Genomic DNA, 72,089 nt, shown 5'->3' with positions numbered 1-72,089 from the left:
AGTTCATCAGCATCATGAATGAAAAAGTGGATATCACTGCAGATCCTACAGACATTAAAAAAATAATAAGAGAATGTCACTAACAACTTTATGGAAACAAATTCTAAAACTTAGATGAAATGGCAAATTCCTTGAAAGATTCAAACTATCAAACTCAGTCATGAATATACAGATAATCTGAATAGTACTATATCTATATATTACTGAATTTGAATTTATAGTTAATAATCTTCCCAGTGAGAAAACTCCAGTCTCTGATGGTTTTATTGTTGAATCTTAAAGAACATTTAAGAAATAAATGATACCAATCACAAACCCTTTCAGAAAATAAAGGGTGAGGTAATACTTTTCATACTCATGTTATGAGGTCAGCATTACCTTCATGTCACAGCCACAGAACAATATTAGAAGAAAACTATGACATAATATCCCTTAAAAATTTAAATGCAGAATCTTAAACAGAAGATCAGTGTATCTAATCCAGGTATATATAAGAAGATAAAATATCATGACTAAATAGGATTTACCTCCAGAACGCATGTTTCAGTTCATTCGCTCAGTCGTGTCTGACTCTTTGCGACTCCATGAACCACAGCACGCCAGGCCTCCCTGTCCAGCACCAACCCCTGGAGTCCACCCAAACCCATGTCCATCGAGTCGGTGATGCCACCCAACCGTCTCATCCTCTTTCGTCCCCTTCCCCTCCTGCCCTCAATCTTTCCCAGCATCAGGGTCTTATCAAATGAGTCAGCTCTTCGCATGAGGTGGCCAGAGTATTGGAGTTTCAGCTTCAGCATCAGTCCTCCCAATGAGTATTCAGGATTGATCTCCTTTAGTATGGACTGGTTGGATCTCCTTGCAGTCCAAGGGTCTCTCAATAGTCTTCTCCAACATCACAGTTCAAAAGCATCAATTCTTGGGCGCTAAGCTTTCTTTATAGTCCAAATCTCACATCCATACATGACCACTGGAAAAACCATAGCCTTGACTAGACAGACCTTTGTTGGCAAAGTAATGTCTCTGCTTTTTAATATGCTATATAGGTTGGTCATAACTTTCCTTCCAAGAAGTAAGCGTCTTTTTTAATTTCATGACTGCAGTCACCATCTGTAGTGGTTTTGGAGCCCAAAAAAATAAAGTCTGACACATTTCCCCATCTATTTGCCATGAAGTGATGGGACTGGATGCCATGATCTTAGTTTTCTGAATGCTGAGCTTTAAGCAAACTTTTTCACTCTCCTCTTTCACTTTCATCAAGATGCTCTTTAGTTCTTCTTCACTTTCTGTCATATGGATGATGTTATCTGCATATCTGAGGTTATTGATATTTCTCCTGGCAATCTTGATTCCAACTTGTGCTTCATCCAGCCCAGCATTTCTCATGATGTACTCTGCATAGAAGTTAAATAAGCAGGGTGACAATATACAACCTTGATGTACCCCTTTTCCTATTTGGAACCAGTCTATTGTTCTAGGTCCAGTCCAGAATGTATGTTTTAATATTAAGATAATCAATTAATGTAATGCAAAAGTATATTCAGAGAACAAAGGAGAAGATTTCACTATTTTAAGAGATTCAGAAAAATTATTTTGCAAAGACAAGTATCTATTTATGATAAAAATACTCATCAAACTATAAATAGAGCCTCTTTTGAATTTAATAAAAGGCATCTGTAAAAACTGAAAAACCTGCAGCCAACATCATACATTTTTATTTATTTTTTTAGTTTTTATTTTATATTTGAGTATGTGCTCAGTCGCTCAGTCATGTTCTACTCTTTGCGACCCCATTAACTGTAGCCCACCAGGCTCCTCTGTCCATGGGATTTTCCAGGCAAGAATATTGGAGTGGTTGCCATTTCCATCTCCAATACTGGAGTATAGTTGATTAAAAATTATGTTAGTTTTAGGTATACAGTAAAGTGATTCAATTATACATATATCTATTCTTTTTCAAATTCTTTTCCCTTTTAAGTTATTACAGAAAATTGAATTGAGTTTTCTTGTGCTATACAGTAGGTCTTTGTAGATTATCTACTTTAAATATAGTAGTCTGTATGCTGCTAAGTCACTTCAGTCATGTCCAACTCTGTGCAACCCCATCCCTGGGATTCTCCAGGCAAGAACACTGGAGTGGGTTGCCATTTCCTTCTCCAATGCATAAAAGTGAAAAGTGAAAGTGAAGTCGCTCAGTCATGTCTGCACGGCCCCATGGACTGCAGCCTACCAGGCTCCTCCGTCCATGGGATTTTCCAGGCAGGAGTACTGGAGTGGGGTGCCATTGCCTTCTCCGAGTAGTCTGTATATATGTATGTTAATCTCAAACCCACCTCACCTTTTATAACCCCTCACCTTTCCCCTTTGGTAACCATAAATTTGTTTTCTAAGTCTGTGAGTCTGTTTCCAATTTATAAATAAGTTTATTTCTATCATTTTTTTAAAAGCACCAGTATGTGTTTTAGATTGATTTCCCTATTTTAGGGAAATGACAGTCAATAGTTTCACTTCTGATGGTATAAGCAAACAAATAAAACATGTTTATAAAAGTTGAAAAAAAAAGATTTCACATGTAAGTAATATGATATTTGTCTTTCTCTCTCTGACTTAAATCATTTAGTATAATTATCTCTAGGTCCACCCATGTTACTGCAAATGGCATTATTTTGTTCTTTTAATTGCCAAGTAATATCCATTGTATATGCAGCACATCTTTATCCACCTGTTTAATAAGCACTTAGATTGCTTTCCTGTGTTGCATTGTAAATAGTGCTGCCGTGAACATGGAGGTGCATGCATCTTTCAAATTAGATTTTCTCCAAATATGTGCCCAGAAGTGGGATTGCTGGATTATATGATAGCTCCATATTTGTTTTTAGTATATGTGCTGCCGAAGCGAGCACCCATGTTTGTTTTTTTAAGGAACCTCCATACTGTTCTCCATCGTGGCTGTACCAATTTACATTCCCACCAACAGTGTAAGAGTGTTTTCTTTTCGTCATACCCTCTCCATCACTTATGTGTAAAAGTCTATTCTGACTGGTGTGAGGTGATATCTCATTCTAGTTTTGATTTGAATTTCTGTTATAATTAGCAGCCCACATCATACTTAATCATGAAAGGGTGAGTGGTTTTCCCTAATATCAGAGAGAAAACTATATTCCCTTTCACCACTTGTCTTAAACTTTGTGTTGAAGGCCCTAGCCATAGCAGTGAAGGAACTAAAAAAAAGTCATAAAGTTGTTAAAGGGAAAAAAAACCTGTGCCCATATGCAGATGATATAATTGTTTGATAGAAGAATCCTGAGGAATCTACAGAAGTTTACTAGGATAAAAGTCAGTAAATTTAGCAAGGTCATAGTGTAGAAAGTTAAGTGACTTAGCTGGTAAAGAATCTGCTTGCAGTGCGGAAGACCTGGGTTCAATCCCTGGGTTGGGAAGATCCCCTGGAGAAGGGAAAGGCTACCCATTCCAGTATTCTGACCTATAAACAAGTACCAGGCATTTAGTACAAAGAACAGTAATATTTGAAATATTGAATTTAGGAAAGTGCCCACGTCACCATATACTTAAGAATAAATTGAAAGAAAGATGCATGAAACTTAACAATTAAAACTAGAGAACACTGACAAGGAAATTAGAGAATAGTTAAATTAATTAAGAAATATACTATAATTCTGAATTGGAAGACTCAAAATAGACAATATAGCAATTAAACTCAAATTGATCTATACTCTGTCTTCAACAAAATCCCAAGTAAAGTTCTAACAGAAACTTTTATTTTTGGTAAAAGTTAACTTGATAGAAAATTTTTAATTGTGGTTAGTAAGGATAAGTTGAAAAGAATGATTGATAAACTAGTAAAATTTATGTTTCTGGTTTGTTTCAGTTCAATTATTTTTATAGTTTCTGAAAAATATTGCAATCTACTAACTCTGCATTTAGTATACAAATTAACTGAGCACTAATAACACTTACTGAAAAGTATATAGAATTTGTGTACATCTCTATTTATCACACAATGTTGGACATTGTTGTCTTTTCTTCAGCCCAGAAAGCCATCAGGAAACATAAAGATTATACATATCCAGACCTCTGGTTTTGAGGCAGAGGATTGTGTAAATGGTGAATAAATGCTGTACAATGCAGATGTTAAAGGTGACATAGTAGATTTGCTTTAGCTTTTATTTAATAACTTAACCACTGCATATTTTTTATCACCTCTACAAAGTTCATTTGGGACTGTTTCCCTGTCAATCAGACTAGTGCAAAATTGTGACCTCAGTTTGTTTTGCTGCAAGTTTTTACCTCAAAAGAAATACCAGTCAGCTTTTAACCGAGTGTTAGAGGTTAGGTCAGGTTAAGAGAATGTTGTATACATTTTTTAAAAGAAAATATTTTCAAACTCTTCATGGCACATGCAGTGGTGTGCTGCATGTGCAGGTGTGCAGTCACCCCTGGTGACCTGATAAACGGATAATAGCAGATTAAGCGTCCCAATTTAGTTGTGAAAATCTCCTTTTTGGGATAGTATTAATTCTACACACACACACACACACACACACACACACACACACACACGCTACTACTTCTAAAGGATGAAAGGCTTTCGAACTTGACTCTAAATGTCTTCCCTGCCATTGTGTTCTTTGTCAGAACTGCCCTATAGAGTCTATTTAAAGAGAGATTAAAAAATCAAACCCACGAAGGGTTTCTCAGTTAGGTTTGCTGTTGCACTTGACAGGAAGTGGCTTATCAATTTTCTGGAGGCCTTTGGTTTAGAAAACTAGCATTTAGGATGAAAGGTAAAGCAAATGTCAAGGGCCATTTGCTCATAACTTGTCCATGTTTATATGCCTTAAAAAGTATTTATTCTTGTTTAATTATATAGATTTTGGGAAGCTACACAATTCTTTAAATAGAAACTATGAGGACTAGATAGGATAGAATTAAAATGGAAAGTGGCTTTTTTATGTATCCAGTCGAAATCCTTTTTCATCAAAAAACAAAGCTGATCAAGGTGAAGCATCTTGTTCAAGGCCTCACAGCTAGTTAGAGTCTGTCTTGGCTATATTCTTTCTAGTATGCCACCCAATGCCCTACATTTCAATTTTTGATAGCAATAGTAGCCTACTTACATTGAATTATAAAAATTTGCATTTACATGCAAATTCAAATGTAAATTTTAAAATGTAATATTTGAATCATAGTTCCTGGTACTTTGAAAATAAACTAGAGAGATTTATAAATCTTACTTGTAAGCATTAAATTTTCTATGTTAATCAGAACATAAATGTTGATTGCTGTCTTAATTATAGAGAGGGTTATAATATTTATCACTGTTATTCACCATGATTATATTATCTGCCAGGCACTATGCTAGACTGTATATATAAATGATCTTGAAAAGTAGCTACTGTTATGCATATATTTTAGGTGACTAAATTGACACTCAAAAACTTAAAGGACTTCTCAAGGACACCTAGTTAATTAATGACAAAGGACTGATTCTATTTTGAAGCTGTTTGATTTCAAAGCCTAAGCTCTTATGATTTTGATAACTCCAAAATGCCATTTTCTGTAGCCCATGCAAATAGCAAAACTATTTTTCTTCTGGTTTCATTTAAAATTTGTTTATATAATTTTGTTTTTTATTGGCAAGTAACGTTGCTCTGCATAAATTTCTATACATTACTATAAATCCAACCTGCAAAAATAAATATAACTTTCAGAAAAAGTGATCCTTAGGGTACCCCTTAGTCATCGCTTAAGATAGATAAGGAAAGAGAGATCCTTAGAGTTTACCAAATATAAACCAATAATTTTACAAGGGGAAACTGAGACCTATTAATGTGAAGGATCATGAAGCCAGTTATATTTCAGAAGGGTGTGAGGTCTCAGAGAGCCAGGTATGAAAAGCAGATCTCCAAGCTCCTTGGTCTGCTCTGTATGCTGTGTAAACTGCTGAGGTTGAGGTAGGAAAGGAGAAAGAAAAGAGCAATTTAAAACACATTATGTAGGCAGAATTCAACTCTGTGAGGTGGTCCTTCCAGAATAAAATTGTCCTACAGTGTAGTTGGAATGTTATTTTACTAGGCATATTTACATTTCAAGTACAGTCATGTTTCTATTGTCATAATAATGAGAAAAAAGGCTGGCATGGGATGCTTAAAACCTCACAGGTACATGAAAAGAAATAGTGTATCTCTAATCTAATCTAGTTGATATTTTGAATATTTGAAAGCTATGTATAGAGTATTACTTTAAAATTTGAGTTTGTTTTCTGTTACTATTCATAGAATAAAAAAAAGAAAAAAAATAGAAACCTGAGTTTTTGATTAGGTAGAGAGAAAAATGATCTTTTCAAATAATTATACTTGCAGTGTTAACTTGGCCATAGCTATTACGTAACATGTTTTAAAGAAACAAAAGTTAGTAACATCAGCTTTCAAACATGCATTAATATTGAATTATATACTTGATAAATAATACTGTTCATCTGTGATTTATTTAAGATTAGTTTCATAGAAATGCTAATGTTTTTATTTAAAGTTTTCAAATAAATTTAAGCATAGTTAAGTGGAGACATTGAAAGTGAAAGTCACTCAGTTGTGTCTGCTTCTGCAACCCAGGCCAGAACACTGGAGTGGGTAGCCTTTCCCTTCTCCAGGGGATCTTCCCAACCCAGGGATCGACCCCAGGTCTCCCACATTGCAGGCGGATTCTTTACCAGCTGAGCCACAAGGGAAGCCCAAGAATACTGGAGTGGGCAGCCTATCCCTTCTCCAGCAGATCTTCCCAACTCAGGAATCAAACCAGGGTCTCCTGCATTGCAGGCAAATTCTTTACCAGCTAAGCTACCAGGAGACATTTAAACTTAAAAATAAATGAAATTATTAAAAATATAGTGATAAAACTGTAAAACAGATATTTACGTGAACAGGAGCATAACAAAGATAAATAATTATTTTAAAAATACATTATTTAACTAGGACAGAATAGAAAGGAATAGAAGTTATACATCAGTTGGAAGTCTAAATGATTCTAATATGAAGACTAGTAAAATAAATGAATATGATAGTTAATACTGCTGTGTGATATAGAGGAAAGTTAAAGTCAATCCTAAGAGTTCTCATCACAAGGAGAATTTTTTTTTCTTTTCTTTTTACTGTATCCATATGAGATGATAAATGTTAACTAAACCTGTTGTGGTAAATCATTTTGCAATATATGTAAATCAAACCATCATGCTGTATAACTTAAACTTATACGTGATAGATGTTAATTATTTCTCAGTAAAATGGGTAAAAGAAGATAAAAAAGAAGTGAATAATTTATGGAGAGTTGGCTTTCCTTTATTCCCAACATTTAATTTTTAGTTAATTTAGACACACACATGCAGTAGTAGCTACACTTGATAAATTTCCTGATTTATAGAGCTAAAAAATTTTTGTAGTTATTTGCTGATGAGTTTCACAGTTTTACTGATGAAACTAAGCATGTAGGAGTATAATTTCCATATATTTTAAACCGCTTCGAAAAGATACTGTCAAATATCTGTGTGTATTCTTTTTAAGGTAGGTGATCATTTGATGTCAGAAAATTCTAGTAAAGTGATAGGCTCACAATACAAGTCACACATGACGGGTATCTATCAATGATCTGTTTAAAATAATTGTTTCCTACACTAGGACATAAGTTGCATAACAAAATATTGTGGTCTGTCTCTTTTATATTATCCTAGGATCCAGCATAGGTTAAGGCATGCTTTTTTCAACCTCAGCACTACCGACACTTGGGGTTGGATAACTCTTCATTGTTGGAGTCTATCCTGTGCTCTTTAGAATGTTTACCAGCCTCCTAGTGTCTATCCAATATATGTTGATAGCACATGTCCCCTTTCGTCCCCCACTTTCTTCTCTTCTCTTTCTTCCCAATGTCTTAACAATCGTGGTAACAAGTGCCTGATGACCCTTGCCAAATGTCCCTTGGAGGACATAATTGCTCCCAGTATAAAATATATTACCAAAGTAAAGAAACTGTTTTCTCCAAGCCTCGATTCTTCACTGTTTAGAGTCATGGATCCATTTGAGAATCTCTCTTCTCAGAAAAATTCCATGCAGAAACAACATTTTGCTTATTACCCTTTAGAACTACCCATACTCTTTTGTTTAAAAAAATTACTCTGAGCAATATTTCTAAATAATATGTTTGAATGAAAACAAAGAACAAATTGTGGAGATGAGAGAAAATACATATTCTTTAGGTACTTCATGCATTAAACCACTTGATACAACAAGAATTCATTTTAACTACCAATCAAGTCTCATCCTGCATGTCTGTAGGTAAATAAATCCTGTCTTTCAGGCAGGTCAGGCTGTTATGTTTTTTCCCTTGACATACATATTAAGTTAATGTTCAGCTTTAAGTATATATCTCTCAGAAATCAGAAATCTGAGTGTAACACCTCCAGTAACAAGCAATTTTATAGTAAATCTAGACATTTTCATACAAATAAAACGAAGAGGAGTGCAATGTTATTTGGAAAATGTTTGAAATAAGTCATTCCTTACACTACATCATCCCCTCCCTTTGGAATGAGTCTAAATCAGTACTCTTATATTTCCAGTTACTTACTAAATATCATCAACTGTATCAGCTATATTAACCGTATCTTCAGCAGAAGCACATTACAGTCCACATGTTGATAATGGATTTAACAATTCTCCAGACTTCTCTTTTTACGAGTCATATTTCCACTAATTACAGTTCTATATTTTAATCTCCTAGGTTTCATATCTAAAAAGAGTATTTCACTTTCTCTCACTATCTACCCTTGTTGACTCTGCTCACAAAGTAGCATGACTTTTAGATTTTGATAATCTGCATGTGAATTCAATCTCTGCCATTTGTTGGCATGAAAGTTTTGACAATTTAAGGATACAGCTTTCTGAGACACTTCTTATTTGTAGAATAAACATAATAGTACTTGTAAGCGTATTTCATACAAATTCCTTGAATATCCTATTGCCCAAGATCTTAATACCATTTATACTTATAATGAAAACAGGATGAAGAAACAGAAATCAAAGTCTCAATGAAGATTAGCTATCATTATTTATTCATTTTTTATATTTCTATCATATATATCTTTCTGTTCTGACAAATGTTTACTCTTGTCTTAACATATATTAATGATTTATGTAGAAATTTAAAACTTTATTTTTTCCTTAATGAATTGCAATTGTATCTGTTTTTTTTCTTTCCTGACAGGAATTTAAATTCATTCTATAAATGACTTTGGAAACCAGAAATATCATACTGCTATTTCTCTTAAAACAAATTTCCAGAAATAAAGCAAATAAAACCCCACAGCATCTATTTAATATAAAAATAAGTTATAGTATAAAATTAGATACTTTATGAAGAGCTATAACCTTGTTAGATTCATAAAGTTAATGAATTGCTACAATTTGATTTGGATCTTAAATGTGACATTTTGTTAGCTTCTTCCCCTTAATATATTAAATGTCATTCTGATGGAATGATAAATGTGCATATATCTAAAGAAGTTTGAGGTAAATGTGCAATGAAATATAAAAAAAAATGCTTGGCACAGAGAAATGCGCTTTTGTCCTTCATTTAAAAAATGCTTATTTCAGTGGTACTTGATGACACATGGGAATATTAATAGACATGATTTTAATTTGTAGTTTCCATCTAAGTCAAGAAAAACTTCAAAGTAGTTATATTTTAAGGATATTAGTTGTTCTAAATAGGATGACTTTTTAAAATTCAATTGAGTTGTAAATAGTTCGTATCAGAGAAATTACTAAATGTGCAGGTTCAAAAGAGAAGCAAAATTCAGTTTGTTGTATGATAGCTGGTGAAAAGCAGAATTTACAAAAATGAGAAAAGAGACGTGGACAGGGTGAGATCATAGAGGACTTGGTAAGCCATTGTAACAACCTGGCATTTTACTGTGCTTTTAGTAAAATTGAGATTTTTTTTTCTTTTAATTGTGAACAATTTGATGTTATTTATGTGTCAGTAAGATTGCCTTACAAAGCTCTGATGGGTGGACCTTGGTGGGCAAGACTGCCAAATACACTGACAGTTCTAGCAATATGAAGACAGAGAATTGAAAAAAATCTATCTCTTTCCACATTTCTAAATTTATTTGTCTGAAAAAATAATTTAAAATGTCTATAGTCAAGTCATGCTGGCTTCCCTGATGGCTCAGAGGGTAAAGAATTCGCCTGCAATACAGGAGACACAATAGAGGTGGGTTTGATCCCTGGATCGGGAAGGCTCCCTGGAGGAGGAAATGGCAATTTGCTCCAGTATTCTTGCATGGGATAATCCCATGGACAGAGGAGCCTGGCGGGCTACTGTCCATGGGGTGGCAGAGAGTCAGATATGACTGAGCACATGGCGCAGGCACCAAGTCATGCATTCTTCAGATCATCACATGGTCTATAATGCCCCACACATTTGTTACGAGTGTCATTCACACATTTCTATTACTGGACTACTGATGGCATTTGAGCTTGCAATCTGGAAGAATATTCAGACCAGTGATGATCATTCTATTATTCATAGCTTGTATGCATCCAAGCCTCCTGGCCTCCTCTAATCTATCTTGTTTTATTATTTGGAGAATAATATATGCATGTAACTTAAAAAAATCATATGTAGAAATTTATGCTACAGAAAATTATAATTTAATAATATTACTATTTTAATAACTTTTTGTCATAATTTAGTCCCTCAGCCTCTCTCCAAAAGTATGCACTATCAGCAGTGTCTTATGCATCTCACTCCAGAATATCTCATGCATATATACATATATGTAGTTTGTATATGTATATCCTCTTGACTTTTACACAGATAGGACTATAATGATCAAATTGCTCTGTTTATTTTCACTGAGCAATATATAATTTTGGCTTCTATTTTTAAGTTTTTCTTTGTGGCATTTATCACTGCATTACATTATATGACATACATTATATATTTGTTTTTATTTCTAGCACCTGCTTTTCTTTGTATGTTGTAAAAATTCATAAAAGCTGGGACTTGGTCTTGTTCATGGCTCCATCACTAGTGCCTGGAACTTAGTATGAGCTTAAATATTTGCTGAATGTCCTAACAAATGAATCACTTATATTGTCCCATGTCAGCCCATATTTTGCATCCTATTCTTCTTAATGGTTACATGGCAATCCACTGCACAGGTAACACTAATTTATGTAATTATCTTTCAATTGTTGGTCATAAAGACTATATTGTGGCAGCATATTCTTGTAAATATATCTTTATGTGCATATGTGAATACTTTTATTATGTATACATTTTGAGTACAGTCATTAGATGAATTCTTAGAAGAAAAATTGTTAAAGCAAAGTATGTGTGATTTTAAATTTGATATATATGGCCAAATTGTGCTCATAAAAGTTGGTGATAATTTAGAATATAGCAAAACAATGTCTTTTCCCATATCTTTTCTGATCATCAGGATGGGGCCTTAGATACCAGGGATAAACTGAACACATCAGAAAGAACTTTAGTAAGATAATTCACCTCTTGGAGATTTGGCTTTATTCGTCTATATGGTAGAGGTCATAATAAAACCTACCTTGAGTGTGGTTTCAAAGAGGAACTTGTCTTTTTAAACAAATAGCAAATGAAAATGAGAAAATATCCTCCATGTGGCTACTCATCAAATATTACTATTTTAATGGCAATTTTTTCATTGGTATAATTTAAGATTATACATTGTCCCCTATGGGAAATATTATACACATTTAAAATTTTAAAGAATTCTGACTTTAACTTTTACATAAAAGATGGTTCATAAAAGATTGTTCTAGATTATCCTTTTTTTTATTGTTAGACAGTTTTTTAAGAAGAAAAAACATGAGGCAATAACAACAATACAACAACAAAAAAAACCTACTGCTTCTCGAGCCGTTATTATTGGTGGTCATCATACTAAATGGTCTCCAAATGTTTATTTTATATTCATAGTTGTCCTTTTGAGTTATGCGTTATTTCCAATGTACAAATGAAAATCAAAACAAAACAAGATAATGCACAAAACTTTTAAGTAGCTTATCCAAGGCCACAGACCTGGCCTAGAACTTGAGAACTGTGAGCTCCAGTCCTAACTTTGCCACTAACTTTCTGAGGTGATTTATAAACAATTTAATTTGCTGTGTCTGTATTTCTTGATCTGAAAAAAGAAGAAAGATCAGGTGGTCATATGTTACCTTGTAGTTCTAGTATTTATAAATGTAATTGCTGAAAAATTTTTTCTAAACCTCGTCATGATGAGCCCACTCTGGTCTTTAGCAGTTCATGTATGACTGAGATATTTTCTTGATTTCATATAATCCTATTTCCTTTTATTGATCCTCTGCAGACAAAACAATATTCCAGTCAAAAACAACACTTAATTCTTTTTATTCAATTTTCTGATTATGCAAAAACTTTGTTAGGCATTTTAATACAACTAGATTTCTCCCTTTCAGTATTTTAAAACATTCTTTGTCATACACTTCAATTTCTTTATATCCTTTATTGAAACAGAGACTCAAAGCAAATGTAATCCTCTAATAAAAATTTTGACTAGGGAACTAAAGCCAAATACCTTTATAAAGGATGAGTGATTTCTGAATGCTTTAATATCATCATATTTATAACGTGTTTCTGACTTACGTGAATTCACTCTTATCATTATATTGCTGATATAGTTTGGAAATGACTCTTTGTTATCTTTTTGATTTAAAGATATTTTTAGTAGTTGTACCTAGTTGTTTTTCTCTTGCTATTTTACTTTGAGGTTAAGAATATCTCTGTTTTTTTTATTCACTTGATTTTATTTATTCTTGAACAAGGTTTTCTCTCCTAAGTACGTTTTATTCTAACAACAAGGATAGGGTCAAGAAATTTGGTAATTATATTTTATTTCTCATATATTTATTTAATATAGTCATGGAATGAAATTGTACTGTCAGACAGAGTCTTGTCATCCACAGATTATTTATTTCTTCACCCCAAATTATTGTCAGACTCCTGACATATTTTCTTGGTGTGGTCTGTCCCTGGTGTTCTGTTTACTTAGAAATGGTAGAGGGAATACCAAACTTTATCTGGTCACTTTGTTTTTGTCAACTAGATTATTTTTTACATATTATTTTCAGGTAGAAATTGGAAAACAAAGATTGTTCATGATTTATTCATGAGGGATCATTTGCAAAGCATGAAGTTTCTTTATAATGCCCTCAGTAGTTCAGAGAAAATAAATACCACCTCATGTAAGCTCAGTACACAATGCTGATGGTATATCACATTCTGTTCTAAAACTAATCAGATGGAGTGATTGCAGAGAAGAGTCATCGAAAGGGTCACATTATATAAGGATGTTAAAGTAAGCATGAGTTTGTAATTTAAGAAGAGAAGATTGAAGAGGAATCCAGTTGTTACCTCCCAATACTGTAAGTAGGATTTCAGATGAAAATTATGTTTATAATTGAATGGCCTGCAAATGATCACTAATCTCATGAGTTAGTGAGCTTTGTATCACTAAAATGCTGAAAGACTGTAGAGTCAAGTGTAAGATCTTAGATGAGATGACCTATACAATTCTATATATTTAATTTCATATCAAAGGTATGATATTCAGTGGAATCATAGGAAATTGATTCCTTTTTTTTAAACTATTTTTGACTTACATTAATGATGCATAGTTTCACCTAATATAATAGGATTTGCTATTAAATTCTAAATGTCCTGCAGGTGGCATATTTATGTCTCTGCCCTTAGGGGGATTTTATTTGCTACCAGTCTCTGGACTAGTGTCTAACCTTTCTCTTTATTGTCCACCTGTGCACTTCACTCGTTTTTGCCATTTTTGAGGCCAACTTTAAACGGGCATATGCCAATCTTTGCAATCCAAGTCTGCAACCAATTTATTGAGCTTTACTCTGTGGAAAATTCTTCTTTAGTTTTTTCTGATGTTAAAGATGTTGGCTTTCAACCACTGGAAGTGTCTGGTTTGTATCAGATGATGAGATTCTGTGGTTCTGATGCTCAGAAAACTGCTCTCCTTCCCATGCGACTTGCCCTTTGTTTCCTAGTGACAACTGTGCAGAGCCTACCTGTGGTCACATTTGGTATCACTTCTCTTTTGGTCCCAGAGATCATTAGGTCTATGCGGTAGAGATAATGTCATTGTCTTTTTTTTTTTTTTTAAATCTCTCTCAGTATTTGTTACAGAGCAGGTATTCCATAAAGAAGTCGTGCAAAGAAGGCAAAGAACAACTCTTGGTATTCTTAGATATTTTGGCAAGACCGTGAAGTCTCTACTGTAGGTGTGTCCTAAGGTACACATAGACCCTGAAATGAGGATGTGTGTTTAAATAGCTTAAGGAAGTGCTCCCAAGGGTATCCTGAAGAGATGGTAGAAGCGAAGGAAAGGTCCGATCTAGGATGAAAATGCCCCAGATGGTAGCTTTAGCCTGATCCTGCTGAGAAGTTCTGGAGATTTTCCCTTATCTCAGGCAAGGAAGCTGCACTTTCATACCATTCCACTGTTCAGTCATTGGTTACGGGCCACCCTGAGGGTGGGCACATTAACTCTCAGAGGCTTCAAAATCTTTGTACCCATGGGCAAAATCAGCTTCAGGAGTTTTAGGACAAAAGAGCTGTGTACTGGTGTTGGGGCTTGGAAGGGAAAAGGAAAGATGGTGCAAAAATAAATGGTACAAAGGGATTTGAGGGCATCTTATTGGAGCAAGAACATTAACAGCTACAGGGTGTCTATAAGCTGGCTATTGGGAGACTTTTGTTGCTACTGCATATGCTGATGTTTGTAGAAACTGAAATTGAACTAAAATCATAGTGAACAAATGCTGTTCATTCTCCCAAATTGGGTGGCTAGAGGTTTGAAATCCCACAGTTGCTCTACACCACTTTATGCGTGTTGAATGAATGATCTGGAGCACAGTGGTGGAGAACCGGAACTGAAAGCGGAAAGGTCATTTGAAGTTCTCAGCACCTGCCACTGGCAAATCAACACAGATAACGCCAGTTACTTTTCCCTTTCTTGCCTGGCACAAAAGGAAAGGTTTCCAATATAAAATCAAAATCTTGGTAAGCAATGCTTATAAATAGTAGGGAAAAAATATTACAGAAGAACTCAATCATCAGCTACTAATTACTCCAATTTAAAGATGGTAGTTGTGAAGAAGTCTCATCTTCGAACAAACTGTTATATTTTACGTGTGAGATGGGTCTCATTGTAATAGCTGCCAATTCCTGAAGACTGAAGCTTTAAAGGTTTATTCAAATAGAGCAGTGACCCAACTCAAAACCTCTCATTCAATATCTTGTGGCTTTAACAGGAACTGTTAAATATGTCAGGAAGACAAAGAGTCAATATAAAGTACATAAAACTTTACAGGATTTTTTTCTTGAGAAATACAGTCTTCTTCCTTTAAATAAAGGACTCCTGGAAGACTTTTGGCAGCTTCAACAACATATAAAAATACTCATTTTGCCAACATTGTGAACTTAAGTTAACCTGAATCACAATGACCCATAATCTTTTGTCATATGGAAATTCAATCGCTATTACAAACCATATAATAACATTATATAAATTAACTTTATTGGCAAATATAAGGTGTTTACTCATTAAATAAAGACAGAAAAAACTTTAAAGAAGATTTAAAGCTCCCATAAAATAAGTTACTCTAAAGTAGAAGGCAGTAATCCATCTTTATTGGACAGTCCTTTAAACAAATTTTTGTATTTTGCTTTCTCGTATATCCTTTTCACTGCTGGTCTTTTGCTGCTCTAATTTTGTAGAAAATGCCTGTATTCAGAGATAGTTCTTAAAATGCATTTACTAAATATACCAGCAATTTGACTTTAATAAAATATTTTTAAGTGTCTGATAAGTCTTACTTAAATATTTTTAAAATGTTATTATGGTTTTTTTCCTGGTTATTTTATGACCAGAAATAATTTTTGGACTTCTACAAGATGTTAGCTGTATAATAAAATTAATTTTGTTGTACAAGAATAGACTCTGGGAACTTCAGATAAGAAAGTATGTTGTATTTGAGCAATCACACAGTTTAGACCACTTATCTTACAGGTAAGAAACCTAGGGTCAAGGAAGATTCAGAGTAAAGGCTTAAAATGTGGATTTTCTGAAAAGTATTTCAATAGCAAAGTATTCAAAGAATTTTTATATACTATTTCAGCTACGACTGTATAATTTTAATCCAATCACATAAGGTACATATACAGCTTGCTTTAATAAAATGAATTACTACTGACTAATATATTTTTACATGATGAAAGCTTGTACAGTAAATGATCTGATTGAAATCAGTGTACTGAAAAAATTTTTTGACTTCAGTTTGCTTTAGTTAATGGGATTTACTTTTTATAAACCAAAAATATTTATTAAAAGACTTTAACGAATGGATTCCTAGTTTTACTGAGGTAATCGTGGTAACCTGAAGGTTCTAGAATTATGCCTATATGGTAGTCACTAGCCACATGTGACTATTAATCACTTGAGATATGGCTGGACTAATGGGATTTAATTTTAGAATGGACCTCCCAAGGAACATGATGCAATTCAGGGTGCTGCAGCTCTAACGACCTGTTAAGTCTTGTCACCCATTTATGAGAAGACACCTAGTGTTTCACAGTCTAGGGATACATTATGCAAGGACTATTCCCTTTCTCTACTCCTCCTTACCATATCTACTTTCACCACCACTCTATCTTCTTTCTACTCTTACCTCTATTGCAAGGTCTATACTGACTCACTGCTTCTGCTGACTGACATGTGTGTATGAATGTGTATGTGTGAATGCACATGCCTGTGTGTGTATTTCTTCCTTGCTGTAAACAGCTATGTCACTCCCATTCAAACTTACCCAAAGGATTCCTTTATTCACTGCTGAGTATAGTGGCTCCTCCATTAGTGCAACTCAAGGGTATTAACCACAACTACTGCATATATTTACTTCTAAGACCAGACCCCATCTTTGGGTAGTAAACTTTGGTTAGAGAAACTTTTGCTCCTCCTCTGACAGTATCTTGGGTCTAACCTTCAGCAAACCCATCCCTTACTAACCTCACCTCCCCGAATTGTGTTTCTAGATGAACAAGGAGAATGCAGATATAAACTTCTGATTCCAGCTATTCAAACACCTAAAACTAACTAGATCAAGTTTATTTTCATAGATAAAAGAGTTTTTCAAATGTATCAACAGCTCAGACTCTATTTCCTCTCGTTTGGCAGTGCCCAGAATTCTTTCATTATAGGACACAGCTTTTCACTTTACAATTGAAAGCATTAGAGTACCAATTCCTGGCTGAGGAGGGAGGTCAATTAACCAATTCTTCAACTACTCTTAACCCTTGAATATTGATACTTTCCTGTTTCCGAGAGGAATTAGACACTAGGAATTGGATGGGCCAAGAAAAATAAGAAATAGAGAAGGGAGTAGATAGCCTGTGATGTGTAGGAAAAGTGTTGAAAAGAAAGGCTAAGAATCAGTGAATACAACTTCCAGTATTTGAGAGTTTTTTTTTTCATTATTTACCTCTAACTTTATGGAAAAGAAAGTAATTTTATGAATGTTGTGGTTTTCCTCATATACAGTCATATTCATGCTTAGTTTAACACTGTTAATAGGACCCTGCATGACTGTTACAGTGGTTGATGTGTTTTGTGACGTTTATTTTTCCTAACTCAACCACATGCATTGTAGAACAGTTTTATTATTTGGGGATTTTTCCGGCATCAGCGAACTTCCACAGTCTTGCCAGAGAATTATACCCACTGCTAAACTCTGTGCCAGTGTTTAGTCCCTAGAGACCCCAACTCACGATTGTGATGAACCTCTGTAGTCATGACTTCTTGCATCTAAGAAGAAGAAAGCAAACAGTGTTTTAAATGCCTGAGTGTGGTGCCAAAGATTGACAGGGGTCGGTTTTGCTACCTAGGAAGTTTTTTGGAGTCTCAGTGATTTGTACAAAACACAGAATATGTTTGCACATCTTGATGTCCATACCACTAAATATGCTTGGGTGACCTGTAGAGATATTTGAGAAATATGCCACGATTCTTTACTGGATAAAACAAAAGTCTGCCAGTTTTAGTGGGGCACCAAGCAAAGACTTTCTAGCTGGTCCGAGGTACAGAACGAGTGACTTGGTCAACTGGCCCTGAAAAAATAGCATATGCCCTGTTGCTTGAATTATCGGAGGCAAAAGTATCATGGAGGAAGATCCAAGACTTTGGGGGCAAAATTATGCCTGCTTTACCAGCTTTTTTTGTTCTTGATAAGAAACTGTGGATCAGTTCACAGAGACTGAATTGCTGGCCCAGGAAACCATGGGAATACCTGATCCTAGCCACCATCATAAAGTGGATACATCTGTTGTGCCTAGCCATAAAGTTTGGTATACTCAGAAGCTCTTAAATATCAAGTAAAAAGTTACCTGGACAGCCTGAGCAAGTTCCAAAGGCATAAGTAATTGGCATGAGTGGCTAACTCATACTTCCAGAGTGCCTTACTCCTTCCAAATTACTTCTCCTTCAAACCACATCTGTGGCTTGATGGGGAATTCCCTATGACAAATTAACTAGCTGGGGGGTGGGGGGGGGCTCAAATTGGAATTATAGAGAGCTCTGCCTTATAGCAAAAATCAACTCTTGCAGCATTACAGCCCCAGGAAGAACCTCTAAGATAAGTGAGAAATGGAATCCTTTAACCCAGAGGGATTCAAATAATGTTGAAAGAGTGTTGATCACTGGTTCCTAGAAAAATTCTTTCTCCTAATTTCTCTGATATTATTCTCTTTCGTTCTGTCAAATTTCTAGTCAGCCCTTCTCTGTCCCTTTTGAAGACCAACCTTCCTCTGTGTATAATAAATATATGAGTTTATCAGGTTTAGTTATATACTCTCTTTTCTTCCCATGTTACATTCAAATGAGGGAGTTGTACATGACTTCAATTCTTATACATACCTCAGTGATTCCTTCATTTCCATCTCTAGCCTAGAACTCTAAGCTTTAGATCTATATACTTTTTAAAAATGGTGGCAAAATATATATAACATAAAATTTACTATATTAATTATTCTAAAGTGTATAATATAGTAGCAATTCCATCACCATGATCCATCTTCAGAACTTTTTCATTTTCCCAAACTGAAACTCCATACCCATTAAACAATAAATACTCCCTTCAGTGCCTGGCAACCACCATTTTACTTCTGATCTCTTTGAATTTGCCTATTTTGGGTACTTCATATAAGTGGAATCATACAATATTTGTTGTTTCACGTCTGTCTTATTTCACTTAGTATAGTATTTTCAAAATTCATCCATATTGTATGAATGTATTAGAATTTAATTCATTTTTAAGGTTGAATGATACTACATACACATACTCTATTACCCATTGACAGACATTTGTGTTGTTTCCATTTTTTAGCTTTTGTGAATAATGCTACTATGAATGTTGGTGTTCAACTATCTGTTCTACTGTTCAAATATCTTTTCTTTGAAAGCAGATGTTTCTGCTTTCAGTTCTTTAGTATGTATACACAGGAGTGGAATAGCTGGATCATACAATAATTCTGTTTGATTTTTTGATACATATGCTTTGATATATTTCCCTTTACATTTGAATGTGACATAGACACCTCAAAATAAATAAAATACATACAATGTTTTGTTTTTTTCCCCAAATATGACCTTTCATTAGTGTTCCCTTGGAGAATAGCACTGCCAAGCAAGCAGGTATACAAACCATACAGTAAGAAGTCAGTCTTAATATAATCCTCTTCTTCACCTTTTGTATCATTGTCTTTTCAGTTTCAACTCTGAAATATTTCTTAAACCCACTTATTTATTTCTATCCTGATCACCATTTCTCTAGAAAGAATTTTTATTATCATTTTAATTACTGCAGTAGCTTCCTACTGGTTTACTCACATCCATTCTTACCTGACCTCCTTAAGAACACTGCTCTACAATGCAGTCAGAAAATTCATATCATAAGCATGTCACACATCTGCTGAAAAATATTCAGTGGTTTAATACTGTTAGGATAATGAGCATAATTCTTACTGTGGCTGGCAGAACCCTGCATGATCAGGCCTCCATTTCCTAAACTTCATCTCTCACAAAGCTACCTCTTTATCTGATCTCTCATTGTACTGAGCTTCCTTGGGTTTTTAATGGATCCCCTACCTGGGTTATATCGTGAATGATACTCTAACTAGGATCCTACTCTAACTAGGATACTCACTCTAGCTCTACCTCACCTCTAAGATCAGGTTAAACTTATTTTCATAGGCTTTCATTAATGTATTTCTCTTTTTCCTAACATCATACTATAGAAATAATTCTGAATTTTATTATTTTTTAATTAAAATCTATCCTACCCATTAAGTCTCAGGAGATAATCACCATGTCTCTTTTTTCAAAACTCTTGTTTATCTAACAGATAGAATTGTTCCTAACACAGAGTAAACACTCAGTGCTTATGGGATAAAAATATTAATTGATTTATGTCTCTATGGAATCACTAGAATTCAAGCTCCTTTTTCTGATAAGGCCTTACTCATATTGGTTCCCCAACATCTAGTATATTTAGGGATCAATCATGTTTGCAGAACTGAACACCATGATTTCAAATTCAACAGAACTTTAAAAATTATCCATAAGCACATCCTTGTCCCGTTATAGTTCTACCCCTGTCTAAGAAAATCTAACAAACTGTGTCCCCTTTCCTTTGTAGGGTGGTTGGCTCATTCTTTCTTTTCCCCAAAGGAATGGCACATTTTATTTAAGCTAGGAAATTAAGACAAGAAAAAATTCCAAGGTGAGTTGAAAAAGAGAGGGGGTCTAGGCAAACTTGTCCTAGAATGAATGCAAACTATTTCTAATTGTCTCGATTTGTTGAAATGGAGAAAAATGCATTAACAAAATCAGTAGATGAATGCTGAATGCCAAGAACTACACTGATTTCCTCTAGTAAAGGAAACAAAGCAGCTACAGTTGGAGCTCATTAACAGCCTCATTAACAGCCTCATTAACGTCATGGTAATCTACTATCCTTCTCTAAGCCCCATAAACATTTTGTGCTGACCAAAATGAAGTGTTGACAGTTACCACTCCTGCTTCTTTTGATTCTTTCATGGTGGTTCCAGTCTTTGCCACTCCCCCAAGGATATTTTATTCACTACTTTGGCAAGGAATAGAAAATTCAATGACTTCTCCTTGGGGCTTCCCTGGTGGTCCAGTAGTAAAGAATCTGCCTTGCAATACAAGGGACACTGGTTCGATCCCTGATCTGGGAAGATCCCACATGCTACAGGTCAACTAACCCTGCGCTCTGGAACCTGAGAGCAGCAACTACTGAGCCCACATGCCGTAATTACTGAAGCCCGAGGGTCCTAGAGGCTGTGCTCTGCAACAAGAGAAGCCATTGCAATGAGAAGGCGTTGCACCACAACTAGAGAGGAGCCCCCACTCACTGCAACTAGAGAAAAGCCTGCGCAAAGCAACAAAGGCCAAGGGCATCCCAAAATAAATGTTTTTAAAAAAAGACTTCTCCTTGAGACTTCCTAAGGTGACAAAGCGTCCATGTTAAGATCCTGTTATTTTATAAGTAGGTGTGCATTTATGCATACATATCCACATACACAAATATTTATATATATGGATATATCAAACTGGGATTCCCTGGTGGCCCAACAGTAAAGAATATGCCTGCAATGGTGGAGATGCAGGTTTGATCCCTGGGTCGGGAAGATCCCCTTGAGAAGGAAATGGTCACCCACTCCAGTATTCTTGCTTGGGAAACCCCATGGACAAAGGAGCCTGCTTGGCTACAGTTCATGGGGTTGCAAAGAGACGGACACGACTGAGTGACTGAGTGCGCACACACACACACACACACACACACACACACACACACACACACACCAGACCATACACACACACACACACACACACACACACACACACACACACCAGACCATACACACACACACACACACACACACACACACAGACCATACAAACTTAAATTGCAATTTCCTTTGAAATCTGACCAATGAAAATTCCTACTTGAGACTACCATGACGTTTGTATCTTCAAAAATTAGTGTTAATCAATACGTTTTACAGTCATACCTGTAATATTTGAATTTCACTTTCTCAGCATTTAGTGAGTCAGGCTAATCAGTATTAAGTCTCTTTGGGAAGCCTAGAAAGAGATACAGAGTATTCATATTTGCTCACTTTTGGTGTTATGAGTGACCTCAGTAGTGTTGCAGACTCCTCTGGGCTTGGGAACTGACTCAAGATTGGAAATGGGGTGATGAACTGTCACTGTCTTCCTTGTTGCCTTAAGGCAGGTCTAAAGTTTTATTTCATTTTGCTCTTCATTTGAGTGTACAAATTAAGTCAGACTTAAGGTATCTTATGGGCGCTTCCCAGGTGGTTCAGTGGTAAAGAATCCACCTGCCAATCAGGAGATGTGGGTTCGATCCCTGGGTCAGTAAGACCCCCTGGTGTAGGAAATAGCAACCCACTCCAGTATTCTTGCCTGGAGAATCCCACAAAGAGCCTGGCAGGCGACAGTCAATGGGATTACAAAGAGTTGGGCCCAACCTAGTGACTACGCAGCAACAACAAGGTAGCTTATGATTAATTAGGCATAGCCAGAGATCTTTGCAAGTCAGGGCATCCTTTGATGTTTACTTGTGTTAGCTGTGTCCACTTCATTTCTGGGAACTGCATTCTGCAAACTTTTGATCCCATAGAGATTAAGTAAGAAGTCAATTAAATTGCATTTTATCCTACCAACATTCCTGGCCTAAAGCCAATAAAGTGCTCTTTAAATATTTGTGTGTTGTCATCATCTATGTCTTCCTCAATACCTTGGTGAAACAAGATTCCGGGTTTGAGAGTGAACTTATGGGTCACATGGTGTGAGTACCACACAGCATTCCTATTCCTCAGAGGATTTGACTACTTTCTGCACAATATTATTGTCATTTAAAGTGCTTAACATAATCACATCCAAGTTTTCATTAGTCAACCAGATAACTATTAAAGCTTCAGCCATCTGCTGAACTAGCAAATTGGGATGCATAACCTCTACTAAATTGATACATGTAAAATAACCAGTCTGATCTAAAGATCTAAAGGGCTTCCCTGGTGGCTCAGATGGTAAAGAATCTGCCTGCAATACAGGAGACCTGGGTTTGATCCCTGGGTCGGGAAGACCCCCTGGAGAAGGAAATGGCAACCCACTCCAGTATTCTTGCCTGGAGAATTTCATGGACAGAGGAACCTGGGCTACAGTCCCAGGGCTGTAGAGTCCCTGAGGATTCTAGCTTGGGCTAGGTATAGAACCCAGGGCTACGGTCCCTGGGATGGCAAAGAGTCGGACATGACTGAATGTCTTATCACCACCAAAGATCTAAAGCTCCATTACACCTTGGTCTAGTCTTTCCACAGTTTGTTTCCATGATTATTTACCAGATGTTTGCTTGACTACTTCTTTTCACTATTTTTTTTTTTAATTTTTATTTATTTTTTTTTCTTTTCACTATTTTTACTTTACACTTAACTATATCCCCCTACCAGACCATCTTTGAATTTGGATGTTGGTACCCCGACAAGTAAAAATAGGGGATTAAAGGAACTTGTTAGTGTCTTCCACCAAGTGATTGGGAACTACTTCCTTCCTCAAAAGTTGCATAGTGGGATTTTGGAGAGCATTTTGGATATTCTAAGATCTATGTCCTCTAAGTCTTACTGCTACATTACTAAAATATTACTGTTTTTCAGATCAAGGTCTTAAATTTTACACTTTGAGACTTTGGTTTTAAATGGCAATATATACATATGTATATGTAGTACTTGGAACAAGACAGAATCACATGGAATATTCATAAAGGCAATTCCATGTTAGTCTTCTTCAGTACCTATCAACTGTTTGGTGAAGGTTGTTTAAAAGGGCAAGCCCCTTGATTTGTCAGCTCTTAAGAAGTCATAAAGTCCTCTGGTTACTCTAAGTCAAAAACAAACCCTCAGAAAGAGATACTTAAGGATTTGGGGATGGTCGTGTATACACTGCTATATTTAAAATGGATAACCAACAAGGACCTATTGTGTGGCACATGGAACTCTGCTCAGTGTTATGTGTCAGCCTGGACGGGACAGGGATTTGGGGGAGAATGGATACATGTATGTGTATGGCTGAGTCTCTTCCTTGTTCACCTGAAACTATCACAACATAAAAACAAACAAACAAAACAACCCTCAGTTCTGTAATTGAAAGCAACTAGTTCAAAATATTGTTCAATTCTTCCATGTCGGTTTGTAGGTAAATCTTCTTTCACCTGTCTACAGCCTACCATCTCTACTCCTCCCTCAGGTCCTTAAATTTTGCCCATGTCAAAGCATTGGGAGTGATGAACAGTAAGGCAAATAGGGGAGTTCTTTCCTGGTGTCATTGTTGCGTGATGGCTGCAAGACTCTCTGAATCTGAACATGAGGAAGTCACTGTGTGCACTTTGATCATTTCTTCAGAGGTGCTACTGCAGGGCTCTCTATCTGTGTTTCATTTAGGGGAGGTGATACATTCTATTTTTCCAGCTTCTGTTCCCTGCTTTAAGACCTAGTATTCCACTCTTCCTAATTTTTTCCAAGGATAGAAAACCCATATCATTAATATTTTGGGCTAATGTGGCTTACATTCTTCCTGGAAATTGGCAGAGAGGGCAAAATAAATAAATACCATTTATTGAAAATAGTAAATGCTTGGGAGTGTGATGTTACCTAAACACACAAACATATGCACAGAAATGCATATATTATTTTCTTTGAGATGTAGTTAATCTCTTACATAATGATACATTTGCATTCCAGTTTTACAGAAAATTGAATTGCTAAACCAAGGCACAAAGAAGTTTAACTTGCCAAGTGTCATACAACATACTTAAGTGGAAAAGTATATCTGACAGTGTCCATGCTTTTAACTATTATGTTATCCTAATTCACTAAAAAAAAAATAATAAGTGATTTGATTCTAATGATCATCCATGTTTGGAGAAGTATGGAACTTTGTGAGTTAGATGGTTTATTTGGCATTTTTGTCTCCAGGTGCAGATTGCCTGGTTTGATAGTTAGAGTCTTCTACCTGCTAGTTTTGCAGTCTTGGGAAGGACATTTAAATACTGTGCCTGAGCCACCTTATCTAAGAAATAGGACTACACATAGAGGAGTATTATATCTCTTGAAGGGTTGTTATGAAAAATAAATGAGTTAATTACATGTGAAGCATTTAGAAAAATGCTTGGCATATGCTAATAATGTAATACATATAAAATGGCTCAAAATATTTGACATATAGAAAAGACTCGTTAAAATTAATTATTATTGTTGTTGTTATTATCATTGCTAAGATTACTCCTACTCTCAATCTTATGTAAAGTTTAGGTTGATCTTTGGATACTTTAGCACTTTTAAGAAAATAAATTATAATCAGATAAATATAACATATATATGGAAATAATTTCTAGCTGCCTCGCTTTAGGAGTGCTGTGTGTACATATGTGACTGTGTATCTGTGGAGGAGAAAACATGTAGTTACTCAAAACTCAGAGGCTCGTGGGACTCTGATAGGCCTGAATTATATATTTAAGTCAAGATGTCCTAAGGAGAAATTTCATCTCTCTTCAATCTAAAATAGTATAGAAGCAGTTGCTAGCTTTGTAATTAATTCAAATAATATGCAGATACTTCTTTTTTCTTATCGCTCCAACTGGAAATCCAAATTTGACACATGAAAAGGCAACATGAGAGATTTTGAGGAAATAACCATGAATTACACTTTATCTGAAATTGAGGGATTTTATTTATCAAATATAAAGGTTTACCCTGTAGTTGTCTTGGCCTCAAGACTTCAGGCTGCATTAGTCACAAATAACTTTTTGCCAAGTGCGTTTATTCCTGCTATAGGTGAAGGCCATTTTCTCAAAGTGATTAACTGGCAGTAGTACTCAATCCATTTATCCTTCCTAGGGTCCCCTATTGTAATGCATTGCAGTACTCTCCCCTCTGTGTGAAGCTACAAATAGTCAGTAGCTGTGAAAACTTGAATTTTCTTAAAAATGAAAGTCTCAGACCTAATGGAATTGCTCCAACATAATGTTGGGAATGTTTGAGAAAATGTAGTGTTCTTCATCTTCTTGAGTGGTTTGCTTGGCAGATGTTGTATTTTAACTGATGAGAAGTCAGAGAAAATGATGTGAATGTCACTGAATAATTAATTAGGATAGGCTAGAAACACCAGCCAATGAAGCATTCAAAAGGGATAACCTAAATAACCCAGGCCCTATGCTTTGTGATACCTCAGTTCCATGGCTATGTTTGGATAAGCTGAATTGCACAAATGAGAGCTCTCAAAGAGTACTTCACACTAATAATATTAATAGATTATTTCACATCAATTCAACCAAAAACAAGCAGTCTATTTGATATGGAATCTTTATATATGTTGAAATTATTTTGATATAATGCTTTTGTCTAAGTCATGTCAGTTTCTAACATAGCATGCGTAATTTCATTTTCCTTTAGGGAGTTAGTTTAATTTTGAAGATTTTGGCCCTATATTAAGATAGTCTGTTTATGAAATTAAACCTCTTTTAGTATAGTATGTAAAATTCAGTACTTCATATACTTCATTTTGGGTTCATTGTTCTAAAAACTGACATGCTTTGAGATTTCAGTAAACTTAATGACTAATTTTGAAAATGATGTTCCCTAAATATATTAATATGACTGAATGATTATCTATTTCAGTTAGAATTATTTCAGCTGAAAGTGACAGAAAACAGGCAAAATTAGCCTTAGCAAATAGGAGTGTGTAGTCTCAAGAAAATGCAAAGACCAGATACGGCTTTTCAGGAACTCATATCTCTGGGTCTTCAATTTCCTCTGGGTGGATATCATTGAAAGCAAGTTCTTACCCAATGGAAACTGTTATCAGGATAAGATGGAATAGATGCTGAAAAAATAAAAATGTCACTATGTTTAGAAATGGATTCTTTCTGTGTATTCATGAGTGTTACCCCCTTAATTTAGAATGCAAATTTGGAGTACAGGAGAGAAGAGAGGCCTAAACTTTGAAGCATCTTAAAAGTTCCTCATAGACTATTCTTACTAAAGACTCATGCAGTGTTACTTAATGTTACTTAGGATTTAGTAAGTAAATGGGAAACTCTTAGCAGTGTTTGAGGCCGGATGAAGATGACTTAGGTGAAAAAATAGAAATTATTAGAAGAATTAGAAGGGTTTTTATTATTTAACAGTTGTAAGATTATAGTGATGTATTCAGAAGTAACCAAATAGTGGAGTTTGCCCTGTTATTTTGGTTCAGTTTAGTTCAGTTGCTCAGTCGTGTTTGACTCTTTGTGACCCCATGGACTGCAGCACGCCAGGGCTCCCTGTCCATCACCAACTCCCAGAGTTTACTCAAACTCATGTCCATCGAGTCAGTGATGCCATCCAACCATTTCATCCTCTGTCATCCCCTTCTCCTCCCGCCTTCAATCTTTCCCAGCATCAGGGTCTTTTCCAATGGGTCAGGTCTTTGCATCAGGTGGCCAAAGTATTGGAGTTTCAGCTTCAACATCAGTCCTTCCAATGAATATTCAGAACTGATCTCCTTTAGGATGGACTGGTTGGGCCTCCTTGTGTTGTTATGGTAGACACAAATTAGTATGACCGCCTGGGTTAGTTTGACAGGTACCATGTCTGAGACAGGTGACCATGTCTGAGATTATGATAATACAGCAGAATCCTCTGGACTTGTGACTAAGAACATGAGCCACATTGAGCCAATCTCAGAACCTCATACCACCCTCTCCCCGGTGTACTTGATCTAAAGGATGGGCACTTGATCCAAGCTGGGCCATGTGGATTCTTTCCCTTGATATTCTTTAAACTGGTGCTGTGAAAGATAAACCAGTTCTTTCAGTACCAGTCACAGAACTAAAATACTGTAAGCTCAGAAGAGCCTGCAGTGACAGCCTACTTCATGTGGAAATGTTGTTTTGAGACAATAATTTGCCACATGGAGACAGGCAGAGTTAGAAGGAAAAGCCCAGTAGCATTTCTCTTAACTCATTCCAGTGCACACAGTCCCTCCTCCAACTCTACCCTCCTCAGATATTCCAGCCAACAAAGTCCACCTAAGTGTAAATGAGTTTCAGTTTTGTGCTTCTTATTTGAAATCAAACTCCTGACTAAGCCAAGCAATTTAGAAACAACCCAAAATATTAGAGAAGATTTTAAGAGGCATTAGACAAAAATAACCTCAAGAATTATGGTACCAGCAAATGAAACAAAAATTTGAAAACCACTATGCAACAGATATAGAAGAATTACAGAATCAAGACTGCAGAAACTTGCTTCTGGGTTTCTTTTTAGAAATATTGGGTAGGTGGTTTAGACTAAGTAACTCTGAGTAATTAAATAATCATTCTCCAAGAAAAAAAAATTGTAAAGTGCTGTGAATGAAGCTCTTCTTTGAAAGAGACTTTCACACAGAGGCACTGATAACTTTTGGGATGGGAAGGACCAAGACCAAGGATAACGTGTTAACAGAAAGCTCTGTAGATCATCAAAGTCACATTAAAGAGTAACTGTAGATGTTACTGTCCTGTAACTGAAAAATGTCCATCATTAATTTGGCAAACATGTGAATCAGTTCAGTTGCTCAGTCGTGTCCTACTCTTTGTGACCCCATGGACTGCAGCATGCCAGGCTTCCCTGTTCATCACCAAATCCCAAGCTTGCTCAAACTCATGTCCATCGAGTCGGTGATGCCATCCAACCATCTCATCCTCTGTCATCCCCTTCTTCTCCCACCTTCATTCTTTCCCAGCATCAAGGTCTTTTCAAATGAGTCAGTTCTTCACATCAGGTGGCCAAAGTATTGGCGTTTCAGCTTCAGCATCAGTCCTTTCAGTAAATATCCAGGACTGATTTCCTTTAGGATGAACTGGTTGGATTTCCTTGCAGTCCAAGGGCCTCTCAGAGTCTTATCCAACACCACAGTTCAAAAGCATAAATTCTTCAGTGCTCAGCTTTCTTTGTAGTCCAGTTCTCACATCCATACATGACTACTGGAAAAACCATAGCTTTGACTAGATGAACCTTTGTCTGCAAAGTAACGTCTCTGCTTTTTTTAATATGCTGTCTCGATTGGTCATAGCTTTTCTCCCAAGGAGCAAGCATCTTTTAATTTCATGGGTGCAGTCACCATCTGTAGTGATTTTGGAGCCCCCAAAATAAAGTCTCTTATTGTTTTCATTGTTTCCCCATTTATTTGCCATGAAGTGATGGGACCAGATGTCATGATCTTCGTTTTTTGAACGTTGAGTTTTAAGCCAACTTTTTCACTCTCTTCTTTTCACTTTTATCAAGAGGCTCTTTAGTTCCTCTTCACTTTCTGCCATAAGGGTGCTATCATTTGCTATCTGAAGTTATTGATATTTCTCCCAGCAATCTTGATCCCAGCTTGTGTTTCATCCAGCCTGGCATTTCGCATGATGTACTCTGCATATTTTTCCATTATTGTTTGACAGTGTCACCCTTTTTGTGATTGAGGCAACACCAATATTATTTTTAAAAAATAAACATTTCTCTGACAGTCTTGTTTTGTATAATTGTAAAGGGAAGCCTGTTCTGTGTTCTGCTCATACCCCATTACTATTTGTGTGTACTTGGCTTCCCAGTAAGCTTTCACTACTATCTACCAGCACCTGCGTTGTCCACAAACTCCCTTCAGGCTGTAGAACTGATTTACCTGAACAGAGAGAGCCAGAAGTTCCTGGAAATTTATGATCCCCATGGCGCAGTGCTTAACTACTGAAGGCTGGTCGGCTGATTACAGGGGTATAAATACGCCAGCTTCTTTGCTCTCTGGTTGACACAACTGTACGTGTGATCTACGCTGTGTCCAGAGAACGATAACTTTGACATTAATTCAGAGTTACCCTCTGTGGGACATTACTTGATATATTAACTTTATTATTTTTGTTTTTCAGCCCTTTGTTTTTCCCTACCCCACAACTTTCTATTCACTGACCTTTTTTTCTCTTCCCCATTATTTATTTGCTTGTTTGAAGCCACTTTCGTGCATATCCTCATCTTTTGGAAAACCAAAGTGACAACAGGATGTATCCTATATGTTAGCTGGCAGGACATATCCAGGATTGCCCTAGTATTTTTTTCTTATGATAGTATTTCTTGGAGGTTATTTGTTCTAAATAGGGATATTTTTTCCTCATGTCCAGTAATCTTGTGATTTTTGTATTGGTAAAAATGCAATGACTGATTACATGGGTGGTGACCTTTTTCTCTGCTTGGGAAGCAGCTTTAGTGACTGGAACCACTTCTTTATCTTGAAACCTTTCAGAGCCACAGCCATCACCTTAAGAAGGAGCGCACTCCAGGCTGAAACTTGCAAATCCATTATTTTTAGTGAGAGGACATCATGATTTCGATCAATTCAGTTTATAAATTTGAGCACTAATTCATGCCATAGATGTCTGATTCTTCTATATGTAATAAAACCAAACAGGAATATTTGAAATGAAGCTTGACAAATTAATAGATTTGGTAGTGATTATTTAAGAAAAAAAATTCCTGGGAATTCTCTTTCATAACATAAAACACTCACAGAATAATAAAAATGATTATTTTTAAAGTATTTCAACAAGCAAATATTCTCCTTTATAATCTCCATTGTTATTCAGTATGTTAAAAATAAAACAGTAACCCCAAACAACTACTTACTAGCAAAATATTGAGTCTGTCAGAATTTGATTTGCTCAAGCTGAACTAGATTTTCTGACTTACATTTTGTCTCAGCTCTCACTGTTGTGCATACACTGTCTAGTACTGTGTCCTTCCCTGTCTGACTCTCCTTGATGTTGTAAAACAGACCTTTGAAACTACTGTTACACTTATTTTTTTTTCCTATAAATAATCTTTGTTTCTGCTTTCGTTTTGCCTAGTGAATTTATTTATTTTGAGGTTACAGAAACAGATGGTTTACCCATTCACTCACTGCATCTCATGTACAACTTAACCTAGTTGTTGCTTACCAGGTAAGGATTATTTTACTTAGTCCTAATAATCAAATCATTAAAAAAAAAAAAAACAGAGACCTACTCACAGAACAAAAGTCACTAAATCAGTGTCTACACCTGTCACAGGGTAGTTATAACAGTTTTTATCTGTTGCCTTGTATCTTTCCTTTAACTCCCCTGTTTTCCCCACCACCCCTCATGATGGACCTTTTCATCATAGATGGTGACTATTCAATGTGTAGTCCTTGGACAGCAGTACCTGAAAGTGTCATCAGGAAGCTGATTAGAAATTTAGAATGTTTGGCCTTTCCCAGAGTTACTGAATCAGAATCTGTGTTTTAACAGGATTCTCCAGTAAGTTCATATGTACATTAAAGTTTGAGAAGCACTGGTATAGAGGACAAGCTATAGTGTTTATTGTTGAGACCAACTGGCCCCTTTCGTCTTCTGTATGGGTATTATGTTACAATTAAGAGAAATAGCATTGGAGTTGTATTCTTTTCAAAATGGCATTTGTTTAAAGCATAAATATACTATAGGGATAAAGATGGTACATGCTGAAAATCATTTTATTACAAATTGTGTAGGAGTTTTGCCTTACATTACAGAAGCGTAGTAAACAAAATTATCTTTTAAACCAGAATTTAAAAAAAAAAGACTATAATCTTTCAATTGCCTATATAGCATATTCCACAATATAGTACTGAAAAAAAAAACAAATGTGCTCTGTTACTGGCAAGGTTTGTCTGTGTTAGATCTAAATTATTTAGACTATGTTGACATTTTTACACTATAGAATATTGTCCATCCAAGCAAAAATATGGTATCTGTTAACTGTATAGATATGACCTAAAATCATGTAAGCTGTTTACTTGTAAGTTTAAGTAGCTACTTCTTTTTACTGTTTTATAAAGTAATCGTTGTCTCTTAAAGCAACCAAATTTATTCAAATACAATGCTAGTCGTTCCAGAAAAAAGATTTGTAAAACAAAACTTCCAGTTTTCTCTGAGGTTTCTTATTAAATACTGTATTTGTTTTTATTGTCTGTAATCTTAGAGACTTTACATAGGTTGCATATACCTTAAGAGAAAATTAGTTCTATTTTTACTGAATGCTTTTGTAAACATTCACAAATTTAATATTTGTTCTAAAAGGACACATTGAGTCAAATCATAGTAAAATATAAAATTATTAATGAAAGTGAATATCTTTAATTTTTACTATTTACTTATTTTGAACACATAATGCATGTGTTTTTTCTTAATAGTACTTTCAGAGAATCTTAATTGCTTTTTCAGAGAATCCCTACCTTTAGTGAGTTTTTGTTCTTATTGTTGCTATAATTGTTGCTTTCATTGTACTGTTTTCACTCTATGGTATACCACTGTGATGTGTTGGTAGATTGCCATTATCTGTTATATCTGCCATTATCCTATTATATGTCCTGAAGCTTGAGGTGACAAGAATTATTTTCATCTGCTGTTTGCTAATATTCCTTCAACAAATATTTGAATATGTTTTATATGGAGAATGTACTTTTGACATTGGGATTGCAATTTAGTAAAATAGAGTCTCCACCCACCACAACTCATACTATAATTGGAGGTGAAGGGCAAAAAAAAAATGTAATTGTTACTGGATCCTAGAAGCCTTGGATCATCACAGGCAAGTATGGAAGTATTACCAACCCTTCTGAGTCAGGTCCCAACAGGGGTCCTCCTGCCCGGTGTCACTCTTGTCAATAGACTGAGACCAGGTTCAATTCAGAAACAAAGGACAATTTTATTCTTTGATTAAAGGAAAGAGACCCGTAAGCTACACGGTCTCCTTGATAGGTAGGGGCAGGTCTGTGTTATAGGGATCTCGTTGGTGTAGGGGGGGGGGGGGGGGCGTGGTGGGGGGGCGGGGTGGGGGGGGACGCCAGATCTCGCGGGGCTGGTGCAGCCACAGTTACGCTGCTCACGCTCCAGATAGCCAGAGTCTGTACCTGGCTTCCGGCTGCCCCTGCCGCCATCTTGAATCTCTGTGTGGCGCTGTGAGGGGAGGTGTCTGCGCTGCGGTTCTGTTCTGGGAACTCTCATCCGATCCTGTAGGCTCAAGACCTCTGCATACAGCCCTCGACAGGCAAGTAAAACTAGACTAAGGTTACGCCTTATCACCCACATTCCCACTTTTTTTTTTCCCTGAGGACTCACAGGGGCTATGCAGGTGAAACCCCCTTCGCTGCCTTTTGTGCTGCTCCTGATACTCGAAGAGCACTGAGGGACTTTGGTGGGTTTCATCTTGTGTCACTGCTCCTTGCTACATGTGGCAGTTGTCCTGACTGCGGGTACAGGAGCAGAACTTCTCCCGCCGCCCTCAGTTCTGTCAGGCTTAGTCCCAATTATTCAGAACCCCGAGCAACCCCCATTTGTCTAACCTTTTGGAGACAAAGGACCCCAGACACTTTAAGATACACAGCCCATATACCAATAAAAGAATAATAGTGGTTAAGGGACCTGGGAAAGGTAGAAAGCGGCAAGGCTCGAGAGGGTCTATGTGACCCCACTCCTCATTTGTTCAGTAAAGTGAGGCTGGCTGCCTTCTGTCCGCCAGGTTACTGTTCCCGGTAGCTTGCCTGTACTTTCTTCAGTCAGGTCACTCGCAGTGAAGTAAGAGCAACATGATATGATGTCTTGGCCAGTGTACAGACCACTCCCTGGTCAGCTAGCAGATCTTAAAATCTTTACTGCTCAGCAGGACATATAGGGTCACTTTTTTCTTTCCTTTTTTTGCCGTTTTACAAAAAAGAAGTTTTAGGTCAGAGAGAGGTTCACAAGAGTAGTCAGTGGGATCCATTGTCTCTGGTTGTTTCTCCAAAGGTTGGGGCTTGGGGGCCTCCTCACTCAAATGCGATATCCCAACGGAGTGAGCCCTCCAACTTCAGGGCAGAATGGGTGGTTAGGATCACTGAGTGGGGTCTGTTCCCCTTAGGAGTGAGCAGACCTTGAGGGTTTTTGGATTTAACTTCTTCCTTGGAGATAACTGCATTCGTGCATGCGCAGTTGTGTCTGACTCTTCACGACGCCGTGAACTGTCGCCCGCTAGGCTCCTCTGCCCATGGGATTCTTCCAGCAAGAATACTGGAGTGGGTTGCCATGTCCTCCTCCAAGGAATCTTCTCAACCCAGGAATTGAACCCATGTCTCCTCTGAGTTGCAGGCGAATTCTTAATAAGCCATCAGGAAAGCCCGTGTGGAGCAGGGCAATCAGAAGCAACTTAAGCCAATTTTCTTGAGTTTAATGCTTCTGTCCTCCTGGAAAACTTGTCTGCTAGCACCAAGAGATACCTGAAATTGCTCAGGGCTTAGCATGACAGTGAAATCAATCTGCCAACTTTCTCTGGGATATGTCCTTCTGGTTTGAGTGGCTGAATCTGGGAGGGCTAGGGCAGGGGTCTGAAGTAATTGCTTTTTCACTTCTTGAAAGGCCCCTTCGTATTCTAAATTCCATTCGAAAGGTCATCATCCTTGCTTTAAAATTTTTCTTTTTATCAATTAGGCAACTTTTACTAATGAGAAAACTACATTTAAAATGTGCTTTAAAACAAAATGGAATTAGGGGGAAAAAGACATATCCATTTGAAAGAACTTTGCACTGTGCTGAAAATCAAATCTCTTGCAGTAATACAGTATACCAATTCAAGTTCATATTTACATTCCAAGGTCTCTTAGACCATATTTAGGGATCCAGAAGTGGAAAAACTCAGCCATCCCTAGGAAACCCATAAGCTAGTTTTAGGAGGAGTGAGGCTGCAAATGGTTTCTTTCCTTTCCTGGGGTGGGTTTCTCTGACCTTCTGTGAGGATGAAGCCTAAGTAGTTCATCCTAGTTTGTGGTATTTGAGCTTTTTTTCTTGGACACCTAATATCCTTTTTCAGCTAGGGGGTTTAGGGTGGCTCTGATATTTTTTCAGAGGCCTCCTAAGCAGAGCTGGTGGTCAGAATGTCCTCTACATACCAGAGGGGGTTTACCTCCTCAAGATGTAGATCTTCTAGATGTTTAGCTAGATTGTCCCTCCAAATAATGGGGGCATTTTCGAACTTTTGGGGCAGAACAGTTCAAGGGTTTTTTGAGTGTATGTTTGGGTTCTGTCGGTGCTTCTCAGGTGGTGCTGTTGGTAAAGAACCTGCCTGCCAGTGCAGGAGACATAAGAGATATGGGTTTGATCCCTGGGTGGAAAAGATCCCCTGGGGAAGGAAATGGGAATCCACTCCAATATTCTTGCCTGGAGAAACCCATGGACAGAGGAGCCTGGTGGGCTACAGTTCATAGGGTCTCAAAGAGGTGGACATGATTGAAGCAACTTAGCACAATTGGGTCCTGTCACTCAGAAGAAAATTTCCTTCCCTGATACTCTCATAATTTTACAACTCTTGTGACTGAGTTTGCATGATCTCATGTTCAGAACTCTGTAAGTGGCACTGGTGTTGACTAAGAATTCAACAGCCTTCCCCGCTCTGTCTGATGTCAGTCAGGGCTCCTCAGGGGTCGGTTGGAGTGCCAGCTTAGGACCCGTCATCCTTTATCTACTTGGATAGTCTGCCTTCCAGGGTAGTGACTGGGATCTGCATTTTCCATTCCCCTTTGGGCATTCTCTCTTCCCATGTCCTTCTTGTTTACATATGGTGCACTGATTGAGTCCTAATTTCCTTGGCTTGCTATCTCTCAATGGGGCTTGGATTCACTCACCAGAGACAAGAGTCTCCATGGGCAGTTAGTCCAAATTCTTGTGCTGACTGGCATTGGAGGGCAATAGCCAGTAGGTGGATCTCTGGGCCTTTTTATCCTCTGACTTTTCCTCTTCTGTATCTTGTTTATTAAATACTCGCTAGGCAACCTTGGCCAGGTGAAAAGTAGGGATATCTGGTTCTGTTTCCAGTTTCTGAAGTTTATGCCTAATGTTGAGGCACTTTGGGAAATGAAATAGTACCTTTAGGATTGCCTTTCTTTCCAAGGACTCAGTCATTGATAGCATAGATTCGGAGGCATCTCCTGAGGCTCTAGGAATACCAAAGGGTTTTCTGTTGGCTCTGATTGATTTCCTTTATCTTATTTCACTTAACGGGTTTCTTTCCTGCTGCCTGGATTCCTTTTAGGATAATAATTATATAATGGGTCAGCCTCTGTCTTCTACCCCCTTCTCCTTTGTCTCGGTGGTCCCAGTTGGGTCCATTATCTGGGACCCCTTGATTCCCCTGATCTGAAAATAGCACCATGTGCACTGTTTCCCTTCTGTTCTCTTTGTCTGCTTCATCTCAGGCTTTTGAAAAGACCATGGTTTTCCCTTCCCTGTTAGGAGTACATTGAGGAGGCTCTGGGTGTTAACCAGGTGAGGTCATGAATCTGAAAGATTCCCCTAATTACAATCAGGAACCCCTCTGGACCTTCCCTCAACCCCCTTACTGTGAGTTTTCCAGTTGCCCAGATCAGAAGTGGTAAATGGGGCATGTATACCTGGATGTGTCCTTCTCCATTGGGATTTGCCTCAAAAGAAGTACTTTTCCTGGTGGGTAGTTGGACCCTGGCTGGTAATTCGTAATTCGTAGAGTTCCTTATAAAATTACTTATACACCTGCTTACCTACAGAGTCACATACTGAAACATGTTAAATTAACTCTCTTCCCTCTCCCCCTCCTCTCTCCTTTCTTCACTGTTGGCACCTCTCTTTGGCGACTTCACTTCACTTCAAGACTTTACAACCTTGAAACATTCTTTGGGCTTCCCTTGTGGCTCAGCTGGTAAAGAATTTGCTGGTAATGTGGGAGACCTGGGCTCAATCCCTGGGTTGGGAAGATCCCCTGGAGAAGGGAAAGGCTACCCACTCCAGTATTCCAGTTGAGCTATTTCAAATCCTGAAAGATGATGCTGTTAAAGTGTTGCACTCAATATGCCAACAAATTTGGAAAACTCAGCAGTGGCCACAGGACTGGAAAAGGTCAGTTTTCATTCCAATCCCTAAGAAAGGCAATCCCAAAGAATGCTCAAAGTACCGCACAATTGCACTCATCTCACACGCTACTAAAATAATGCTCAAAATTCTCCAAGCCAGGCTTGGAAGTCGCTCAGTCGTGACCCCATGGACTGTAGCCTACCAGGCTCCTCAGTCCATGGAATTTTCCAGGCAAGAGTACTGGAGTGGGTTGCCATTTCCTTTTCCAGGGGATCTTCCCAACCCAGGGATCAGACCCAGGTCTGATAAGGAATAATCATTGATCACAAAAGAACCATAAATGAAAGTTTAATTTATTAATTTGTCTTTGGTTCTTCCCTACTGAAGACATTAGCTTATTCAGTCTCATGTGTAAATGAATTTTAAGAATGAGATGACTCTCTTTCCATACATCTCATCCTCTCCTCCCCTCTCCACATGTCCATAAGTCTGTTCTCTATGTCTGTTTCTCCATTGCTGCCCTGTACATAAATTCTTCAGAATCAATTTTCTAGATTCCATATATGTGCATTAGAATATGATATTTATCTTTCTATTTCTGACTCACTTCACTCTGTATAAATAGGTTCTAGGTTCATCCACCTCATTAGAACTGACTCAAATGTGTTCCTTTTTATGGCTGAGTAATATTCCATTGTGTATATGTACCACAACTTCTTTATCCATTCATCTGTCAATGGGCATTTAGGTTGCTTCCATGTTCTAGCTATTGTAAATAGTGCTGCAATGAACAGTGGGATACATGTGTCTTTTTCAACCCTGGTTTCTTCAGGGTATATGCCTAGGAGTGGGATTGCTGGGTCAATTATTCCTAGTTTTTTTTTGAGAAATCTCCATGCTCTCTTCCATAGTGGCTATATCAATTTACATTCCCACCAACAGTGCAAGAGAGTTCCCTTTTCTCCACACCCTTTCCAGTGTTTATTGTTCCTGGACTTTTTGATGAGGGACATTCTGACCAGTGTGATGTGATGTCTCATTGTGGTTTTGATTTGCATTTCTCTAATAATGAGCAATATTGGGCATCTTTTCATGTGTTCGTTAGCCATCTGTATGTCTTCTTTGGGGGAAATGTCTGTTTAGGTCTTTTCCCCACTTTTTGATTGGGTTGTTTGTCTTTCTGGCATTGAGTTGTATGAGCTACTTGTATATTTTGGAAATTAATCCTTTGTCAGTTGTTTCATTTGCTATTATTTTCTCCCATTCTGAGGGTTGTCTTTTCATCTTGCTTATAGTTTGCTTTGCTGTGCAAAAGCTTTTAAGTTTAATCAGGTCCCACTTGTTTACTTTTGTTTTTATTTCCGTTACTCTAGGAAGTGGATCATAGAGGATCTTGCTTTGATTTATGTCTTTGAGTGTTCTACCTATTTTTTTTTTCTTCTAAGAGTTTTATAGTTTCTGGTCTTGCATTTAGGTCTTTAATCCATTTTGAGTTTGTCTTTGTGTATGGTGTTAGGAAATGTTTTAATTTCATTCTTTTACATGTAGCTGTCCAGTTATCCCAGCACCATTTATTGAAGAGGCTGTCTTTTCCTCATTGTATATTGCCTCTTTTGTCAAAGATAATGTACCCATATTTTTGTTGCATGGGTTTATTTCTGGGCTTTCTATCTTGTTCCATTGGTCTATATTTCTGTTTTTGTGCAAGTACCATACTGTCTTGATGACTGTAGCTTTGTAGTATAATCTGAAGTCAGGAAGGTTGATTCTTCCAGCTCCATTCTTCCTTGTCAAGACTGCTTTGGCTGTTCGGGGTCTTTTGTGTTTCCATATGAACTATGAAATTTTTTGTTCTAGTTCTGTGAAAAATGCCATTGGTAATTTGATAGGGATCACATTGAATCTGTAGATTGCATTTGGTACTATAGTCATTTTCACAATACTGATTCTTCCTACCCAGGAACATGGAATATCTCTCCATCTGTTTATGTCATCTTTGATTTCTTTCATTAGTGTCTTATAATTTTCTGTGTACAGTTCTTTTGTCTCCTTCTCCTTAGGTAAGTTTATTCCTAGATATTTAATTCTTTTTGTTTCAGTGGTGAATGGGATTGATTCCTTAATTTCTCTTTCTGATTTTTCATTGTTAGTATGTAGAAATGCAAGTGATTCCTGTGTATTGATTTTGTATCCTTCAACTTTGCTAAATTCATTGATTAGCTCTAGTAATTTTCTGATACTATCTTTAGGGTTTTCTATTTACAGTATCACGTCATTTGCAAACAGTGAGAGCTTTACCTCTTTTCTGATCTGGATTCGTTTTATTTCTTTTTCTTTTCTGATTGCTGTAGCTAGGACTTCCAGAACTACGTTGAATAATAGTGGGGAAAGTGGACACCCTTGTCTTGTTCCTGATCTTAGGGAGAATGCTTTCAGTCTCTTACCATTGAGAATAATGTTTGCTGTAAGCTTATCATATATGGCCTTTACTATTTTGAGGTAGGCTCCTTCTGTGATCATTTGTTGAAGAGTTTTAATCATAAATGGGTGCTGAATTTTGTCAAAGCTTTCTCTGCATCTGTTGAGATCGTCATATGGTTTTTATCTTTCAGTTTGTTAATTTGGTATATCACATTGATTGTTTTGTGTATATTAAAGAATCCTTGCATTCCTGGAATAAATCCAACTTGGTCATGGTGTATGAGCTTTTTGATGTGTTGCTGAATTCTGTTTGCTAAAATTTTATTGAAGAGTTTTGCATCTATGTTCATCAGTGATATTGGCCTGTAGTTTTCTTTTTTTGTGTTGTCTTTGTCTGGTTTTGGTATCAGGGTGATGGTGGCCTCATAGAATGGGCTTGGAAGTGTTCCTTCCTCTGCAGTTTTTTGAAAGAATTTTAGAAGGATAGGCATTAGCTCTTCTCTAAATGTTTGATAGACTTCTCCTGTGAATCCATCTGGTCCTGGGCTTTTGTTTTTTGGGAGATGTTTGATCACAGCTTCAATTTCAGTGCTTGTAATTGGGTTGTTCATAATTTTTATTTCTTCCTAGTTCAGTCTTGGAAAATGGAACTTTTCTAAGAATCTGTCCATTTCTTCCAGGTTATCCATTTTATTGTCAAATAGTTGTTCGTAATAGTCTCTTATACTCCTTTGTATTTTTTCATTGTCTGTTGTAACCTCTCCTTTTTCATTTCTAATTTTGTTGATTTGATTCTTCTCTCTTTTTTTCTTGGTGAGTCTGGCTAAATGTCAGTTTTGTTTATCTTCTCAAAGAACCACTTTTATTTTTATTAATCTTTACTATTGTTTCTTTCATTTCTTTTTCATTTATTTCTGCTTGGATCTTTATGATTTCTTTCTTCTACTAATTTTGGGGTTTTTTGTTCTTTTTCCAGTTGTTTTAGGTGTAAAGTAGAGTTGTCTATTCGATGTTTTTCTTGTTTCTTGAGGTAGTATTATATTGCTATAAACTTCCCTCTTAGGACTGCTTTTGCTGCATCCCATAGGTTTTGAGTCATGTTTTCATTGTCATTTGTTTCTAGAAATTTTTTAAATTTCCCTTGTGATTTCTTCAGTAAGCTCTTGGTTATTTAGAAATGTGTTGTTTAATCGCCATGTGTTTGTGTTTCTTATGGTTTTTTTCTTGTAATTTATATTTAGTCTCATAGCATTGTGGTCAGAGAAGATGCTTGATATGATTTCAACTTTCTTAAATTTACTGAGGTTTGATTTGTGACTCAAGATGCAGTCTATCCTGGAGAATGTTCCATGTGCACTTGAGAAGAACGTATATTCTTCTGCATTTGGATGGAATGTCCTGAAGATATCAATGAGATTCACCTCATCTAATGGACATGAATTTGAGTAGGCTCCCGGAGTTTTTGATGGACAGGGAAGCCTGGCGTGCTGCAGTCCATGGGGTTGCAAGGATTCAGACACAATTGAGTGACTGAACTGAACTGATCCATTCTCATTTTCATTATATTGATGACTGAACATTATGTTCCATATCTTTATAATCTCTGTACTAAATATAGAAATATGATTTGAAAACAGGTAGGATAGAACATTTGCAAAAAATTGCTTTCATTTATGAATTGCTTAGACATCAGTCATTGCTTTATCACTTGCTGACAGAATGATCCTAAACAAGTTACTTAACCTCTCTGAATATCAATTTCTTGTTTGTAAAATGATGGCAATAATATATGGGACTACTCTGAAGAATAAATGAAATGATGCATATAACATGCTAACAAAGGCTCCAGGGCCATAATGTGTGTAGTATATTGTATTATCAGCTCAAATTTTTCACCCTTCTTTTGGGCATGTGACTTTTCAGTCTCTTCCACTAAGGAGATAATGTATATTTTCCTGATGCTTGGCTTTGACTAATAGACCAAAGAGGTAGTGAGTGTTCTGGATAGTATCCTAAGCCTTGAAGCCTTATATATTTTGTTTGCACCCTTGTACCTCTGCTAACACCATGAGTAGGCTATCACCTGTTGTGCCGATAGGTTTAAGGAGGATTGAGAAATGGACCAGTCACCCCCAACAAATCATAGACCCACAGTGAGAAGTAGGGCAATACTGACTGCCAAAGCCTGAAACAGAAGTGTCAAGCCGAGGCTATCCCCAGATCAGTTAAACCTCAAGCAACCCCCAGGCACATAAGCAGTAATAGTTCATGGCTTTAAGCAACTGATTTTAGAGGTAGTTTGTTATGCAGCAAAAATTGATACAGTATAGGATCAATATCCATTAGATATTGATATGGTTATTATTTACTATCATTTGAAATAGAAGCCCAATAACAATAAATAAAGCCAAGCGGTATGATAATCAGTAAGATTCAGAACTCTGTTTTCTAAACCTGAGGTTGTTTTTAAAGAAATACTGCTTTATCTACTCCTGTTTGTTTCTGAAACCACTGTTGGCAGACAACATCTTCTTCAGGAAAAGGAAATGCAAATGCTTGGGAGAGTTTTGTCTAATCTGCCACTTCTCCAAGCAAAATAGAATCCTATAATAAACAGTCTTGTGATCACAGATGTATAAATGTAATGGCGATGCTACAAATACATCACACATGCAAACCTCAAATACATATCTCCCTCCTACATACTCTTCCACAAATATTCTGCTGCATCTCATGGAAGTAATTGCAGCATTTCTTCCGGAAGCCTCAAGCTGTGGCTCTCCTCAGAAGCCAAGGCAGAAACATCCATTTGAGCTGTGACAAAAGGTGGGGTCAGGAGACAGAGGTTTTTACAAGAAATTAAAGGGCAGAACAGGGAGAAGAATTGAAGGCAAAGCACTTAACTATCCGAACTTTTAACTGCTCCTAAATTTGAATCTTTTAAAAGCATATAAAAATAGAATGACCTTCAGCTGGTTGCAGTGTATGACTTAGATGCCTCCTTTTTGGGGTTCATACTGCATAGATATTTAGCATATAAGCTGGAGTTGTCTGTGATTTATGGTATAAAAGATTACATGATCAAATTTGGTTTAAAATAATAATAATAAAAAAAAGATGTACTGTAATCCTGCCCTGATCTGACTAGATGTTCTAAGATATGAGGAACAATCTTGTAATAAGGAATGAAATAATAATAATAACAATAAAATGTTTTTTGAAAGCTGTCCACCATGAAGTTCAATTGTGAATTCTGGAGGGAAATTGCAGTTTGTTTCTATATATTGCTTTGCCCTTCAGCTCAGCTGTTGGCTCTGCATTAATATTCAGGCAGCATCAGTGCCAGTCCTGGTGATTCACTGAGGTATTATGAATATGCAAATCAGCAAGAGCTTTTTATGTCTGTGGTTTGTCTTTCTTAGATGTCTGAAGGAATAATTGGAGCCAATCGACTGATAACTTGTATATAGATAACTATTGCTCTGGAACCTAAAACCATTTCTTAATTATTCTTGTACCAGCTCAAAATTTGATTTCAAACAATCTCTTGAAAATAGTACTCCCAGTATTCTCTTAAATTGATTTAATTTAGAGGTTAAAGTATCATATTATTTTAACTTCTTAGATTATAATAATAGCATTTTGAAGTGAGCAGTATACAGAGTGGAATTTGTATTAGTCACTCACTTTTTATTTTTCCTTAGGTCTTTATATTCTTCTGCTGATTAAAAATCAAGGGTGCAATCGGGTGGAGAGGGAGGTGGGAGGGGAGATCGGGATGGGGAATACATGTAAATCCATGGCTGATTCATGTCAATGTATGACAAAAACCACTACAATATTGTAAAGTAATTAGCCTCCAACTAATAAAAATAAATGGAAAAAAAAAATCAAGGGTACAGAAGTTGACAGTGTTCTGGGTAGATGATGGACTTCCCAGGTGGCTCAATGGTAAGGAATCTGCCTGCCAATGCAGGAGACACAGGTTTGATCCCTGGGTTGGGAAGGTCCCCTGGAGTAGGAAATGATAAGCCACTCCAGTATTCTTGCCTGGAAAATCCCATGGACAGAGAAGCCTGGAGGCTACAGTCCACGGGGTCTCAAAGAGTGGGATATGAATGAGCACACAGCAGAAGTCTGAGTAGATGAAGCCTAGAGCTTCTGAAGTGTAAAGATAGAGACACAGAGGAGGTTGTAGGAGATAAAGAAAATAATTTATTGTGTTAAGCAGTAATTAATGTTTGATCTTGAAATCACATTTATGTTTCTTTAATGATATGTATTAAGGAAAAAGAATAGAACTTCATATTTCTGTATAATTCCTTTTAGCACAGACAAATAAGGATAACTTTTACCAATAAAAATAAAGGTATAAGATAAGTGAACTATGTAAATTTTAATATACATTTTGGTGGCTCATACTACATCTTGATTAGAAATTTTATAATTCAGCTACTATTTTTAATTTAGTTCTTAGTGTGGTACAGCTAAAACAACTGCAAAAAGATATATAATATTTCTGTTATTGTGCCCTATGACTGACTTGAACATCTGTGGTCATTTTCTTTTGATACTCTAGCACTATCTCATTTCTGTGAAGATGTAACCTTTAAATTGCCACAGCTTGCTGTGTATATATAGAGCTAGTTTATTACTGTGTGAAATAACCAGCATTCTGCTAACATTTAACCACTTTGATTTCATTGAGAAATTATTTCAGCTACAGAAAATAATCTTTAAAATAATATTACATAGTTAGGTGATTCCTCTCTACCTAGAAAAAAGGGTTTTCTGTTTTTTATTAAAGGATAAGTAGTGGGTAGATCAACTTGGGTATATTCTGGTTTTCTTGTTGTTTTTGCTTTTGCTGCCTTTTTTGTTTTTTCAACTTCAGTTTGAAACAACAATGGTTTATCTCTTTCATACGCTAAGGTATCACTCAGGTCTGTAGGGGAGTTCCGTTAATTGTAGGTAGTTAGAGACTAGACTGATGGGGTCTCCCAGCTCACACGTGCTTGTCCTGTCAGAGAAGGAGCAGTCCTGGAGGGGCCTGCATCAGCACTTAAATGCTCAAGCCCTAAAGTGACACGTGTCACTTCTGCCTATGACACATTGACTGAAATAGTCACATGGCTACACCTCCTTTCAAGGGGTGGAGAAACAGAATGCTCTCATGTACCTCAAAGAAAAAGAGAAAAATACTATTTATGCACATTAATAATTTCAGCCCCATGACATACACAGCATTTCTGCAGTCTCAGGAGAAAGGCCAAATCATTTAAAACGTCATTTCTTTACCTTACAAGCTGCTCAGTAGTGTCCAACTCTTTGCAACCCCATGGACTATACAGTCCATGGAATTCTCCAGGCCAGAACACTGGAGTGGGTAGCCATTCCCTTCTCCAGGGGATCTTCCCAACCCAGGGATCAAACCCAGGTCTCCCGCATTGCAGGCGGATTCTTTATCAGCTGAGCGACCAGGGAAGCCCAAGAATACTGGATTGGGTAACTTATCCCCTCTCTAGCGGATCTTTCTGACTCAGGAATTGAACTGGAGTCTCCTGCATTGCAGGCGGATTCTTTACCAACCGAGCTATTAGGGAAGCCCCTATTTCTTTAAAAAGTCATATTCTAAATTAAAAGACAAAACCTTCATAACACTCTCAGGAATATTCAATGACTACTAAAATCTGAGTGTATTATAGGTGTATTATTTCCTTTCTGAAAAAATGTGTATGTATCTGTATTTTTTTATTATTGTATTCCCCATGATTGATTAAAAAATCACATATATGCAAAATATATGAATATGTTATATAGATATATGGAGAGTGAGATGAACTGAGTTAATCTAGACATACAGGTGCTAGCAGGCAAATATATTACAAAAAGAATCTAAAATGTTAATGAAAATGTAAAAAATTGGAGAAAATGTGTTTTCCAAAACTCCTCTTTGCAAGTATACTGAGTAGAATTACAGGGCATATTTTATTTTAGGAAGTCACTTGGGGTGAGATAGCTATAAGGGGACAGCAGGTTTTTCTTTCATCCTACTTCATAGCATGTTTAATTTTTGAGGAAAGATTGATATATAAAAATTATATGTATTTAAGGCATACAGTGTAATGTTTTGATATACATATACATTGTGAGATGGTTACCACAATGAAGCTAAGTAACATATCCATCACCTCATATAGTTACCATTTTTTTTCTGTAGTGAGAGCACTTAATGTCTATTGCCTTAGCAAATTTCCAGTGTACAATATATTATTATTAATTGTAGTCACCATACTATATGTTATGTCTCTAGAGCTTACTCATCTTACAACTGAGAGTTTTTGCTCTCTGATTAAGATCTCCCTCCCTTTTTCCCCAGCTCCTCAGCCTCTGCTAATCACAAAGACTGTGATTACCAGTCTACTGTTTTTGTTTTTTGTTTTGGATTCCATATATAAGTGAAATTATGTCATACAGTATTGCTCTTTCTGTGTTTGACATTTCATTTAGCATAATGTTCCTTGGTTCATCCATATTGTCACAAATGGCGGGATTTCCTTCTATTTAAATGTTACATAATATTCCATTGTGTATATGTGTCACGTTTTCTTTATTCTTTCATCTCTTGATAGATTCTTAGTTTTTTTCCATATCTTGGTTATTGTGAATAATGCTGCCATGAACACGAGTGTGCAGATATCATTGGTTTTGGTGATTTACTTTCCTTTGAATGTATACTCAGAAGTGGGGTTGCTTGATCATAGGGTATTTCTATTTTTAATTTTTTAAGGAACCTTCATTCTTGCTGTATTAATTTACATTTCCACTAACAGTGTACAAGAGTTCCTTTTTCTCCATGTCCTATAAGGGACTTTTAAAAGTAACAAGAGAAGATCACCATGTTGTTTATTGGTTGTACTCTCTTAGTAAACAGTGATCTGAGTGATGTTAGTGAGTGTGATAGAGTAATTTATAGGCAGAATATTTTTTTTACAGGCAGATTTGCCCTCCGTCTGACCCTTGCACAAACCAGTCAACTTATCCTCCAAATAAAAATTGAACAAATATTAAAAGAGTAGTGGTTCAAATAAGTCAAATTATCAGGGCTGTGGCAGAGACATATATTGCCGATTAATCTGAAGAATATGACTTCAGTGATTAGGCTCTCTAGATAGCAGCTGCCTCCTCCCTCACCACTCCATTCAGTGTATCCCATCAAATATCATGCAGCTGGTCCCAGACAGAATAATATTACTAAGTCAGCAGTATTGTGAATGAATGCATTAGGTCAGTGTTAAAAATATAACTATATAAAAAGCAAAAAAGCTAATGTAAATGAACTTACTTTTTCAGCCTTTATTCCTTCTTATTTTTCATTTCTTAGAAACTGAATTCCTAATAATAGAAAAAATTATTGATGATTGTAATTTGCTTAAAAATAATTCCACATTGACAGTTATGCATTCTAACCAGGAACCTCCACTCCAGTGATAGTCAGATATCACTTTTTCAGAGAGGACATCCTCCCCACTTCAGAGGCAATGATTACAAGCACATTAGCTATCTTTGTCTTTGATCATATCCAGATGTTTTGCTAATCACTGTATTTCATGTCAGAAGTAGGTTTTCATTGGTTAAATTAGTGGCTAGCTTTTAAATTGACATGGCACCTGTTATAAATGGATGGTGATTAGTGAAACTAAAAGCTTTGAACTTATATGAATTGGCTAAAATAGTATAAAACTGCTCCCCACCCTTAAATAAACAGGACATAAAAATCCATCAAGGTTTGCAGCTTCTGCCCTTAGGGATGTTGCCAAAGACTACCTTTGTAAACTATCCCGTATCCTGCCTTTGGTTTAGAAAGATTCTATTTACTTAATGCTGACCATGAGAGTAACCGTGTCTTCTGGGATATAGACCAGTGTTGAGTCAGTATTTCTTATAAGGGGAATGTTTCAGGCTTCTAAAATGACAGACAGCTGAGACTTCATTAAGCTTACAGAATAAGCTGTAATATGAACCATTTTATCCTCTTCGCTAATAAATGTTTCTAGAGCTTGTTCTGAGGCTTGACTTCATAATAAGCTGGTTACTCTGTTTAAGGGAAGTAGCTCGCCCTTATTCATATAAAATATTTTGTTGGCTACTGTTTGTTAAAAATTTAAAAAATCCTTGAGTCTTGCATGTTCAATTTGCTTTGGGTCATCCCCAACAGAATTAAATATTAATTAGTGATATATTCATTTTTTTATTATTTGACATTAGTAGATCCCTTCAAATAGAATGATCTTTTAAAAAAGTATATTGCTTTTGCACAATTTACATTGACAAACTTTCATAACTATGGATCACCATCCTTAAATCAGAACCTGAGCTCCCATTAAAAAAAATCAAAGAAAGTCAATAAGTTATATCAGAAATAGCATTTTTTTAGATAATGAGATTGTATACTATTTCATTTTTATTATATAAACCAAATTTATTTTCTGAAAGATTGTTTTACATGCAAGAAGCCATTGATTTTGGGTGTGATTTGTTACACAAGTAACAACTCAATAAATTTTATGAATAATAATTTAAAATAGCAAAATCTTAGCTAACTGCAGGGAATGTCGATAAATAACATTCTCCATCCAATGTTCCACGTTTAAAAAGCAAGAAACAGAACTGAAATTTTATGCTTGTTAACAGCTCCTCATTTTCCCCTCCCCTCCCCCAGCCCCTAGTAACCACCATTCCAGTCTATGATCTTACGAATTTGACTGGTTTAGATGCCTCATATACATGGAATCATGCAGTTATTGGTCTTTCTGTGTTTGGTTTATTTCACTTAGCACCTTTGAAAGTGAGAGTTGCTCAGTTGTGTTCCACTCTTTGCGACCTCATGGACTATACAGTCCATGGAATTCTCCAGACCAGAATACTAAAGCGGGTAACCTTTCCCTTCTCCAGGGCATCTTTCCAACCCAGCGACTGAACCCAGGTCTCCCTCATTGCAGGCAGATTCTTTACCAGCTGAGCCACAAAGGAAGCCCTGTCTCCTTAAATGAATCTGGAAGTATCTTTTTCTTCTCCTTGGTGGTGGTTTAGTCGTTAAAGTCGTGTCCGACTCTTGCAACCCCATGGACTGTAGCTCGCCAGGCTCCTCTGTCCATGGAATTTCCCAGGCAAGAATACTGGAGTGGGTTGCCATTTCCTTCTTCAGGGAATCTTCCCAAGTCAGAAATTGAACCTGGGTCTCCTGTATTGTAGACAAATTCTTTACTGACTGAGCTACAAGGGAAGCCCTCAAAAAAATCCTGTTAACAAATTTTAAGTGTACACTAGGAGATTTTTCTTAAAAAACAGGAAACAATACTAATTATTTTGCTCCAAATTATCCTCTGTTATACCAGGGATCAATTTAACAAGTCGCTGTCTAAATAAGTTGATGTTTCCCTAAAGAACACATACATCTATTACATGGGTCTGTCTGTTTAAAGCCTAGATACATATTTGGACACAGAGATACTGTAATGAAAAAGACTAGGTCTTGTCCTTAAAGAATTTCTAATTAATCATTATATAGAACAGTAGAAGCAGTATTGGAAACAGCATTGTTTAAACAAGGTTCCAGTTTTAGTTTTGGTATTTATTAACTGGAAAGCTTTAGGTAAAACACTGCACCTCACAGAGACTCAGTTTCTTCATTTGTAAAAAATGAGAAAATGATGCCTGTCTTACAGAGTTCTCAGGCTGTCATGAGGATTAAACACCAATGCTTTTATTTATTTATTTTTGTTTTATAAGAATCCTCTTTAATAACAGTGACTGTAACAGTGATTGTAATTTTTTAAAGTTAATCCAAGATTTAATAAAATACAACTGAAATGCTTAATGCAAAAAAGATTTAGAATTATATAATAATAATATTATAGAAATAAAATCAGTCACATATCTATTTTTAAATTCTTAGTGCCCACATTATAAAAGTATTTAAAATATTTGATATGAATTTCAACAATATATTTAAACCAATATATTCAAAAATTATTATTAAAACATAATATTGAAAATACTAATGAACTATTTTACATTCTTTTTTTATACAAAGTTTCTGATGTGCAGCATGCATTTTATTTTTTTTAATTAATTAATTTATTTATCTTACTTTACAACATTGCATTGGTTTTGCCATACTTTGACTTGAATCAGCCATGTGTGGACATGTGTACTCCATCTTGAACCCCACTCCCACCTCCCTCCCATCCCATCCCTCTGGGTCATCCCAGTGCACCAGCCCCGAGCACCCTGTATCATGCATCGAACCTGGACTGGCGATTCGTTTCACATATGATAATTTACATGTTTCAATGCAGTTCTCCCATATCATCCCACCTTTGCCCTCTCCCCCAGAGTCCAAGTCTACAAGCAATAAATACTGGAGAGGGTGTGGAGAAAAGGGAACCCTCTTCACTGTTGGTGGGAATGCAAACTAGTACAGCTGCTATGGAGAACAGTGTGGAGATTCCTTACAAAACTGGAAATAGAACTGCCATATGACCCAGCAATCCTACTGCTGGGGATACACACTGAGGAAACCAGAATTGAAAGAGACACGTGCACCCCAATGTTCATCACAGCACTGTTTACAATAGCCAGGACATGGAAGCAACCTAGATGTCCATCAGCAGATGAATGGATAAGAAAGCTGTGGTACATATACACCTTGGAATATTACTCAGCCATTAAAAAGGATACACTTGAATCAGTTCTAATGAGGTGGATGAAACTGGAGCCTATTATACAGAGTGAAGTAAGCCAGAAAGAGAAACATGAATACAGTATACTAACGCATGTATATGGAATTTAAAAAGATGGTGATGATAACCCTGTATGTGAGATAGCAAGAGAGACACAGATGTATTGAACAGTCTTTTGCACCAATGCTTTTAAAATGCTTACCTGAATGCCTGGTATACTTTATATATACATAATATACTTTATACAATAATCTCTTAAGCAGTTTTATATATTGATTCACTGGATTGAGTAACTGTCCTCAATACCTCCGTAATACATACTGGCAGATGTTCTCAACACCCTGAATGCTCATGGCTATGTTTACTCTCTGCTACACCTTCAAATGTTTTTTGCTTATCAAAGAGTCAGTTATACTTTATCCCTTCAAGTTTGTTATGCCATTTTTACTTGTTTTAATTGTATAATCTAATTCAGTATAAACAAAATGAACAAAAATTTCAAGTTCTGAAATAGATTTTTGTCTATAAAAACTGAGTCAAATTCTTTTGCTGACACTTGATAACATGTGAACTGCTAAAATATGTGGAAGGGACACTTGTAAAAAATTGGAAAAATCATATTCTAGAAATACTTTTTATACAAAGTGCTTCTTAAGTGTCTTTGGGTTTTGACCTTATTAATTAACAAACAGCTAAAACTAGAATATGTAGATGATGCATATGACTATGGAATGCCTATTCAGAAAATCCAACTCAAAGAAATAGTCTTGGCACTACATAAAAAAAGTGATAAATAAAATTTACCACTTCCATTAACATGAAGAGTTGTAAGTTAAAATATATTGATATTTATGTTAAATGAACATTTTAAAGTATATATATATATTTACATATATAAAATATGCATATTATATATATACATTTTAATATATATACATATATATACCTATAAATATACATATATGGTTTTATTTATTTAGTTACTTATTTCGTTGGTTGTTGTTATTTCTTCTGTATTGTACTTTTCTGATTAACTGGCCAATGACTCATTCCAGGCTGCTTCAGAGAAAAGTATTCCTAGTTGTAAGCAAAAAATTCAGTGGTGGATATGAGTGTATGAAGGCTAGTTTTGTCTAGGGCGAAGGTTGGGGAATTGTTATTCCTGAAGAATTTGACAAATGTAAGCACTGTATATATTTGTATCATGAGCATTAACTTAAAAAAACACAGTTACCAAATAGTTTACCCAGAATATTAATTAGATGTTTAAATTTTAAAAATTGCTTTCTTTGCTAAGAAACATTTTATTAGGACTGTTTTTAATAAGATGTTAAGATTATTCATGTTTGTTAATTCTAGTTAGATTTACTTTTTATAACATTAATTATATATTTATAATATATATAATTATGCATATTATATAATTATCTAATATATAACACAATTTAGATAATTTCTTCCCATAGCATTTGCATGGCTGTGCTGTTTATCTATATCTGTTTTGTTCAATAAAAATTTTTTGGAGATTGGGACAATGCCTTAGCATTTTTGTGCTCATCACATTATGTCATGCTGTGTTTGAGTTGAAATATGTGATCAATAAGTTCTTCTAGGAACAAATGAATATCTTCAAATTACTGCTGTCCAGCTACTAAAAAGAAGATTGACCCTTTTAAATTTTGTTTTCAGACTACTCTAAAAATAAATCATGTTTTTTATATTTAAACCCAGAGGAGACATAAGTCCCTTAGAATGTGGCTAAATTCCTTGAATAATGCATTATTACTTTGCTTCATACACTAATGTATCAATAAGTTGATCTCACTCTGCAGAAATGTTACCTAAGGTTTTTAAAAATATTTTTCTTCAAATTTTGAGGAATAAGAGTGTATTAGGGTGCACATTTACTAGCAGATGCTACAAAAATCCTCATAAATATTTAGATCTTCATTCGATGAGAAAAATGTAAGATTACAGTATATGTCACAGTCTTTCCCACCTAAATGTGTAACTGTATTTGTGAATTATTCCTGTTGCAGATGTAATGTCTTTCAAAGTATTTTATTACAGCAATGCATTTCCCCAAGGATGAGTGTTTATAAATATATGAATCAAGGTGATACATTTCATGTTATTATTTCTTACCTTCTTCGTGGATTTGCTTCCATGACTTACAAAATATTTTACAACAAAATGAGCCAACAGGAATTGCCATATTGAAGTAGACAAAGGATTCAGTTATTCTGGCAACTATTATATGAATGTTTTTTGTTATTGTTCTTAAAACTATAGAAATGCATATTTGCAATAAATGATTACTCCTAATGATTAGTTTCTTTCCCAAATTATCTAAAATTAAAGTCTATCTGTTTAGAATTCTTCAATTATGGTCACCTAGAAAAATTTTACATCCTGCATTAAACATATGCTCAGTCTTCATGCCAACTTAATTGTGTCTCTATTTTCTGATGTTAGAAGTATGTATAAAAATGTATATAATTGTCACTTCAGAGTAATTTTGATCAATTTAGCTGAACAAAACTAAAGTTCTACAAAGAAGTTATAAGCAATTTTAAAATCTTTGGTTCCTGTGTTTTCTTTTAACTTTTATATTGGATGAGATTTTTGTCCTTGACTTTGTTTCTTTCACCTAAGGTTTCAGTGATCTTATTTTTGAATCACTTTGCTCTGAAATAATTATAGTATGCCAGGTCCTCGTCATTCCATATAACTACATATTCTGTCCTCATCCCTGCTGATGCATGACTGAGTGGTGGAATAATGAAATGCTCTCAGGTTGTTGCAACTGACAAAATAGCCTAGCAACCCATTGGTGGATCTCAGAAGCTGATACCTATTTTTCTGTTTGATTCTTTTGCAGATAACTGAACATATCTAATCAAGTTTCTTTGCCTTTGAAACTTTGGTTTCTACAGGTCCATGAGGGCAGGAATTTCATCTCTTTTGTTCACAACTGTATATCCAGAGTTTAGTAGGTACCTAGTGTGAGGTAGGCACTCAGTAAATATCATTTGAGGGAATTAATGAAATTAAATGTAGTAATTAGTATACTTTAATTAGTGAACCAATGAATTTATGCTTTTATAGCTAGATTGCAAAACTATCTTAAAAGTGTTCATATATCAAAATGGTTAGATTCAGGAGATTCAGAGTCATGCTGTATGATCTCATGTAAGTTATTTAGCCTAAGTCTAATTTTTCTCATTTGTAAAGGAAAATAGTTATAATGTCATGAAGAGTAAATGGGATAGTACATATTCAATGGTTATGTCTGTCACATCATAATCACTCAATACATAAAGTTATTATTTTTATTATGGACAGGAATTTAATTTGTTTGAGAATGCATTCTCAGAAACTAGTATTAAAATAGGCCTATAAACTTCATCTGTTAAAAGATGTTAGACATCAAAGAGTGAAGCATTTGGTAAGAATTATTAAGGGTCTTGGAAATGGGAGAAAAGAGAAAATAGGAGCTAATAGACAGTTTAATTTTTAAAAATGTATCCAACACTACTGTCAAAATTAGGTTCTTAAACACCATACCTCTAGGATTTCTGAAATTGAAATAACTATCTGACATTAAAATGTCTACTTTTAGTCTAATATTCATACCATTTGTATCAGAAAAATACTTATGGTGATTCTAGACATACAAATGAAGAAAATAACTTAGGCAATTATCATAAACACCAAAAATAAATTGACCTGTTTTGCCTTAAAGTAACACAATGAATAGCGTGTTAAATACTAGTATGGAAAGGGTTTGAATTATTTAGTGCTGTGCAATAGACATTCTGTGATGTTGGAAAGGACCTGTATTTGAGCTCTCCAAGACAGCTATTTGACTGTCTCCAAGACAGTGTATTTGAGCACTGGAATAGTGATTAGTGATGCTGCTGCTGCTGAACTGATTTTTAAATTGTATTTAATTTTAATCAAGTTCAATATAAATAGTCTTATGCAACTGCTGGCTGGGCCTTCCCAGGTGGCTCAGTGGTAAAGAATCCACCGCCAATGCAGGAGATGTTGGTTCATTCCCTAAGTCGGGAAGATCCACTGGAGGAGGAAATGACAACCCATTCCAGAATTCTTTCCTGGAGAATCCCCTGGACAGCGGAGCCTGGCGGACTATAGTCCATGGGGTCACAAAGAGTCAGACATGACTTCATGACTGAGGACAGTCGCACAACATAGATCCAGATATATACCATGATGTTCACTTTCCTTTTTTGGCAAAACTATAAACATAGGATTGCTGCTGCTGCTGCTAAGTCACTTCAGTCGTGTCCGACTCTGTGCGACCCTATAGACGGCAGCCCACCAGGTTCCCCCGTCCCTGGGATTCTCCAGGCAAGAGCACTGGAGTGGGTTGCCATTTCCTTCTCCAATGCATGAAAGTAAAAAGTGAAAGTGAAGTCACTCAGTCGTGTCCGACTCTTAGCGACCCCATGGACTGCAGCCTACCGGGCTCCTCCATCCATGGGATTTTCCAGGCAAGAGTACTGGAGTGGGGTGCCATGGCCTTCTCCGAAACATGGGGTTATGTTTAGTCAATTAAAGAGCTTGCATGTTCAGTACACCTAAAATAACTTTTACTATACTTATTTCTGTTGTATAGTTCAATATCATTGTATTCATTAGACCTTTTGCTTCATTTTGTCAACTGAGAAAATTCATATACACTGGGATTAAATTTTATGGAATTTGGTATTTACTTTTGATTTCTATAAAGATAAAATTTGTGAGAAAAGTCTTATTCAGAACTGAGAATTTTTTTCCCCAAAGCCAAACACTTCTCCCTTAAATTTCCTACCTATATATCTCTTCACCTCCACTATTATCCCTATTTGAGGAAATCAATCATTTTTTAGGTTCAGAATGACAAACTGTATTATAGTGTAGATAATTATTCATTTGTTTTTGGTATGTGCCACTGGGATTTAATTTATTATTAATTTATTAATTTATTTTTCATTATTAATATCTTATTTAATTTAGGGATGGTAAACACACATATACACATACATAGAGCACATTGTCACTGTTTTCATTTGTTCTCTTTTTAATCTCAGTTTCCAATCCCAGTTTTTACCTTACAATTTTATTTTCCATAGCAGAAAATTATCTTTTTAAGAAAGTTTTTTACAAACCATATTGAATTCCAGAATGTGCAGAGATCTGAAATAAGGTTACTTAAACTCATATCTGAATGTATGGGTCATGAATATAAAGGGATAAAAATCTTCCAATATTCCTAATTCTCTTACCTCAATCTAAAAGCATTCCTATAGTTTTTGGGCAGGGGTAAGAAATTGGGTTTCAGGCCATTTCTAGGCTAATCAGAGCAGTTGACAGTGACCACTCAGAGTGCTATATTGATCTTGAAACTGCAATTTCATTCTCAGGGTTTCATGGATATACACGTGCCTTGTCCATGCCATTTTGCTCAAAGAAAGTGGGTCTCAACTCTTAGTTGCAGATTAGAGTTATGGGAAATTTTTAACAAATACCATTGCCTAGGTTCTAGCCTAAACCAATCCAGTCAGATTCTCTGGGGCTGAGGGATGGGTATCCATATGTTTTAAACTTTGCCAAATGATGTTATTGTGTAGCTGTGTTTGAGAGTTTTGGTTCCAATATGAGGTGATAAATTAACCCATCTGCCACCCAGTAAATCTTATTTAGTGTTTTCTATCTTCAAATCAATTATGCATGAAATATTAAAGTAGCTCTAATAGAACCATTTTAATTTCCAGATTCTAACCAATTCTAGGTTGCCGTAAATCTTACCTAGAGTCATTATTATGACACTCAGTTGTGCTTTTTCCACCTTTTTCTACCTGTATGTCATTAATGATCCTAAAATGAAGGTGTGAATGAGGAACGGGCTCTGGGGGAGAGTGTGGTAACTACCTTGGACACCAGAGACTTGTAACAACAGTACTATGTCCAATCAGCTGAGAAGGAGATTGTAAAAATTTTAAGATAATTTCAATCATTTTGCAATTCTAAACTCCTCTTTTAGAAAAGTTTGTGTATTTTTGTCCATGATCTAAATATCTTAATGATTGAATACAGTTCTAAAAGTGTATCACAGATATTTTTAAAATTATGCCTGATTAAAAGGGAAATATTACTACTGACCTTTGACAATAGTTTTTCTAAAATATGAATTATGCCCTGTCAAGATATTATCTGAGATTCCATTACACTGTCTTCTCCCTGTCTCTGCTTCCTTCACAGAGGTATCATTATCCTGAATTTAGTGCTTATAATGTTTTTTAATTTTCTTATTCACACATTATATATCCCTAAACAATATAGAATATTATTTTGTATATTTTTATGTTGTGTTTACAAGATGTGATAAGCATCTATAGGAAGTTCTCAGTCATTTTATTTCTTTAAACATTTTACACATACTTATTTTATCATCTTTACCTGATAATTTAATATCTCAATTCTTTGGTCATGAAGATTTGTCCTTTTCTTCCTTCTTCACTTTTGCTTGTTCGGAGCTTCAGTTCAGGGAATTTTATACAAGGGCAATTGGTGTGTCTTTTTTTGAGGTTATTTTCTTCCAGAAAGGCAGTACATTGTACTTCTGTGAGGTGGCCCAAATTACTACCAACTGAGAATGTCTTTATGGAGTGAAGTTTTACGGACTATGTAGGTAGCAAAAGCAAGAACTCATATCATAAGCGAGGACAGAAATTAATTTGTGAAATCTCAGTGAAACCCATATTAAAATTTCCTTCCCATAACCCAAACAAGGATAGGTAATTTTGCTTGTCATTGGACCTTGACAGGAGGTTGTTTCTTTGTTTAGTTCATTCTTTCACTGAAGTTGAAGATTTTGGCTTTTTCTGGGGTCTTTCTTGTTCCTCCTTTGCCTGTTCTCTGTTCTACTCCTTGCTAGGAGCAAAGGACTTATCTTCCTCTCCTTTAACCATTATGAAGGTGCTAGTGTCTTGGATACTAGGAAGGTAAAGAATTCCCCAAATAACAAAGAGCATAGTTTCAGCTTTATTATATCACTTGATTTGTAGCTTCCTCTTTATTTCTGTGTGACTCCTGGCAATTTCCGTTAGCTTCCTGAAAGCTCCTCTTTGTAATTAAATACCTGTTGGTCATGTTTATCCAGCATATCTAAGTTTGTAGATTTGTAACAGGCAGTTTTTCAGAGGAGTTAGTCTGCCTTATCACTGAAAGCAGATGTGTCCTGTATTACTAAAAGTCTTGATGATGAAGCTTCTGGTAATGAAGTGTATCATCCACTTCTTACCTCATCTGTTCATTCACTTGACAAATATTAATTGAATAGCTCCTTTGTGTCTCACTCTTCTGTATCCTGGGGATAATGTGATCATCAAAAACTGTTGCTACTGTCAAGGAGCTTACATTCTAGTGGGAGAAACAAACAACAAATTAAATGTGTGTGTATGTGTGTGTCTCACAAATATGCTATACACTGTACAGACATACATACATAAGAACATATCATATTCTCAGGTAGCTCTCAAAGAAAAGCAGATTCTTGTGTCAGCATGTGACAAGTGATATTTTAGATATAGTGAAGATTTCTGAGAGGAGGAAGCATTGGTCAGGTAGGAAAATAGTGAGAATCTTAGCAGCTGGACAAGAGTTTTATGAAAGTCCAGCTGTTCCCTGTTCCACTCCTTGCTTCCTGAGTGGAAAGCAATACTTTGTACTTAATGATGCATTATTAAGTGCAAGGACCTAAGAATGGAAATTGAAATGTTTTCTGAAATTAAACAAAAACTCAAGAGAATATAATCCTTTTAGAGAAAGTAGAAGTCATTCAGCCACGTAAAAAAAACAAATGTTGAGTGCTTCATATATTAGGTATTACATGGGAGACAAAAGTTAAATACCAGTAACCCAGTGTGCACTCAGAGCTTAATAGACAAAGCAAGGAATAGCCTCATGGAAAGTAACACAGTCACAAGAAGTATTTTTCTTACTGTCATCTTACTGCTTCCAGAAAAATACCATAGAACTTCATGTCATACTTTTCAATTTATTATAATTATATATATAATTTATAACTTTAATAACTTTAAAATTTTTACCACATTATATGTATATATAAGCACTAATGTTATATGTATTTTTACAAAACTGCTAAAATTTACCCAAAGTTATTTGGATAACTTTTCAGTTTCTCTTGGCTTCTGGTCTCTCTTGCACCAGCTTAGATTACCTTGCATTTTTCCTCAAAGCAGAAGAGAGAACAAAAAGAATAGCTTTTAAAAAACAAAAAACACAAAAACAACAAAAAAACTTTAAAATAATTATTTTGAAACATAGGGGGAAAAGTACAATTTTTCACAAAATTCATGATGAAAGCTAGCAACACAACTGTTAATAATGCCTAGATTTCACCCACCACAGGTTTCTTGCCTTAATATGGCTCTGGATCCTTACAATCCTTTCTTCTCATAAGTAATACAGATATCTCCCACTTAACATCAGTAATATTAATACATTCCTGAAATGCAAAGTTCTAAGTGGAAATGCTTAGTTGGAGCTGATTTCCCATTTGCAATGGGAAATATATTTCTCATCATACATGTGTAGAGCAATGATCTTTGAAAGAAAGGAAACAAACAAAGTGAGTCCTATGATCATTCACCATAATACCTAGATAGAGTTTTCAGACCAGAACGCAGGGTGATGAAAGTCAGGGTTAGCCCCTCTATGTGAGTTGAACAGATGGACTTGAGAATTTGGGAACATCAGGATATGTGGTTCATAGGGCAAGGTAAAGAAGAAAGAGAGTTGCAATGAGAGTAAGCTCTGAAGATCTGCAGAAGGAACCCCCCTCCCTGCACCCCCGAGTCTTCATCTGAGTATTTATCAAAACATTCAGCTGAGGAAGCTACCTGAAGCCAAGGGAGGAATAACCTGAAAGAAGCTGGCAGAAAAATCTCTAGGCTTAAGTGGTTGGTGTTCTCACCAGCCTGAGTAGAAAAATTATAATATGTGAGGTATCAGGTACACTGTTCAAAAGGATATTGGCTCACTTCATGGGCAAGATAAGATGTAAACCAAAAGCTTCTCTGGTCCTACTTAAAAACAGGTTTAAAAGAATCAAACCCAAGGGAAAAAAATGAAGACAACCTCACCAAGACAATCACAATCAAATTGCTTAAAATCAGTGATAAAGAGGGGGGAACACATTTTGCAGAAAGAAGCAAATATAAGAATTATAACAGACTATTGTTTTGGAAACAGTATAAATTAGAAGACTGGAACAGTATCTTCAAAGTGCTGAAAGAAAATAACAGCAACCTTGAATAATACAGCCAGTAAAAATATCTTTCAATAATGAAAGTGAAATATTTATTCAAACATACAAAAAGTGAAATCACTAGCAGAAATACAATTTAATTTTTATTTAAAACACACATTTCTCTAACAGATGTATTTATTTTGTTTTTAAAAGGAATGGACTTTGAAGATAAAAAACATTCAGCAGAGAGGAAAGAGACCTAACACATATACAAATGTAAGTTGTTTTATTAATTGTTTTAGAACCACAACAAATTAGTACAGAGATGCCTATGCTGCTGCTGCTGCTGCTAAATCACTCAGTCGTGTCCGACTCTGTGTGATCCTGTAGACGGCAGCCCACCAGACTCCCCCGTCCCTGGGATTCTCCAGGCAAGAACACTGGAGTGGGTTGCCATTTCCTTCTCCAATGTGTGAAAGTGAAAAGTGAAAGTGAAGTCGCTCAGTTTTGTCCAACTCTTAGCGACCCCATGGATCACAGCCTACCAGGCTCCTCCATCCATGGGATTTTCCAGGCAAGAGTACTGGAGTGGGGTGCCATTGCCTTCTCTGACAGAGATGCCTATAAAGCAATACAAAAAGCTTTCAAAGATTGAGGTGTTGCCTTAGACAAGGCTGAAGATTTAAGTCTGGTGTTTGGAATTTAGGCTCTAGTCCTCATTTTTGAATGAATCACTGGGTGTGTGGGGCAGTCTGCTTTTAGCCAGATGTGAAGAGAATGGTCACTTGGCCCAGGTAGAAGTAGATGAAGTGTTTGACTTAATGTGTTATGTAACTACTGAAGTTCTAGCCCACGATTCAGTGCCAGGTGGGATTGTGCTTCTTGTCAGGCTCCTTCTTAATATAGGCTGCAATGTCATCTCTATCTTATATTTTTCCAATGCCGGAGTAGCCCACTCCACCAAGTCGTGTTGCATTCCTTCTGACATAATGGCGTTTTTGATCGCAGCAATTTGGTCGCACATGGTTACAGCAAAGTAGGGGCTGGCTGTGTGCATCTAGTCTGCTGGAGGTAGGGACTGGCCAGACATACAATTTGATAAGAAGTTCTTTGGGTGAAAGGAAATGATACCACACAAAAATGTACATCTATACAAAAGACCATGTAACAACAGAATTGGGGGATATGTGAGTAAATGGTGTTTTCTTATGTTCTAAATTACATTAAAAGATTATTGAATGTTTAAATAAAAATAATAACAATGTATTGTGGTATTTCTAATAGATGTAAAAATAAACTGTATGATGATAACACAAGGTCCAGGAGAAGGTAAATAAATTGCACTATTTTAAGGTTCTTCTACTGTAGGTGAAGTAATATGTTACTTGAGAGTGTTAGAGGGGCTTCCCAGGTGGTGCTACTGGTAAAAAAAATCTGCCTGCCAGTGCAGGAGATGCAAGAGATGCTGGTTCAATCCCTGGGTCTGGAAGATCTCCTGGAAGAGGGAATGGCAACCCACTCTGTATTCTTGCCTGGAGAATCCCATGGACAGAAAAGTTGGTGGGCTGCAGTCCATAAGGTCAAAGAATCAAACACAAATGAAGTGACTGAGCATGCATGCAGAATGTTATAAGTTATCTATACTAGAAACACAAAGCAAAATTTCACCAAAGAAAGTATATGGATTGCAAATATGCACATGAACAGATATGAACAGATAATAAAAAGATAAAGAAAAATAGATTAATTAACTCATTAAATGTAAATGTTAGTTGCTCAGTTGTGTGTGTCTGACTCTTTGTGACCCCACTGACTGTAACCCACCAGGCTCCTCTGTCCATGAGATTTCCCAGGTAAGAATATTGGAGTTGGTTGCCATTTCCTTCTCCAGGGAATCTTCCTGACCCAGGGATCGAACCCAGGTCTCCCACATTGCAGGCAGATTCTTTCCTGGCTGTGCCACTAGCAGAGTCCCAGTTAACTCATTCCTGTGCTTAGTCACTCAGTCGTGTCTGACTCTTTGTGACCCCATGGACTATAGCCCTGCCAGACTCTTCTGTCCATGGAGATTCTTCAGGCAAGAATACTGGAGTGGGTTGCCATGCCCTCCTCCAGGGGATCTTCCCAACCCAGGGATCAACCCAGGTCTCCCGCATCACAGGTTGATTCTTTACCATCTGAGCCACCAGGGAACCCCAATTAACTCATTAGGGAAATTTAAATTAAAGCAACAACGAAATACCACCATATGTTTGTTAGAATGGATTAAATTAAAATAAAATAAGCTGACAACATTAAATGCTGGCAAAGATGTGGAGAAACTGGAATTCTCACGTATTACTGTGGAAATACAAAATGGTACGGCAACATTGGAAAACAGTTTGACAGTTTCAAGTTAAACATACACTTGCCACATGACTTAGAAACTTCACTCTTAGATATTTACCTCAGTGAAATGATTATATTTCCAGAAGTTTTATTCATAATGTCAAAATTAGGAAATGATAAAAATGTCCTTCAAAAAAAAATGTCCTTCAACTGGTGAATAGATAAACAGTACAGTGTATGTGTATAATGGGATACTAGTCAACAATACAAATGGATGAAATATTGATATTTGTAAGAACATGGATAAATGTCAAATGCATGTTGTCAAGTGAAAGAAATCAGATCCCCACATCTGCACACTATATCGATCCATGTATATAACATTTTGGGAAAGGTGAAATTATAGGGACAAAAACTAATGAGTGATTGCCAGTGGTTGCGGGTGTGGGAGATAATGAATCCAAAAAAAATAACAAACAACAATGACAACAAAAATCTTAAGTTGAAGAATTCCTATATTGAACCCAGGCTTATTCAGTTCCAAAGCTCCTGCAGTCTTAGTAGTGATCCTATGATGGATGGTGCATTAATTAAAGGGAGAGAAATATGAGAATGCATCCTCATTACACATATGAGTACTCTCATATCCATTATTTGGGTGACTTATATTCTGAAGCATCACTATTCTTTTATTGCGTTCTTGGTGCTTCAAGTGTGCTACCCAGAGCAGCAACATCAGCAGGACCCAGGAACTTGTTAGAAATACAGATTCTCAGGCTCTGTTCCCAGACCTACTGAATCAAAAACTCTTCCAGTGGGATCGGGTAGAGAGGGAGGTGGGAGGGGGGATCGGGATGGGGAATACATGTAAATCCATGGCTGATTTATTGTCAATGTATGACAAAAACCACTACAATATTGTAAAGTAATTAGCCTCCAACTAATAAAAATAAATAAAAAAATAAAGTTATTGTTGGACAAGTAAAAAAAAAACTCTTTGGGCGGGAGTGAATTCAGTAATATGTATTTTAACTAGTCTTCCAGATGATTCTGATATGCACTAAAGCTTGAGAACTATACATCTACATTAACTTATTAGTTCTCACTACTTCAAACAATAAATGCAAATTAGTTGCTTACTTTAAGTTGATCTGCTTTGGAACACTGCTCATCCGTAAGGTCCCTTATGAAATGCCAACTTTGTGAAACCTCCCATTCCTCCCTTCCCCTCCATAATACATAGTTTATACCTTTATTAAACATGCATTTCCTTTCACTTTGTATTATATTTCATTGTTGCATGTCTGTAACCTTCACTAGCATGCCAGTTCCATGGGGCATAGATTCTCATATTTCAAGACATATGAAACTTATTGCTAGAATGATCTGAGTAAGAGCAAATCCAGCTGGTCATGAAGGCTAAAATAATTGGGAAGTGTCAGTTTCCGAGGTGTATAAAGTTTCAGGCTTCGTTCAAGTAAATTATTTACATTTAGTAGTCATCATCTTTTCAGACCCATCGAGATGAGGGTGGGGGTATGGCAGCCATGAAAGTGTTGCTTACAAATCTCCTACTCTGAGCCTAATTGATCAGTAGCCTCAGTACTTCCCACAGGTTGCTTCTAGCCAGTGACGGTGTGCAGCAGGGATACAGTGATGGTGTGCAGCAGGGGTATTCCTGCAAGGTACAGGTCTTCTCTAACGAGCAACTTTGGCTCAAAGACTCCCCGTCAACCATGCTGAAACTTTCTTAAAATTACTGTGGTCTAAGATTTTTCCTACCCAATCTTCTTTCCTTCCATTTTTCATCCACAAGGGTCCAAATTGCACTGTGGTCTGATAGCTCCCCAAACTTCTTTCAGTCCCCTCTCCCCATTTCCATAGCCATTTTCCCCAATAAATCTCTCTGCCTTTTAAAATCCTGTCTTAGTGTCTGCTTCTCCCAAGATCTGAACTAACATTGGGGATATTATGTCTAGTTTGAGTTCCATGAATAGTTTGATTTCACATAAGCAATTGTTGCTTTTAATGTGTGAGCGATATTATCTGGGTAAAAAGCCACGTCCCCCTTGCAGACTGGCTTCTAGAAAACTAAGAACAAAAAGATGCCTCTATTTCATAAGCTAATCATTTTTTCTTTAAAATGTAGTACCACTTTTAAGTTATTTTTTATTTTGGATTGTGTAGATTTTTTTTTTAAGCTACATGAAATAATTTCTGAAAAAAGCCAGAGTAAAAACTATCCAATTAGCGGTCAAATAATAAGTGGTAGGGTCAGGATGGCTAAGTTCAACCAGTGCCATAGGCTGTGTACTTCATGGCTTGAACTAGATGCTCATTGTGAATGGTACCATCTGAAGCTGTGTGTTGCCCCTGGGTAGTATGCTCAAAGACGGAAAAAGCATGCTAACGGCAAACCCAGAGAGTGACATGAGAGATCCAGTCCAAGCAGATAATTTGGGTAACAATATATAGCTGAATAATAATAACCTTTCTAGAATATCAGAAATAGGGCTTCACTTCTCAAAGTTAAGCTATAGAGTTCTTTATATTTCTGGAATAGAGACTTCACAATGGGGAAAATTTAGAAGTGTTAAGTACTAATAAGAACTCTTAAGGGCCAAAACAGCAGATTGATTTGAAACTGGCTTAAGTCAAAAGGTTAATCTAAAAAGCATGTAGTGTAATCACACTGTACAAAAACAACAATAACAAAAGCACACCCAAAGCTTTAGGTAAAACCCTAACTTCGTCATGTTAGGAAGACATTTCCTCTACTCTTTCAGATTCTGCACCTGTGGCCCTTCAAATTAAATTAACAAGATTAACAGGAGAAAAGGCACATAATTTGTATTAATATTTACATGCACAGGGGTTTAGAGGAAAGAAGTGAAACTCAAAGAAGCAGCTGGACTTGGGAGCTTACATACTTTTTAACAAAGGAAGCAGGGTTAGACTACAAGGGATGATAAGTTATGGGGAAGTAACTAAGGAGTATTTGGGGGAAGTAATGGAAGATAAAGGCTGTCTTCACAAGGTCTGTGTATTGCAAACTCATCTTGGTGTCAACCCCAGTCTTTGATGATAAGTGTTCCTCTTGTCTCCCTGATACTGGGACTGGAAGAGGGAGCACTATCGTCAAAGGGAAATTCATACCTGGCTTTTAGGAAGATAAGGAAAGGTAAGAGAACTCTTCCTGTGTTTGTTGATTCTCAATTGCCTTCAGCTCAAAATAATCCTTATTTCAAAGTGGCGTATTTGAAAGTCAGATATTCTGATTGCCTTCAGTTTCAAACATTGTGAAAAGAACCTTGTAGAATATACATTTGTTATTTGCCATTTTTGGGTGCTCAGAAAATGAAGAGCCTCTGTTCAGTTTTACGCAAGTGGATATAGGTGCATTCAGCCCACCCAGTATAGCTGGTTTCTCCATATTGGTCAGTTCCTCTCCTTCATCTTTGGACCAGTAAAGCTGCCAGCACCTCCTGGGGCTACATGCTTCCACATTCAGGTTCAGCAGGAAACATGTATGATTTTCCAAAGACTTAAGTGAATGAATGAATGAATGAATAAACACCATTTTTCTATTTTTATATCAATTTGAGATAATTTACTGATAGCTAAATGTGAGTGATTAATTAAACTGTAATAGTAGTAGATTTGGGGCTTCCCTGGTGGTTAAGAGTCCGCCTGCAATGTGGGTTCGATCCCTGGGTTTCGAAGATTCCATGGAGGAGGGCATGGCAACCCACTCCAGTACTCTTGCCTGGAGAATCCCATGCACAGAGGAGCCTGGCAGGCTGCAGTCCATGGGGTCGCAAAGTGTTGGACACACCGAGCAACTAAGAACACACAGTAGTAGATTTTAAGTTATAATTAAAATGGGATTAATAATGAATTATACAATCTTTAAGGGTCAGAAAACATGTTGTCTCTAAACATGGAAAATGGACCATGAACACAGATGAATTGTAAAACCCCAGCTATCTAAAGTAATTTGTTTCAGCCCTAGGGTTTTCATACAACACAGTTTGTTGGGAAAATAAAATATTTTAAACACCCTGTGTTTCTCCTGACATTAATAGAAGTTGCTTGCATACATCAGGTGTTGACTCTTGTCCAGAAGTATTGAAATAATAGTTTTAAAATGTCACTTTCAATATGAAACATTGGTGATTTAAGCATCTTTTTTCCCTATGAATGTTAAACGTGGAAGTAGAATGGCCAGTTGAATGAATGTTGAATTGGCAGGAAACAGAGTATTTGTTATATTCTTGAATTCCTCTATGCCAAGTAAAAAATTACTTAGGTCTTCTGTGTCTCAGCTTCCTCGTGTCTTAGTAGAATCTATTTCAGTAGGGTTGGTTTAGAAGAAAACATCATATTCAGTACAGTGACTGGCATAGCTCCTGATGCTGATAAAAGATGACTATCAACACAGCATTTCAAGCATGATATTTTAAAATGGTCACATATTGCTTGGGCAGTTATTAGGAACTAATTATTAGATATGTTAATGGTTTCATTAAAAAGATAATTCAGTTTACTTATTAAGTCATTCCAAATATATGTTTTGTGCTCTTTTGAATATTGGGCTTCCCTGGTGGCTCAGATAGTAAAGAATCTGCCTGCAGTGCAAGAGACCCGGGTTCCATCGCTGGGTCAGAAAGACCCCCTGGAGAAGGGAATGGCAACCCACTCCAGCATTCTTGCCTGGAGAGTCCCCGTGGACAGAGAGGAGCCTGGCAAGCTACGGTTCATGGGGTCACAAAGAGTCGACATGACTGACCAGCTAATACTTTATACTTCTTTTGAATTTTAAGCAGTATGATAGACCCAACAGATGGCTGAGTAGAAGTATCTGTCCTCAGTTTATGATTGGTCAGGAGGTAAAAATAATTTAAAATTAATGTTAAAAATCTAACCAAAAAAAGACAAACAAAAAACGACAAGCTCCTAGATAAGAAAACAGATGGGTGGCTATCAGAATAGGAGTGAGAGTCTGGAAAATGGGTGAAGGTGGTAAAAAATCACAAACTTCAGAAAAACTGCAAACTTCGTTATAAAACAAATACATCTGGGTATGTTATGTACAGCTTGGTGACTGTAGTTAACAACACAGTGTTGTATATTTGAAAGCTGCTAAGAGGTAGATCTTAAAAGTTATCATCACAAGAAAAATAAATTTATAACTGTGTGGTGATGGATGTTAACTAGACTTATTATGGTAATCATTTCACAATATATACATATATCAAATCATTATGTTGTACACTTGAAGCTCATGTGTTATATGTCAGTTAACATTTCAACTTAAAAATCAGTGTTAAGCAAAAATAATAAAATCATGTACTGAACTCTGCTTAAGGGACCAGAGTGATAACAAACTATCAATGTCAAGATATCTGGTATACTACTAATAAAAGCTAACATTCATTTACTGCTTATTATGAGACAGGGCTTCCCAGGTGGTGCTAGTGGTAAAGAACCTGCCTGCCAATGGAGGACACATGAAAGGCTCGGCTTCAGTCCCTGGGTTGGGAAGATCCTCTGGAGCAGGAAATGGCAACCCACTCCAGTATTCTTGCCTGGGAAATTCAACGGCCAGTGTAGCCTGGCGGGCTATAGTGCATGGGGTTGCAAAGAGTCGGACGTGACTAAGCACATGGAGACTGTTCCAAGCTTTTTTTATATATTAACTTATTTAATCCTTACAACCCAATGCCATTATTTTCCTTACTTTCCACTTAAGGACACTGAGGTACAGAAAAGTTAAATAACTTTCCTAAGGTCGTTCAATTAGTCAGAGGTAAAATTAACCATCCTCAGCCATCTGATTTTAGGGTCTGAGCTCTTGGTTGTAGTGTTACTCTGAGGCATCAGAGGTGCCTTTGCAGAAGAAGTAATATTAAAAAAAAAATTGAATCTGGAAGAATGTGCAGGATTTGAACCAGGCAGATTTGGGTGAAAGACATTTCAGTGAGAGGGAGTAGCATGTGTATTGGCAGATAGAACAGGTTATATCCAGGCTCCTTACAACTAATTTGCCATGTCTCTAGCCCAAGTCCATTATAAAGAAACCTGAGGTGGGCAGACTAGTTAGGAAGTTACAGTTTAGGTGAGAGAAAATGAGGAACCAGGCTGTATTGGTGCTAAGTGGAATGGAGTAGTTGTTACATGGTAAATTCTGTAGGGAATACAAAAATGGATGGGGCATAACCTTGTTCTCAAAGGGTGTATACCCATATGGGAAAAGAGATGGTTCATACTAGACTGTAAATTTTGCTGGCAATACAAGCTTTGACAACAAGATGAGAGGGAAAGTTGACCTTCACAAGTAGAAAGAAAAAATGCTAATTTTAACATTGATAAGTATAGGATAATTTTAAGGATAAAACATGATTTCCATGACTACACAATCAGAAATAACCAGCTTTGAAGCAGTTGCCAGAAAAATATTCCAAGGCTTATTTATGGGTTCAAAGTTAAATTTGTCAGTAATATAATTCTTTTAAGAAAGGAAGGATGAAAATGAGATATGTACACTGAAGCAAAGGCTCTAAAAACAGCAAGCTTTCCTCCCACAGCTGTCAGCAGTGGTCAAGTGTTATGAGAATACTTTGTCTGCTTTGGGGCTTTGAAATCAATATCAGTAACTTAGAGGGTACAGAATGTGATAAATGGTTTAGGAAATAGGAGCACCAAACAGATGATAAAGATATTTCTGACTGTTCTGAACTACACTGACCTGTGCAAACATGCCAAGAGCAACCCACATCTAGAAAAGATATAGGCTCTATTTTCTAAAAAATGGACTTTGCATTTTAAAAGTTTCAGCTAGTTTATCTGGAAATCACTTTGAATATACATATTTCTTTTATGCTCTGAAATTTCCTGGAAAATTAAATACAACATGCATTTTAATGAAGCACCATAAGTGTTAAAACTAAAGATGGACGGGCTTGGGCATCATGAAAATTAGACTTTCTTTAATATCATTATCTCAGCCCATTTGAACACATCCAAGATTTTATATCACTGTTAAAACACTTTGAAACAAATTAACATTTACTAAAGAAGCTTTATAATTCCGTTTAGAAAATTCTGACATGATGGTTTTCATGTAACGTTAGCAATCAGATATATTTACTTTTAAAAATTTAATTCATTAAAATTATTCCTTACATATGCATGCATATATAAAAGTCATAGACATATGACCTTGATTAATAAACATTTGCTAGTATATTTAGTATACTTTTGTAAAGTACTTAATGTGTGTTAGGCAGTTTTCCAGGTGTTTGGGATTCATCAGTGAACAAAATGAACAGACAGATTGTGCTGCCTTCCTAGAGTTTACACTCTACTGGAGGAAGGAAGACAGTGAAAAATAAGCTTAATAAATGAATAAACGTTCTAGTGTGTTAAAGCTAACGAGTAATGTAGAAAAAAGAAATGCAAACAGAACAAGTTTAAGGAAATCAGGATGGGACTGGGTGGGGCTGAGAACAAGGTGCAAAAGTAAATAGAGAGGTCAGAGTCGCATCTTTGGGAAAGTGAGAATTGAGCAAAAACTCAAGAGGAAGAAGACAGCCATGGAAAGATAAATAATACTCTGGTGAAAGAATGTTCCAGGCAAAGGAAATGGCTAGTGCAAAGGCCCTAAGAGAAAAGGGTGCCTATGTGTTTGTGACAGCAGAGAAACCAATATCACGGTCAGAGTGAGTGAAGAAGAAAAATGAAGAGATCAGAGAAATGGGGGATGCAGACCATATAGGTCCTTCTAGGCCATGGCAAACTTCGACTTTTGATTCTGAATAAAATGGAGCTATTGGAGAGTTTTGATTAGAGGAGTGACATGGTCTAACTTCTGTATTACAGCATCACTGGCCACAATGTTGAGAAGAGACTGTAAGGAGTAAAGGATAAAAACAGAAGACCAGTTTGAATATTGTACTGCAATAATCCAGACAATAGAGGATGATTACAAAATCATAGCAGTGGAGGTGGCAAAAAGTGACTGAAACTGAATGAATGGAAAAAGTAATTTCAATATTTTAGTTTAGTTTAGTTTTCAGTTTTCCACTATAGATCTTAATGGAGTTTTCTGAGGTCTTCAAAGTGCTGAGAAAATATTTATTTAGTACCCACTTTTTATCATAGTTTCATAGCAGACACTGAAGGATATGCAGTAGGTAACAAATGCCCATCCTAGCCTTAGAAGTGTCTGCACTCTACTTCTAAGTAGCTTGTTGTCAATTTAGTAGGTAGATGAATATGTGGGAAATTTGACTGTAACCCCACCAAGGGATAACTTAGCTATTCTGATTGGTAGAAAGGAATCATCTTTTTAGCTCAAGGCTCCAAAACTGTCCTTGAAGTTAATCACTATGGAAGGAAGAAGTCTTTCTGTCAATTTGAACAATAGCATTTATCTGTGCTACCCCCAAAATGTAATCGTTGGTTACATGCGCTGGTTAAATTTAAGCGAAAACTGTTAAAGAATAAATCAAAACTGAAATTTAGTTCCTCTGTCATAATAGCCACATTTCAGGTGTTTTATAACTGCATGTGGTCAGTGGCTACTCTATTGGATAGAACAGACTTATAACTATTCCATCATCCCATAAAGTTCTGTTGGATAGCACTGGCAAGGGACTTGTAAGGAAAATTATATACCAGATATTCCTGGTATCCCTCTTTCCAGATTCTCTCAGTTTGGAGAACTACAAAAAAGAATAGGAAAGAAAACAAACTTTATATCCCTTATGTATTCTAATGAAATACCAGCCCTGTGTTTTTCCCATTTCTTTTGTATTTGTCTTTCAGAACTTCTTTCTTTTTCCTTTTTCTTTTTTGTCTTGAATTTCTTAGTGCTATTTTTTTCCACCACCTAGAATTAGAAATCAATTCTTTTGTTTCAAATGTGAATTCCCCCTCCCAATTATAAGCTGCTACTTTATATAACAAAAGAATTGATTTCTGAAAGCACTATTCAGACATTAACAAAACCAACAATTGGAATTATCATTCAAATCAATGTCCCTTGTGAGCATTAACAGGCAGTGGTGAAACATAGTCTTATTTTTAGACTCCTCCACATTCATTTACTTTATGCTTTTAATCAGTCCTATATGATAGAAGGCATCTTTCTTTGCTTCTTACATTATAGCTTGCTTTCTTATCCTTTTTGTGCGGTGCTACCTATTTGAACTGAAACAGCAAGTGTGAATTTATTCAACTTAAAGGATTAGTTATTTTCTTGGGGAACAAATAATAAATATTGCATATTAAATTAATGATTTTAACATGAGACTGCTTAAATTCTTTAGGTAATTTCTACTTACTATCTCCTCTGGGGCCAGGTTAATTTGAAGTTGTCTAGAAAGCTAGCCTTGGGATTTGATCAGTTTGCTTTTCACTTAGGTTCCCCTCCTCCCCCCCTTTCCCGTGCTCTGCTCTATATCACAAAGCAAAGAGGGATGATTTATGCAAACTGCATTTCCCAGTTCCCTGCCATATTGGTTCTTTTGGGGCTTCACCAATGGGAGCAATGGCTGGGGGACTAGAGGTGAGAAGCCAAAGTATGTCTTCCTCTCTCTTTCCTTGCCCTGATATCTTTATCAGTGTCCATAGTAACTGCTTGCAGCTTCCACCAGGCACACTTTCCTCTGCAGTGCCAGCTCCAACCTTGCAGCTCACTCTATGACTTCAACTCCTGCCAAGATGGGCCCTCCTTCCTGTTTGCAGATTCTCCTTGGTAGCTAGATTTGCTGCCACTTGAACAGCCCCTCCTCTGAGTTTTTAGCACCTGTAATAGACCTCAGACCTGGGCTCTGGTAACATCAGCTCCTTCTATGGTCTTTCCAGCATAATAATGAAGGCAGCTTTTTATATTTGATAATCTCAAATTATCTGAACTCTCTGCCCTCTTCCTGTTGTTTTGTCAACTCATCTAACAGTGTGAGACTAGCTTCTCATATAAAACTCCCTTTACTGAGCTGCCTGATGTGCCTTCTCTTTTCCTAATTATACTATGACTGATAAACCCCAATAGAATGGTATCTAAAAGTAGCAGGTAGGCACAAAAACAAATGACCTCAGGGTCAGAAGAATGGTGTTTGAAACCTGAACATTCCAGTTCCTTAGTGTGTGACTGAAGAA

The 72,089-nt window shown here is 36.4% G+C and overlaps 1 pseudogene; it reads right to left on the bottom strand.

The window, feature by feature from the left end:
• Positions 1–60,355: 60,355 nt before the first annotated feature.
• Positions 60,356–60,621, bottom strand: LOC136154131 (dynein light chain 1, cytoplasmic-like; annotated as a pseudogene).
• Between the last annotated feature and the right edge of the window lie 11,468 nt (positions 60,622–72,089).

Source organism: Muntiacus reevesi, chromosome X (genome assembly GCF_963930625.1).
Source record: "Muntiacus reevesi chromosome X, mMunRee1.1, whole genome shotgun sequence".
Taxonomy (NCBI): Eukaryota; Metazoa; Chordata; class Mammalia; order Artiodactyla; family Cervidae; genus Muntiacus; species Muntiacus reevesi.
Note: the sequence above shows the minus strand (reverse complement) of the source record. Positions and strands in the feature narration are given on the sequence as shown.